The sequence below is a fragment of the Hippopotamus amphibius genome, chromosome 12, assembly GCF_030028045.1.
Source record: "Hippopotamus amphibius kiboko isolate mHipAmp2 chromosome 12, mHipAmp2.hap2, whole genome shotgun sequence".
Taxonomy (NCBI): domain Eukaryota; kingdom Metazoa; phylum Chordata; class Mammalia; order Artiodactyla; family Hippopotamidae; genus Hippopotamus; species Hippopotamus amphibius.
In genome coordinates, this window is record NC_080197.1 from 87735314 (window position 1) to 87796261 (window position 60948).

Here is a 60948-nt window from a genome sequence, read left to right on the forward strand (position 1 = left end):
TTATTTTTTACTTTCTTAAGGTAGAAGCTTAGGTTATTGATTTGAGACCTTTCTTCTTCTCTAACATAGGTGTCTCCCTCAAAGCACTTCTTAGCTGCATTCCATAAATTTTGATATATTGTGTTTTCATTTTCATTTAGTTTGAAATATTTTAAAATTTCCCTGGTGATGTCTTCTTCAACCTATGAACTATTTAGAAGTCTGTTTCATTTCCAAAGACTTAAGGGTTTTCCAGATTTCTTTCTGTTGTTGGTTTCTAATTTAATTCCATTGTAGTCAGAGAACATAGTTTGTATGGTTTGAATTCTTATAAATTTACTAACACTTGTTTTATGTTCTAATATATGATCTTCTCTGTAGAATGTTTCATGTGCACTTGAATAGGATATCTATTCTGCAGTTGCTGGTCAGAGTTCTACAGATGTCAATTAGGTCAAGCTGGTGGATAGTGTTGTTCAAGTCTTCCAAATCCTTGCTGATTTTCTGTCTAGTTGTTCTATCCATTATTGAGATTGGATATTGAAGTCTCCAATTATTATTATTGAATTGTCTATTTCTCCCTTCAATTCTGTCCATTTTCTTTGATGTATTTTGTGGATCTGTTGTTACATGTGTAGATATTTATAGTTATTATATCTTCCTGATAAATTGATCCCTTTAACATTATCAAATGTCCCTCTTTGTCTCTAGCAGCACTTTTTTTTTGGTCTTCAGTCTATTTTGTCTGATATCAATATAGTCACTCCAGTTCTCTTACAGTTACTGTATCTGTGGTGTATCTTTTTTCATCCTTTTACTTTTAATCTTTTTATGTCATCGAATCTAAGATGTCTTTTGTAGACATCTGATAGTTGGATCTTGCTTTTTTATCCAGTCTCCCAATTTCTGTCTTCTGATTGAGATGTTTAGATTTTCATAATTAATGTATTTATTTACATAATTTGATTTACATTTGCCATTTTGATATTTGTTTTCTATACCTTTCCTTTCTGTTTTGTTCCTCTTTTCCTCCTTTACTGCCACCTTTTGTGTTAAATAAATATTTTTACTGTGCATTTAATTCTTATGTAGAATTGTTTACCATATATTTTAAAGTTATTTTCTTAACAGTTACTATAGGGATTATAATACACATCTTAATTCACTACCATCTATTGTAGATTAATACTAACTTAATTTCAATAAAATATAGAAACTTTGCTCCAATATAACTCTATCCCACCCCCTCCTTTGTGCTGTAATATATATCTCAAATATATCCTCATATTAACACTTAATATGTTTATCATATAGTTATATCTATATTACATAATACTATATCAAGTGTTATCATATAGCTCACATGAATGTTATAACCCATCAATATAGTGTTATAATTATTGTGTCATACAAGTTCATATTTTTAAAAGAAGTTACGTGAACAAGAAAATATATATATATAGTCTTTTTTTCATTGGAGTATGACTGATTTACAATGTTGTGTTGGTTTCAGGTGTACAGCAAAGTAACTCAAATATATGTATATATCCTTGCATATTTTATTTGAAAGCTGGATTTTTAAATACTATATTGTAGGAACTCTGGATTCTGATTTCTCCCTCAAGAGAGGGAGAAATGTCTTTTGTGTTTGTGTGTTTAGTAATTTGCCTTGGTTAAATCTATGAAATCTGTCTCCTCTGAAGGGTGTAGCTGTTGGATATCTCTGCTCAGTTTATTTTCTCTTGTTTGTATTTTTGTCTGGCTTCCTAGGGGTCATCCCTATGTTTAAGTAGCCTGATGGTTAGCCAGTGTTGGGACAGAAATTGGCGTCTATCCTCTGGTAATGGTGTGTGGGCGGGGGAGCACATTTTAAGTTCAGGCTGTTTTCAATTCTATTTGGGCTTTTACTTTTACTTTCCACTGGGCTCTTTCACAGCTCCTCCATGCTCAGATCCTCAAGGTCAGCCAGGAGCATGTGGCTATCTTAGGCCCTCTGTTCTCAGCTGCAAATGTGCACAACCTCAGCCAGGAATACTCTTCTCCCAACCACAACTGCAACCTCAGATTAGTAGAACCATTGGCCGTCTCCTGCTCCAATTCAAGTGAGCCCTCTTTGACTGTGGCAGCAAAACTGCCGGTCCTCACAGCATTTCCCCATCCTGGCAAAATGTCCATGCTGACTGAGCTGGGAGGAGGACTGGAAAATGGAAGCATCCTCAAGCAAGGATGCCACAGATTCACACTGTCATTACTGAATTTCAGCAGTTGTTCAATCACATACACTTCTCTGATGAGTCTATGTCTTTCGTCGATTTTCAAGGTGCTAAAATGGTTGTTCTCATCAATATTTTCCAGCTTTGTAGTTCTTTTGGGGGGGAGGGGGTTGATGTGCCTGCCTCTTCCCTCTGCCACACCTGGAAGTCCCACCCTCGTCAATAAATATCTGATAAATAATAAGTGACTAAACCCTGTGTTATCTGTCTTCTACCTCTACCACTTCTGAGACTGTCCCAACCAAAATTATCCGTTGCCTCCCAGGCAGTAAAACAGGCTTTGAATAAGACAGACATCGGTTGAATTCCAGCTCTGCCACTTAGCAATCCTGTACTCAGCAAGTATGCTTATCTTCTCCAAGCCTTGTTTTTTGCTTCTGTGAAATGGCTAAACTAATGCCTGTGGCGTTACTGCGAGGAGGGTGGGTCTGAGGAGGCTGGGGTCTGAGTAAGCACCTGGGTGGACACCTCACGGTTTTTTTTTCAACACAGTGCTTGTCAGGAGGCCTGGGCTTCTGTTCAGACTGAGTATGGGATGCCTCTTGACCTCTTTTATTACCCTTACACTCAATAGAGACATAATTGGTGGGAATGCAAGGATAAGATCATGAAAATCCTTTGAGAGTGGATCTATTATACACAACTATAAGGTATCATTATGCCTTATGATGTTCTTTGGGAACTTTTAAATATCCCTCCTTCTGGGAAATTTTGATCATAGTAGATTTTATAAAAATAGGGAAGCTACTTAAATTACTGCCCTAACTTCCTTTTTCCCTGGACATTTTAACCTTTATGTTGATACCTTCTGAAAGACTAGGACTATAGATAAATCCTTCTTAATCTTATTTCTTCTTCTAAGAACTGAAGAGCATGGTCCCCCAAATCAGAAATAAAACACGAATTTGGTGGTTAAAGATGGAGAAGAAGCAACATGACCAAACAGAATGCCTGGAATTTGAAATGAAAACAGTGCGGCAAGACTGTCACCCTTTGGGGGCCTTACTGAAAATTCAGCTCTTTCTGCAGGAAATGCATGTTTAAAAACAGAATAAAAAACAATTGTTCTTTAACATTTTTTCTTTTTTTCCTCCCTTTAGTTAGCCAAAAACTCACTATTGTTACTTGCTTTCCCACGTGTCAGCCAGGCTGCCAGCTCTCTGAAGGCAGGGAGTACCTCTGTGTATCCTCCTTGATGCCAGGCACTGTTCCTAACTCTCACCTGCAATCAGCAACTGTGCTCATTTCACTGTCTTACTCAGAAGCCTTCAGTGACTCTCCACCGTCCCTACAGGAGGTCCTCAGATTTTTTTTTTATTGCATGTGCCTATCAGTAAATTAATGTTTGCACATCCTCACACACACACACGTAATTTATTTTAAGATTATTTATATAGTATTGCACTTCTATTTTATATCAATTATAAGCATCTACCAACATAGAGAGTTTAAGAGGATGACATTTAAAAAGTATAAATAGAACTTGTAACATTTCCTTTCTGTACCTCTTGTATACTCCACTCTGGAGACCGCTGTTCTATAGGATAAAATCCAGATTTTTTAAACCCATACTCTGCGTACCTTGAGGGTACATAGCATAGATAGTATTAAGGGGATCAATTTCCAGACTCTGAAATACCAAATGTGTCCTCTCCTGAAAGTGATCTGCCTAGCAATGGCTGACATTGAGCTGATTTCTCTTTTCCAGCCTCCCCTTTCCAACTGCTCTGACCCTTCACAACAGAAAGGCACTCCTCAGCCATCCTGAACTGTGCTTTGTCCCCAAAGGAAAGAGTCCTCTGTGAAATCAGGATTTTGACCATGAAAGACACACTTACGTACCTGCAGGGTCCAGATATTAACTTCTACCAAGTTCAATCTGTTTCATGTTTTTGAAAGAATGGTCACATTTCTCTCAAAAGCCCAATTTAGAACAGGCTGAACGTCAAGGGAGAGGTCATCTCTAGAAATAATTTCCCTTGCTTTTTGCCAAACACAAAATATTTGAACCCCAAGCTCAATTGCTGGGGGAATGGGTAGCCTTTTTATATTTGGCTCACCAGAAACAGTGCTCAGTGAATACTCTTGCGACATCTGTGAAGAAAGTCACAGGTAGTTCGTACATGTGGCTCTGTTCTGACAGTGCAGACACCCTCTAAACAAACAAGTTAATGAAACAAGAAGAACCACAGAAGAGAAAACTTCAGTTTCCAGGGTCTGCCTTGTGCCCTGGGAAAGAGGAGATCATGAGGGCTTAAGGAATCTGTATCTCACTGCTCCACCTCCGATCCCCTCTGTACTGTCCCAAGCCAGAGACCCTGAAAGTACCTTCACCGAGGGATGCTCAATTCCACTGCATGCCACCACTCACTCTGCTGATTTGTTATCAAGCTATTTACTTCTATGAAAGACTCTCCTCTACAAATACCTTAGTAGAATAGAGGTATGATAGATATGGCATCAGTCAGCAAATATTTCCTCTACTGGTAACAATTTGCTATCTAATAACTCTTTGCTCATTCAAATTAGAAAATAGGGACTTCCCTGGTGGTGCAGTGGTTAAGAATCCGCCTGCCAATGCAGGGGACACGGGTTCGATCCCTGGTCCAGGAAGATCCCACATGCCACGGAGCAACTAAGCCCTCGAGCTACAACTACTGAGCCCATGTGCCACAACTACTGAAGCCCGCTCACCTAGATCCTATGCTCCGCAACAAGAGAAGCCACCATGAGAAGCCCTCGCACCACAATGAAGAGTAGCCCCTACTCACCACAACTAGAGAAAACCCAAGCAGCAAAAGACCCAACACAGCCAATAAATTAAAAAAAATACATAAAAAAAAAATAAAAAATATACTGTCTCCTAGTTCTCTGATACAGTCCACCCATGCATCATCACAATGGATTTTTATTTTATTTCTCATCCTGTTTTCCTAGTTTCTTTTCTTCAAGCATCCATGTGAAGGGTTAACATTTTCCCTATGAAACTATTCACTATGGCAGTAGAATCGGGTTGGTCTCATCCATGAGGGCTTAGTTATCAAAGCACTAAAGGATGTCTTTATAAAACACTGACTGTATATGGAAGTCACGTGACATGGATCCCAAGAACTACATAACCACTTAGGTTCCAGTAGATTATATTGTTGGTAAAGCTACCTCATCTTTTTCAGGAAAACCATTATAAGCTCATCCCAGAAAACAAAAACTCATTTTTGTTAGACTGTTATCATCAAGCTCTGGAGGGTCAGAACTATGTTCGCTAACATTTTTCCATTACAAACATTTCCTATCAGTGATACCATATTTTTCCAGATGGGTGGGCCAACCGTAATTCTGCTCTAAATCTTGCTTTCTTCCAGCTCCCCAAGAGTTTTCTCATTACGGCCTTTAACAAAGTTTCCAGCAATGGTGAATTGAGGTTTGTTTTGAGGTATGTATATAAATGTGTTTGCAAATGGGTTTAGACCCTTGTGTGGAAAGAGTCTGAAGTCTCCTAAATAGAAAAATCATCAAGTAAATCAGAACTGACTTAAGAGTTTGGAAAATGGTAGCAGGGCTCAGTGACCTTATATCAAACCATGGCCAAAGGCCACATTTTAACACCTCCCCACTCCCAGATTAATTTTATTTCTGTCTCCCTCTTCATCTTGTAAAATTCCTTCCATTTAGCAAAATCAGCTCCATTCAGGAGAACAAATATATTGGGACTTCTGTGTCTGATACTTTCCTGTGTACACTGATGGAAAACACAGTTTTACTTTTAAGCTTTGCACCTGAGAACCGTGCGGGGGTAATGAAATGAGTTAAGCCTCCTCTTCTGAAGCCTCAAGTTTTCCTTAGAGAACACCAACATAACACATGCCAGTTCATTTAGGCAGGCGGGCTCCTCAAAACTGAGGTCATTTTCTTGTAGGGTCACTTTAGTCTCTTTCTGATAAACAGACTGCATGGGAATGCAACCTTGGCGGTAGAGTCTTCCCAGGGCAAAAGGCCGGACCTTCCATCCCCTGCAACCCGTTTTTTCTCCCTCCCCGGCGCGGTCCTGCAGCGTCGCGGCGTTTCCAGCAGATGGCGCCGCAGCTGAATTTTCGCGACCCGCTCGCTAAACCTGCAGAAGAGTCTAGAATAAACATGAAGGGGAATTTGTTTTTTTAAGCATTCCAGTTTTCAATATGTAGTGCCTTCTTGGTCGGGTTTGAGGCTCTTTTTATTTGACTAAGTTGAAATGCATCTGAGATTTTTTTTTTAAATCAGTGATTATGCAACCCCCAATAGATGCTTTTTTTAAAAAAACTATTTCCACTCTCTCAAAGGACTCAAGAAGCAAGTTTTCAAAGCGCATAAACGGTCACAAGAACACAGGGGTTCAGAAATGTTGGCAGGCTGCGCTGGGTGAGGAAAGGCTGCCTTAAAAGAGACCCACAAGGCGTGGCAGGGGAAAGCCTCGCGGGGCCGCAGCGGAAGTGACCTTAGAAGCGGGCTGGGCGGCGGCCTTGGGCGCCCGGAAAACAGCGCCGCCTGCTGGTCGAAAGGGAGAAAGCGCAGCTCTCGCCGGAGGCTGCGGCGTGGCTCCCCGGACGCTTAGTCCCCACAGACGTTTCAGACACGTTTGCACTCAAGATGCTGCACGTTAAGCCCCCTCCCCAACAAAACTGAAAGTAATGGGCACAACCAGAGCCGTCTTTCTGTGGAGAAGAGAAACCTTAGAGGCCCGTGGTGGTTTGGGGATACAATGTTTCAAAGGGCTTGACTGTTGTTAATACTTTCCTAAAGCTAAAAAGGGTGGATTTGAGTTTTATGGTATAATTGTTATTTAAAGCAATCAGGAAGGAGAGTGAAAAACAGAACCTGATAAGGGCTCCCTTTCAGTTACCCCATCCCGCTTTAAGTTATTTACAAAACAGTAAAAGAGGTTATCAGAAGCAAGTTGGAAGAAAACGGGGGGGGGGGGGGGGGAGGGGGAAGCAGAGGGTTGAAGTTCAAGGTGGTTGTGCTTGTCATTGCTTATTACGGCCCCTCATTTTTATTCCAGGGTTGTTGCAGTTCCATTTCCAGAGCCCCTCCTCCTCCTCTCCCCACTTCCTTTTTCTCTCCATTCATTTGACAGGAGCCTCCGCAATCATCTGCCTAGAATACGTCATCGTCATCCACTGGGAGAAAATTGTGGTACCACCTTTCTCCCCCTATGGCTGAAGCCCACAGAAAGAAGATGACGGTTGCTCCCCTGCTCTTGAGCCAGCACGATTGCCGGGAACTGTAACCTGGAAGATGCTGCCAAAGCGCAGCTTCCCCCTTTTTATGCTGCACAGAGCTTTACGTTGCCCTTTGTTAAGCTGATGCTTTCTCCTACAGAGACCTGTCCTTCACTTTGCCCAAATGATGCGCTAATAGCCTTCTCGTCCAATCACTCTCAGAGATTCAGTGCATTAAGTGTAAGAATTGTCCATCTCTGTTTTTCTTCTTGTAAGGGAGTGAAGGCCCATATGTGGAGAGTTTCATTTGGAGTCGTCATGTTCCTTTCTCTGACATGAAAATTCCCGTCTCCCATCAAGGCCTAGCTATAGGCATTAATTATAGGCTCTGGTTCAAAGCAGGCCCTCTCTCTTGAGCAGTAGCATCAGAAATTAGGAACCCAACTGGAAGAGAAGCTTTTTGAGGGTCCTGGAGAAGGAAAGGTAGGCCCCCAAGTCCTGTTCATGACTACTGTGGCCTTCACAATCTGAATCCAACCAGATGAATACTGAGAGCTCAGTGTTTGTAAGACAAAGAAGAGTAATGGATATATAGTAACTTGACCAAGTCAGGGACAGGATCCAAGACATGCCTGACATTTGTTTATCTGCAGAGAAACAGAAGTGAAGGAGGGGAATGTCTCCTTAAGTGTTACTGTGTTATAAAAGTGTCCTTCGGGGAGAGGACACATGAATAGGTCAGCTGATAACATTAATACTGTGAAGGCAGGCATACATCTCCCCACATCCTCAGGATGGCTGAACCAAGTATTATTAAACTAATCCGCAGGGACACAGCTCTGAGCCTCTCCTGCTGCGGTCCTCCGAGGGAGTCGGCTCAGACAAAGCAAAGTAGCTTTTCTGAGGGGGAGGGGTGCCTGCTTTCTCTTTGTTCTTCCTTAGAAAATGGGCTCTCTCTCAAGTCTCATACACCAGCTGCTTTCACCTCTCAGAGGAGGGCAAAAGAAGTTAATTCCCAGTAAAGATTTGGACAGCATATTTTTGGAGCCCTGAACTCTAACTGTGAAATGCAGGGTCAAACTCTTTTTAGAATTCTAACATGCAGTAAGTTTTATTCTGGGTTTCTAGTAAAAAAATTCAGAAAGGTGCCTCTCTTTATCAAATACAAATAAAAAGATCACCTTCAGAAAGGGGTGGTAGAGACAGAGTGTTTTGAATCCTTCTTAATCTAATAATGGATGTCCTGCACCTTACTCTTAAGAATCTCTTCCTCTCAGAGGTATATGATTTACTGAGCAAATTCTTTTGTCTGCTAAGAAATCGCTTCAGCAGTAAAAGGGCTCTCTGAGAAATCACACTTTTTTTTACACTATGAGTGATTTTTTCTCATAAGAATGATTTAATATAGCTCCTTTAAAGGTAAAAACATTCAAAATTGCCTATCCCTGACTTGTGTGGAATCAGGACAAAGGATATTTGTTCTTCTATCAGGAATATGCCTGCCACTCCCCAAGCACTCAGAGCATCTGCTCCCTGGACTGATTCTTAAACCAAAAGCTACACATGGCTTCTGTGCTTGACAGCTGAGGTAGCCTTTTATATCCAGTTGGAATTTCAGTTTGGGCTGGCTGGAGTGGGTTTGCACGCACAACAGAAAATGGGCTCTGTTGGTCAGAGACAGCTTACTGGGCTGAGAATTAGGCTGATATTTTGGAAATACTATAGGTTCATTGCCTGGGAATTTACCTCCCAAAATAAAGTAACTTCTGTCCCTTCAAGTGGCATATTCAGGCTCTTTAAGACAATTCTGACTCTTTGCGGATTTTAGCTGACAACTAAATATCAGCTGTTTTCTCCAGAGTAACAGAATATCTGCACATATGTACGCAACCAAGCCTTGGGCCCTGTGGAGAGCAGCTCTTCTCTACCAACTCCTGTGGACCTCATTCTTTCCAGCACTTTAAAGAGGAAGTGAGAGCAACCCCCAGCCAGGAAACCAACCCAGCATAAGTGTATGATCTGATGGGGACTTCCCTGGTGGTCCACCTTCCAATGCAGGGGACTTGGGTTCAATCCCTGGGCGGGGAACTAAGATCCCACATGCTGCGCGGAAGCCCATGTGCCACAACTACTGAGCCTGTGTGCCACAACTGCTGAGCCCACTTGCTCTAGAGCCTGCACACCACAACGAGAGAGAAGCTGGTGCTCCGCAATGAAGAGCCCACATGCCACAACTAAGACCTAATGCAGCCAAATAAGTAAATAAAAATAAATAAATATTTTTTAAAAAAAGTGTATGATTTGATGGCTCAAGTCCTACAGGTGAGCTTCTAAAATGATTCTGAAGCTAGACAAGAAACAAATAAGCAGGTGTTAAAGGATTATATATATCTTTGTAATTAACAGAAAATTTTGATAAAATAGCACTGGGCATGTATAGTCGTAATACTACCCTGTGTTTATGTTATTATCTGTTACCCAGAGAGTATATTACAGAATGCCTTTCATCTGACAGGTTCAGAGTTCTTTCTAGTGTTAACCTCATACACTAAGGCACTTCATCCTTTATGTTTCACACAGTACCCTGCAGGGTATTAGACGTGCAGTAGGTGCTCAGGGAATACTTGCTTAAAAAAAAAATTAAAAAAAATATAAAAGGAATGATGGCTGTGCTTTAATCCTGAGATTAGACCTGCCTTTATTGTCACATCTGAAGAAAATGGATAGTGATACTTTGTAGACAGAAAACGGAGGTGGGGATGTTGCAACTTCCCTGATACTGCTGACAGCAGCTGACTTCCCTACAGACCAGAAACTGTATAAATACTTTACACACATTATCTCATCTAAACCTCGCCCCGACCCCACAGGCTAAGTTTACTATTGTTACTGCCCTTACTTTACATACGACCAGATACTACCCAAGCCACACAACTAAGAAATAGCCACATCAGGTCTTGAATCCAGAGATCAGTCTGCAAAGAGCAAGCTTTTAGGCACATCCCTGCTCCCGAACATCTAATAACAACATTTCAGAGTTCCGTTTCCTAACTGCCCTTCTTTGAGGGACTGCCTTACAACATAACATGTGAAGTGGGAAGGGAAGAGGGAAGAAGGTGAGCACACACAGTTCACCGCGTACGCGTGTTAGTCTGCATGGTTTTAATGTTCTTTCCTGTCTGTTATCTCATTTAATCCTCACAGCACACTGTCAAGTATGTGACTATTATCTCTTATATGTAAGGAATATATCTCTGGAGGACGGGTGGGTTTTAAAAAAAAGTAAATGCTAAAATTCAGAAGCTGAGAGGCAACAGATCTTCTGATAACATTGTGCCTGCCCTGGGCCTCTCGTCTCAGCTCAGAGTTGGCAGGAGTGCTTCCTGCATTCCTTCTTTTCTTACTTATTAACACTGCAACGAGCCATAAAGCTTATGCTTGTCTCCACCTGCCCTGTAAATACAAATATGATTACATGTTGACTTGCCATGCCACTAAGCCATTTCAAAAGCAGAGGCAAAGTAGAGAGGAAACAGTGAAAGTGGCAGTACATGGATGCTATGTGATGTAACAATTAAAAAGAATGAATTAGATTTAAACGTACGGCTATGAAAAGATCTCCACAAGGCATAGTAAGTTAAAGAAAGAAAGAAAAGCAAGTTGTAGAACAAAAAGTACAACAATGGTACCATTTATGTTTTAGAAAGATACAAAACAATATAATACAAACACACACATCTATGCAAACACACATATAAACAGTTGGATACACCCCAAATTGATAATTGGTTTCTCTGGGACAGGATTGGGTCCAGGGTGAGGTGCATAGCATTGGAAGACTTTATCTTTCTACAAGATAATTTATCCAAATAAAGTGTATGTAAGAGGAAAAAAAAAATGGACAGAAAAGAAACAAATGATGCTATTAGAAAATAAAAGGCTAGCAACATGCAGTAAAATAAGTGGTACAAATACACAAACTAAAATCCACTGCCTCATTCATGTCCACAAGAGACCAGCAGATTAGAAGAGAGTCCTCATGTGGCATTATTATTATCAAGTGGATGATTTTTAAAATGTAATGTCTCCTGACTCTAGCAGAAATACAGTGTTGAGAAGTACATTAGGCTTCGAGCCAGATGACCTGGCTTCAAGGCCTGACTCTGCATTTTTCTGTAACCTTGGGCTGATTTCTCAGGGCCCTGGGTTCCCTAACTATCAAGATAATAGTAAAATACTTCAGAGGGTGCTTTGAGGATTAAATGCAATAATGCTCAGGAAAGAACAGCAAAATCATGCAGACTGAGACTTATAAATTGTGTTTGTGTTTCCTCTCTTCCCATTCTCTCTCCTCCACTTCAGAGAATTATTTTTTTATGCACCTTTAAGATGTCTGAATGTCCCACAGCAAGGCAGAGTTAAATTAGCAAACCCTTAGTCTTCAGTATAATATCTACTGATAATAGACAGGCCTCCATTATTTGAAGCTTTAGATTATGCACGTGCATAGTTTTTAAACTTCAATACCTGTATTCGTGTATTTATTTTAAGGAATATACCTATTTGATTCCATTTTTAAAATATACTCTTTTCTTGTAAAACCTACTTCTGACGCAAGAACTAAAATATCCAAATCAGAGAGGCCATTTAAAGTATAAGCCAAAAATGCATTAAATTTTTTTTGTATCTTAAAATGTGTTTATTTGTGGTCCTACTAAAATTTTAGGCTGCTCTGAAATTTCAGAACCCAATTGTAAACCTTACAATAAACAGGTTTGCAAAAATGATAAGAGAAATACTATCACCAATATAACTAAACACAAAAGAGAAACATGAACAAATTAATAAATATCAGTTGCCTACACACAGCACCATGTCCACACCGCATGCTATAACTATTTTCAATTGCAGTCTCACCTTTGAAACAGAGCCAAGTTCTCATCTGCTTTTGCTGGATGTGCCTGTGTTAAAAGGCGCAGGGACCTGAAGATTTCTGGTGCAGTAAATAAGAATCCAGTTTAAGTTGTTTTGCAGTTTGAGTTCAGAAAGGATTCATTTAAAGGAACCAATTCCAAGCACACAAAGCACACATCCCTCCCAAGCTCCTCCACACCATTAAACTGGGCTGTCATTTTAGAGCTGGGTGCCCATTGTTCACTTTCTTCTACTCTAATTAGACTTGACAGATTGCTCTTTCTAGCTAGATGGGTTATTGCCAAGAACAGAGAGAAGAGATGAGGCTGACCTTGTCTTTATGCCCTTGGGATCAGTGTCCCACCCCCCATCCTAGTCCGCAGACACAGAAAGGCATCCCCAGCAGCTCAAATCTGTTCCCCTTCTCCTCCAGCCTCCTTCTTACTTATCCCCTGGCAGTCTCAGCACCACTGACTTTCCTTACTTTCAATACCGTGAGATTCAAACCCCTGTAGGCTGTGTAAGTGGAATAAGTGTATGCTAATATTTTTCATATTAATATTCTGACCCATGCTTTTTTTTTTCTGCAGGCCTGGGGGGAAAACAGACCAGGTTTTCTAAAGGGAAAGATACAGCAATTCCACCCAGGAACAGGAAGTATCGATTGCTTCATAAAACAGAGCTCAGGAAGGATTCAGGCCCTGGCGCTGCCTCCATGTTTCTGAAGTAAATCCCTCATCCCGCTGCCCTTAGTTTCCATATCTGTAAAAAGTCATCAATAATTCTTGAACCTTTATCATATCAAAAACATGTTATACTGGTATTATATGAGAATTAGACAATAAAATTATAGAGCTGGAAACGATCTTAGAGAGCATCTAATCCAATATCTTTGTTTGGAAGACTGAAAAACACAGGCCAAAAGAAGGAGGTGACATGCACAGTGTTATGAAATTAGTTCACAGACTTTAAACACATGGTGCTGAACAACAGCTTGCTAATCAGCTTTGTTTAGCCTTCTCCTAGTTTATCCTATGCTTGATAATAAACCTTATTGGCCAGGAAAGCAACTTTCTTTCTCCAAGGAAGGAATTCCCCTCACCCAAGGACTATGTTTTCAGAAATGCTTCCCTTTACTAAGAATTCAATGGTCTTGTAATAGAACCTGAGTCACCCAATGCCACATGGCTCTCAGAGGGGCACAGGATGAAATTCAACAGGCTGGAGGTCTGGGGTCCTGCTCTCCAATAAGAGTGGGCCTGTCTTTGACCTAAGCCTGGCTGTGCCCACGCCTCAAGAGCTGTGAGCAGTAGAGATTGTTAGGAATTTCTTCTTGGAACAAATCTAGTGTTTCCCAGGTTGGAATGTAAACCCATTCATTTATCATTCATTCACTTACTCACAAGCCCTTAATAAAACCCATTTTTTGCTAAGCTCCTGAGAGCTGATAAGACTACTACAATGAGTAGGATCAGCCCAAGGAGCCTTGGAAGGAACCAGCAGTGTAAACACTTATGTGCAGGAGAGCACTGTGGGGACCAGGATGGAAGGAGGAGATGGTCAATTTGCCTTGGTTGCGGTTTAAGGAATCAGAAAAATGTCACAGAGGAGGTGATACTTGAGCTGAGCTTTGGGAAATGGAGGTTATTTTCCAGGTGGAAGTGAAGCATTCAGATAGAGAGTGAGCCTGGTGTTTGGTGGGGGGGGAAAGAAATTTTTGGTCTGCATAATATGAGGAAGCATCATACTAGGTTGGAAATTTAGGTAGAGATCAGTGAAAACATTATATGACAAAGGAAGAAGTTTAGATTTTATTGTGGCAAGTCATGGGAACCTTGAAAAGTTTCAAGCAGGGAAGTAATGCGATCCAAACCACACTTTTGAAAGATGGCTCTGATGGCAGTGTAGAAGATAGAACGGGGAAGTGCTAGAAAGAAGCAAGACCCAAGGCAAAGAGACAATACAAAAATTTAGGTGAGACAAGACAGCTGATTCAGTGTCTTCAAAATGTCAGTGGAGGGAATTCCCTGGCGATTCAGTGGTTAGAACCCTGCACTTCCACTTCAAGGGGCCCAGGTTCAATCCCTGGTCAAGGAACTAAGATCCTGCAAGCCCCACAGTGCAACAACAAAAATTAATTAATTAATTAAACATTCAACGGGAAGGATCAACGAGAGGGAACTCTTTTACTTTCCAAGAGGCTTCAAGCACATGTAACGTATGGACCTTGTTTGGATCCTGATTCAAACAGGCCAGCTATAAAGAGAAAATTTGGAAGAAAAACAGAGTATTAGATAATATTAAGGCATTCTTGTTAATTTTGTTAGGTGTGAAAATGCTACTATGGTAACATAATAAAACAGCATACTGAAATGTTTATGGGTGAGATGTCATGATGTCTGGATTTGCTCTGAAACACTGTAGAAATAGTAGATGAAGTAGCTATAGCAAAAAGTTAATAATTATTCAATCTAGATGATGGCTACATAGGAGTTTGTTATACTCTATGTATATTTGAAAAGCTTCAAAATAAAAAGCTAAGGGGACTTCCCTGGTGGCACAGTGGTTCAGAACCCGCCTGCTAGTGCAGGGGACACTGATTTGATACCTGGTCTGGGAAGATCCCACATGACAAGGAGCAACTAAGCTTGTGCACCACAGCTACTGAGCCTGTGCTCTAGGGCTGGAGAGCCACACAACTACTGAGCCCACGTGCCGCAACTACTGAAGCCCACACGCCTAGAGCCTGTGCTCCCTAACAAGAGAAGCCACTGCAATGAGAAGCCTGTGCACCACAACAAAGAGTAGCCCCCGCTTGTGGAAAACAGAGAAAGCCCGTGTGCAGCAACGAAGACCCAACGCAGCCAAAAAAAAAATTAAAAAAAAAAAAAAGCTAATATTTTAGGCAAAGGATAATGAGATCCTAAATTAAAGAAGTTATACTGAAAACAGAGAGTAGAAGAGAGCTATAATAGATAGTAAAAAGGCAGAACTAACAATACTCAGACTGATTATAAGTGGTTAGTGAAACTGAAGAGTTGAAGTGACTTCCAGGCTTTTGCTTGGGTGCCTGGGGAGATGGGAAAGAGCTTACTCTTTCAGGCATGTAGAACTGGGCTTTCAGTGAAACATTGACTTTTAGGGCTGAATAGTAGGCAACTGGACACGTAGATTTGTAAAGCTCAGGAAAGAGCCTAGGGCTGGTGGTGTGGATTTGTGAGATGTCAGCTCACCAGCACTTGGGTGGTGATTCAAACCATTAGAGGAGCATGGCAGGTGAGAAGGCGAAGATGGCTGAGGAAGAAGCCCAAGGCACACTTACATTTAAGAAGTGGGGATAGGAAGAACTTGCAAAAGAGATTGAGAAGAATGGCTAGAGGGGTATGAGGAGAAACAGGAAAAAATAATTTCTGGAGAATCTGTCAAGAAACAATGGGTCAATAGAATTAAATGCCCCAACTTAAAATATGAAACCCATTGGATTTAGCATCTAAATGACAATTGCCAAAGAACTTTCAGTAGAGTATAAAGTGAAGAGGGGAGAATAAGTGAAGCCTGGAAGATGAGGGAGGGCTGGATGGTCCTCACAGGAGGAGTGAGGTGGCTAGAAATGGTTTGCAAATGGGCAAGCTCTGGACCAATGGGATGATCAATCACCTCTGCTCAAGGGTGCTCAGTAGAAGTGAATTCCTGAGAGAAAAACAAAACAAAACAAGTTTTAGTTAAGGCAAGGAGGAGAAGGGTATATTCTATAGAGATTAAGAATATAGGGTTGCAATCCAAAAATGGACAGAAGACCTAAATAGATGTTTCTCCAAAGAAGACACACAGATGGCTAACAAGTACATGAAAAGATGCTCAACATCACTAGTCATTAGAGAAATGCAAGTCAAAGCCACAATGAGGTATTACCTCATACCAGTCAGAATGGCCATCAAAATCTAGAAACAATAAGTGCTGCAGAGGGTGCGGAGAAAAGGGAACCCTCCTGCACTGTTGGTGGGAATGTAAATTGGTACAGCCACTATAGAAAACAGTATGGAGGTTCCTTTAAAAACTAAAAATAGAACTACCATATGACCCAGCAATCCCACTGCTGGGCATATACCCTGAGAAAACCATAATCCAAAAAAGATACACGTACTACAATGTTCACTGCAGCACTATTTACAATAGCCAGGACATGGAAGCAACCTAAATGCCCATCAACAGATGAATGGATAAAGAAGACGTGGCACATATCTACAATGGAATATTACTCAGCCATAAAAAGGAATGAAATTGAGTTATTTGTAGTGAGGTGGATGGATCTAGAGTCTGTCATACAGAGTGAAGTAAGTCAGAAAGAGAAAAACAAATGCCGTATGCTAACACATATATATGGAATCTTAAAAAATGGTACTGATGTAGAGAAGGGACTTGAGGAAATGGGGGGGTGGGGCGAAGGGGGAAGCTGAAACAAAGTGAGCAAGTAGCATTGACATATATACCCTACCAAATGTAAACTAGATACTTAGTGGGAGGCTGCTGCATAACTCAGGGAGATCAACTTGATGATGGGTGATGACTTAGAGGGCTGGGATAGGGAGAGTGAGAGGGAGGCTTGGGAGGGAGGGGATAAGGGGATATATGTATAAATACAGTTGATTCACTTTGTTGTACACAGAAACTAGCACAACAGTGTAAAGCAATTATATTCCAATAAAGAGCTTAAAAAAAAAAAAGAATATAGGGTTGGTGCAATGAAGCAAACATTCCAGAGGGCATTGTGGAGATTCCAGTGGGCATTTACAAAGTCAGGAGTGTCTGAGAGTCAGCAGGGCAGAAGGGGACTCTTGACCTCTAGCTGGCATATTTTAGCAACCTCTTCAATAGTCTTCAAAAGACAATTTTCTCCATTCTCTGCCATCTTGCTGGTATCAAATCTGGAAAACGTTTATAAAGTACAGCCTTGATCATGTCAAACCCTGGCCCTAAAACTTTCATTAGCTCTTAATACCTACTGAATTAGGTACAATACAGATAGTGAAAACCTTTCCAAAATCTGATTCCAACCTGCTTTTATCAGCCTGATCTTTTTGGGTTTGTTTGCTTGTTTTTGTTATGTTTTGTTTTATTTTGTTTTCTTTTTCATGAACTTTTCTTCCAGGATGCCAGGCTATTCACTATTCTCTGAACATATTAATTACATGAAATATTATAAGAAAAGGGCTGAGAAGTGTCTAGCATATAGTAACATTCAACAGATATTAGTTTTTGGATACTGAACTATTTATAATTCCCCTCCAACCACTTCACGCAGTTCTCTTTACCCTCAAGTCTCTTTCTCCCTTTCTTCATGTCATACAGCAAGATTCAGCTCAGGTGTTATCTATTGTAGGAAGCCTTCCCTGGGTTCTCAGGCTGGGTTGTGGGTGCCCTTGTCTGGGCTTCTGCACCACCCCCACCTCTCCTGACACTCAGCCTATTAAATCTGTTTGTGTCTGTTTCTTCATTAGAGTATAAATTTCCTGAAGGCCATGGCTGAATTTTTTTTAACATATTTAGAGCATCAGTACATAGTACAGTACATGGCACTATACATGCTTAAAAAAAAAAGATATATTGAACAAAACTTGGCTTCCGCTCTTCTCGAACTGCAATCTTATATGATGTGTGATATGGTTTTTTACATGATATCCTCACTCTACTCCTGAATGAAAGTAGACATTGTTTTTGTCACCAGAGTGTCCCTTCCTGTCCTTCTGGCAACAGGTCCTGATGTTCTTCGTGAATTCTCTATTCTTGGTCTTTGTCATCTGGATGGGGCTACCCCCAACACCTTGCCCCAGGGTGGAGGACAAGACACTGGCCTCAATCAGCCAGTTACTATCCCATTTCCTGTGGCCTCACTGGTTTAGGTGAGCCATGTGCTCCAAGCCTTTCCATCATAGTAAATCTCAGGACTGTCTTCAGTTACTGGAAGAGGGATTCTTTTCTCTCTCTCTCTCTTCTGCACGTGGTCAGTAGGGCACAGGGCTATTTTCATACCACAAGAGACAAACATGTTTGAAAATGAAGGCAATAGTTGGAGAGACCACAACCAAGGCAGAGAGAGAGAGAGAAACAGAGTCCTGGTGATGGAAATAGGACTGAATTCAGCCGTGTTTGGAAAGAAAACTATTGCTTGTCAGTTTGTGTTGGATTTTCTGCCATTTGCAACAAAACCATCTTTTTTTTTTTTTTAAATAAATTTATTTATTTATTTATTGGCTGTGGTGGTCTTCATTGCTGCAGGCTTTCTCTAGTTGCTGCAAGCAGGGGCTACTCTTCATTGTGGTATGTGGGTTCCTCGTTGCTGTGGCTTCTCTTGTTGCGGAGCACAGGCTCTAGGCCCATGGGCTTCAGTAGTTGTGGCACACGGGCTCAATAGTTGTGGCGCACAGGCTTAGTTGCTCTGTGGCACGTGGGATCTTCCTGGAACAGGGATCGAACCCGTGTCCCCTGCATTGGCAGGTGGATTCTTAACCACTGCGCCACCTAGGAAGCCCCAAAACCATCTTAACTAATATAATATTTATGGGTATCTAGTACATTGCTTGACACATGAGACTATTCAACAAATGTCCGTTTAATAGACACATAAGTTGCTGTGAGGAACAGCAATTATTTACCTTTACAGGACAATTTGGCAATACATAGCCTTAAAAAAGATCATCCTTATGGAGATGGGTGATGGTGACTCTGCACAACAATGTGAATATACTTAATGCCACAGAACTGTACCCTTAAAGATGGTTAAAATGGTAAACTTTGTATGTTTTACCACACTAAAAAAATGAATAAGAGAAAGGAAATGATCATCATTAGACCTGAAATAAAGGTTTATAGCCCAGTTAATACATGAAAACATAGGGATAGGAAAGCCTGCTGCACTGCATCAATAATACTAGTCATCATTCTCTACTTTTAGAAATATATCATAGGGAAATAATTAGGTAAGTGTACAAAGTATGCTTATCTGAACATTATAATATCAATAGGGACTGGCTAATAAAAATATGACATATTCAAATAAAGGAACATTATATAGTCATTAAAATAAGGTAGATTTATGTGCCACTTCTTATGAATGTATATGTCAGAGTGCTATTGGAATTATACTAATATCAAATGGTTTCACAAAAATAAGGCAATACTTTTATGAGATTTATGAATTAGAACCAAATGGTCAGAAGGAAGAACATCATTCAGTGGCTGGTAGGAGGTATAAAGAGCTCACTCAGAAAGAATTTACCATATTTCACTGAATTTCAGATACTACTGGTTGTGAGATGCTTCCTGATTTCAGCAATATTAAAATGTGAAAAACTATATAGCAGAAAATTGTGCATAGAGATAAATGGGATGAAGGGAAATAGGACATGAAAATCGTCACATAAACTCAAAAGGAAAGGTGTTATAAGGTTTATAGAATAAAATTATTTTATACCTAGTGAAAGGTAGCTTTGAGGAGGGAAATAAGATGGCCACAAAAATATGCACTGAAGGTTGATTTTGTAACTGAACTAAATTAGGAAGCAAGTAACTCTCCCTGCTAATTTGAGTGCTGCATATTAGATAATAGTGAGAGTGACTTCATTAACATTTGTGAGGTTTCTTTCTTTCTTTTTTCTGAAGTGGAGGCCAGGCTTGTAATTTTAGCTTCCCCTTCTGCTTTAAGAAGGGGTTTGGCAGCTGAAGAGAAATGAAAAGGAATGGGAGCAACGAGTTGCTAACACTCAAGGGGAAGGTCAAGTGTCTACGTTTTTCATGTAAACAGAATATAGGGAACTCAAGACTTCCTCTAAAGAGTGTTCAGTATCTCTTCCCATCGCGTTTAAAGTAGCCTCACAAGTTAGGAATTTGACCAGCTGTCTATGGGGAAATGGGCTTTTAAAATGTCGAGCATTCTCTCTCTCTCCCTCCCTCCCCCCCTCTCTCTCTCTATCCTCCCCCCTCCAACACACACACATGCACACACAACACACACACACTCTCACAGATTTCAGTGTTTAGCAATCCACCATATGTATGCTATTTACTCACCTAGTTTTTTCCTTATTTTCTGTTATTTCTGTCCTTGGTGAAGTAGGAAGCATTCAGGAAGGCAAATTGCTCTCAGTTTTTACTATGAGGCACAACGAGTTAAGTCAGCGCCCAGGACCACTGCCACCAGCAACTGCTGCACCCAGACCATCATCATAAGGACCTCCCACTTGATGTAATTACTGACCACAGACAGGGGGACTTGACGGAAAGCCATAGGCATGGGTCTAGGCAAAATGCATTGGTAAATAAATTTACCTCCTAGGATGTCAGGTCTAGAAGGAAACCTAAAGAACATGTAAGCCCTGAAATTCTTAACTTTTGTCAAGCAACAAACTTACCTCAGGAGCTTCTGAAACATCTTGGGGTGAGGTCCCAGGGTTGTATATTTTTCAAAAAGCTTCACATGCAGTTCTGCTGTACATTAAAAGCTAAGAATCACTGTCCTAATTCCATTCGTCTTATTTTATAGATGGTGACCTGGGGCCCAAAGAGGTGCTGCCTTGCCCAAGATCACACACCTGGTTAAAGGCAGAAATAAGACTAGAACTCAAACTTCCTGATTCCTGGCATAGAGTCTTTATTCTTACACTACCATCCTGCCCCACTGACTGTTTTCTGAATGTTTACTATCATTTCTTCCTAATACAATTGAAAATGTATAACCATTGGTTATTTAATGACAAATCATGGAGTTGCAAATTTTAGCATTTATGAAAGAAGCCAGTCACAAAAGACCACGTATCATGTGATTCCATACCTATGAAATGTCCAGAATAGGCTACTCCATAGTGACAGAAGTAGATTGGTAAACTACCAGGAGCTGGGGGAAGGGGTGGAAATGGATATGGGCTTCTTTTGGGGGGTGGTGAAAATGTTCTAAATTTAACTGTGGTAATGGTTGCACAACTCTGCCAATATTTAAACACTGTTGAATTGTACACTTTCAAAATATGAATTAAATTGTATGGTATATGAATTATATCCCAATAAGATTGTTAAAAAATCTAGGACTAACTTCTCACTGGATTCTGAAAGATAATTTAAAATTCTTACTTACTTCATTCTTCAACATTTCTCTAAAATAATAGTTTCCAAATGGGTTTTATCCTTAAATGTAGTTTATCCCTACTTAGGTGCATTTCCCAGTGCCCTATGCCCCCCAAACAGATTAATCTTCCCAGAACTTAGTCTGGCATTTAGGATCTTTGTCCTTCATGCCACCAGACTTTGTGTCTTTCCCAAGATTGTTCCCTCCACTGAGAAGGCCAAATTGTGTGTTCAAGTCCTGGCTCATACATCATCCCTTCAAGGCCCTTTTGTCTCCAGCACGCTGGAGGTGATCTGCCTTCCGGGTATAAGAGGTGACATTTTGACCAAATGTTTTGATATCACCTAATGAGGTCATCAGCCTTCCAGCCTGAAATTGAAATCTTCAGGCCCTTACCAGTGACCCCTTTCACTAAGTTAACACCACCTTTAACTTTTCTAATTGTGGACTTCCCTGGTGGCACAGCAGTTAAGAATCCACCTACCAATGCAAGGAACACAGGGTTCGAGCCCCGGTCTGGGATGATCCCACATGCTGCGGAGCAACAAAGCCCATGCACCACAACTACTGAGCCTGTGCTCTAGAGCCCGTGAGCCGCAACTACTGAGCCCTAGTGCCACAACCACTTAAGTCCACATGCCTAGGGCCCGTGCTCCACAACAAGAGAAGCCACCACACTGAGAAGCCCGCACAACACAAGAGTATAGCCCCCAGTCTCTGCAACTAGAGGAAGCCCAAGCCCAGCAACAAAAACCCAAAGCAGCCAACAAATAAATAAATTTATTTACTGAAAAATTTTTTTCTGATTGCATCACCCCCGGTCTAGCATCAAACTCTGTATGCTACTTTGTTTTTTGCTTTCCTCTGCCCGTTATGCTATCGTCCCCTCTCCCCGCTCCATCTTGTTCCCATCTCCTCAATCCCATCCCTTCATACATGGCTAACTCTTGCTAAATATTCAGAACTCTGGAAAAACGTCATCTCTTCCAGGAAGGCTTCTCTGACACCTCCCTTCACCTTTAAGATGGTAGCCAAACTAAACTAATGGCAAGGAAGTATAGAGAAATGGACAAATTTGAAAAGAATTAAGGAGACAGAATTGGTAGAACTTGCTAATATGAAATAAGGGTAAAAATAAGTCATAAAGATAATACAGAATAAACAGTGAACTTGAGAATAAGAATTAGGAATGATGTAGAGTAATTTCATATATGTTTCTCCAAGCTTTATGCCAATTTTCAATTGGTAGATTTTAATAGATGCATCTTCTATACCCTGCCAAACATATCTTCCTTAAACATCACTTTTCTAATATTGCTTTATTGATCCAGGGCCTTTAACCTCTCTCTCCTGGCTGCTGCACCAAGCCTAAACTCTGTTTTGCTTTAAAGGACTTCACAGCCCGTCCAACCCTTCCCATCAGCTCTACCCAGCTGTGTCCAGGCTGGCTGCTTCCTCCTCCTGAACAGGTCTTGCTCATTCCTGCTTCTAGCAGTTTTGCCACCTCCTCGCCTGGGGCAGTTTTTCCCCTATGCACATCTCAGGGGCAATTCAAGGCTCAGCTTGAACAAACCCTGCCTGCCTGGAGCATGCCTCCCTGTGCCCCCTGAACTCCTGAAGCATTCATAGCTGATAGCATCCAATTTAGCATTTAATTATATATGCGCATATACCATAATTTACTGTTGTTTTAATGTGTCTTAGTCATGTTTCTCCCAACTAGACTATACATTTACTGAGGGTAGGAACCATGATTTATAATTCCTTAAGATCAGACGTTCTGGAATCAAACTATGTTCAAATCCTGGCTCGTCTACTTGCCAGCTGTATGACATTGGGCAAATGGCTAACTTCTCTGTGCCTTAGTTCCTAATATTTAAGATGGACATACTAAAAATACCTATTTCACAGGAGTGGCTACAAAGCTAAATGAGGCAGCTCACGCACACTGCGCAGCAGATGCCTGGCACGTTGTAAGAACTCAGTAAACATTAGCTACTACTACTACCCTTTGCACTGCTCAGCATACCACTGAACACTGAGCAGATCCCTAAACATTAATTTTTGCTGATTTATTAGGTTGCATATAAATTTCTTTTAGGGGGCCTGAAAGAATCAGAAACTCTTGTGTTGAGCCAAAAAAGGTGTATTTGTACAGACACTAATTACTGTTAAACATTTATCTGGACAATTTTACTTCCCCGGTTTTGAGGAGCATCTCACCATTGTCCTCATATATGCCCTCACCTGGGCCCTGGAGACCAGGTGAGGAAAGCAAGAGGATTATCTCCCTCACTTCATAAGGAAATAGGGAATGAGCGTTAGATGACAAGATAAAACTCAGATGCCTGGAGTATTCTGGGTGCCAAGTACCAGCCATCTGCTAAGAAAAAACTACACAAATGTGGACTCACACTGAAGAGTCCACATTTGTGTAGTTTTTTTTGTTTTTGATTATGTGTACCTCAACGAAATAAACATAAATTACTGTATTGGCCTGTTGGTAGTTCAGATGACAGTATGTCTAGTAGAGAACAAGACAATAATAAAGGTAAGAAGAAGGTAATTAAAGACCCAAGGCTGAGCTCTAGACACAAACAATTATTATATTTTATATTATACCAATTACTATGCATGCCCCTCCCCCCAATACTCTACAAGCGAAATGGCTTCATTAGCTTATGTGGAAGAGCCAACATCTTAAGTCCCATGTGGTCCCCAGACTGCATCCTGGTAAAATCCTTGGGACTCAGGTTACTACAGAGAAAACAATTCTTGTTGGAGCGGGGAGGGGATCTGAGACTGCAGCAGAGATACTACCTGAACAGCTGTGGGATATGTGTGGGATCCACACCACCAAAAAAAGACCATAGAATGTGAATCGCTTTGTAAAAAAACTCTTTGGGGCTATTCCTTTTACACTTACGTGTCATATTTTCCAAATAAAAGATTAAAAAATAAGAGCCGGTTGAAAAACAGAATTGATATATGTATTTTAGGATGCGATGATACAAGACACAGGCTAGAAGGCAATTGCACTGAATCACAATCCCACCTGTTGACTGTTCCTCTCGTCCAAAACCTCTGATGCATGAGGGGCCAGAGCTGTCAGGCAAGGTGGGAATCAGACGCAGATGTGATGGAAGGTCAGGAGGCCGTGAGAAGAGCGAGCACACCTGGCTTCCAGCCCAGTTCTGACACCACTTGGCTCTGCCTCTTTGGACAGGTCACTTCACTTTTCCTCATCAGTAAGATGACCAGTGAGGGACAGGAAAATCATCTCTAAAGCTCTTTCCAGCCCTGACATTTTATGATTCTGCTGAGTCAGGAAATCTATGCATTAACCTGCACTGTAGATTACCATTTACCTAAAAAGTTGATCATTCTCTCTCCCCTTCTCTTCCCTCTTTCTTCTCCCCAAAACCTCACAGCATGCACACACTGTCCCTTTCTCCCTCTGACTTTCACTTTGGAATCTGAAAAATATTCCCAAGCCTAAAATTATTGGTTACGAGAATGTTTTCCCCTGGAGGTGTCTAGGAGGCATTTGCTGAAAGTTTGAATTTAAATTTGTAGTTGCAAAGAAGCAGGAAGGATGATGATACTGAGTGTCTGGCCATGTAGAGCTACCTCCAAGGCAGTTTCCTTACACAAGCTGAATAGTAGTTCCACATAAAGCTAATGATTATACTGCTTCTCTATTTCCCTTCCAAAGATTCCTTAGAATTAGGATTGCTCTAAAGTCTCCATAATTGTTTTAAATCACTGGGTCTTTCCATACCGTTCTCTGATATAATTTCTGAGTAGGCAGTCAGCATAAAAAAGGACTAGGTCAGCTCTCTTTGTGTGTCAGTGCTTGGCAGCTCAGCTTCTCTGGGATGTGTCTCCTGGCGTCCACCCAGCCTAGCTATCAACAATAAATGCCTCTGTTTGTGCTTCCAGTAAGTCATAAATAAATCTCCTCAATCCCATCTGTTTTCTGAGAAGAACTTCAACCGTGTCCTTTACCTTCAGTTAAAAAAAAAGAGACATGATTGCTGCTTTAGGAAAACAGGTTTCAAATGTCCATTAAGCAATTGTTCCTTTTCATTGTTCCCTACTCCCAAAATTTAGATGTGTAATTTGAGTTGCAGTCCCTCTGGCTGCCAAGTTTCTGAGACTGCACTGCTTTCCCACTTTATGTTAATTGCCTTTTTTAAGCTGCTCAGCCCCAAGCAACCCTCCTCGGTATGGAAAATGTTAGCTGTGGAAGAAGGGCTCATGACCTGAGCAGCAGGGAAGGCATATCCTCCAGTAGCCGACCACACAAGGGGCAGAGGCAGTGACCTACTTGGCTACGGCTTCAGGAACCCTAATTATCATCCTCAAAAGGTCAGAGGGCCAGGACTATTGGCCTCTGGGGGAGTACCGGGCACCCAGGTTGGTACTAAAGGAAGAACAAAATAGAGTTCCTGTTTAGCTAAACAAGAAAACAGTCAATCTCAGTTGCAGCCCAAACAGGTTGGATTTCTTAAACACTACCCCTCAAAAACCTCCTCTGAAACATTAAGCCTCATATGACTGTTCTGAGGTAAACATTAATCCTATTTTCCGGCAAGATGTAGAATGAGGTCAAGCACATTGTTTCCTACTGCAGTCAACATTGGAATTAAAGAAATCTTCTGAATCTCTTCTCAAAACTACATAATGAGTCATTTCAGGTGATTCATCATTGAGTTCATATGAGCAATATGTTTCCTGAAGCAGGAAAAAATGGAAGCAGGGGTTTTTTTCCCCCTCTGTCACGTTTCACGGGTCATGAAAGAAACCTAGAAGGACCAGAAGTGAATGTAACCAAAGAAAGTCTCCTATTTGTACTTTGGTCCTTATGAAGGGACACAGATTTCTGTGCTTGTCCATATTTCCTTCTCTGGTTATTATCCTTTTTTTCTTTCTTTCTTTTTTTTTTCCCCTGGCCACACTGTGCACATGTATCTTGTGTTTCTAATAACACAATATAAAGGCAAAGAATTAAGCTTTATCCTATTTTTTCCATATGAACTACAATGATGTTAACCTTGAGCACCAGTCTGAGGTAGTTTGTCAGGTTTCTCCACTGTAAAGTTACTCCTCTCCTCCCTCTTCATATTGTACTCTTCGGAAGGAAGTTATCACGCACAACCCACACTTAAGGAGTGATAAGGTATTCCATCTCCTTAAGTGGGGAGTATCTACATAAATTATGTGGAATTCTTCTGCATAGGAACTTTGTCTATTCTCCTCCATTTATTTATTAATTCATTCATTCACTCATTTATTTATATCACTATGTACTCAAAGATATTGATTTCATATCTTGGGTTTTAGTCCAATATTACTTTATTTGTGCTGATTGCTCCAGCTTTGGCCATTGGGCTCTTTCAGTTGGGTCCTACGTCCCTTCGACATAACCCCATCATTGTGGGGCTTCCTGAGCACTTCATCACCTTCTGGCACTACAAGATGCTTCGGGATCATCTTGTATATTTTTTGCCCTAGTCTTAGAATCAGCCATTTCTCCAAGGAGTTCTGGTTTCTTTTACTGGAGAATGTTATTGGAAACACAAGATAGGTGTGCTTGTTGCTATTGGGGTGTGTCATTGCTTCTAGACACTCTCAGCTGACAGAGAAAGGAAATATATGTATGTTTACTAATCTGTATATATACACACATATTAGTATTTCTATATGTAACCATTGTATCTATATCAAGCTAAAAATGGATTCACACTGATGTCTCCAACTCTAATCCATTATCACATGGATCATTTTAGCTTTCTCCTCTCGCTTGTCTGTAACCTCCAACTCCAAGACTAAGAAAGAAATCTGGCTCTCACCATTCTCCATCCACTTACTTGGTTGTTCAGTTCCAGTATGGATGTGTACTGGTTTCAGAATTGTTAACCTGTACCCTTGCGGAAAACAACTTTATTGACTAGAGCACAGTACGTATTATATACGCCTCCTTTCACTTTTAGTCATAAAGATTCCACTCCTTTCCAAAGTTACTTAGATCAGCACCTTTTCTCCCCATCCTTTTCAGAGAAGTTGGTTCACACATTTGTCATACAGCTAGATCCTTTTTATCACATTCTATTCCAGGATTCTCTGGCCTCCTAAATATTTTGGGAATAGTTTTTCAAACTTACATTCTTGGTGCTAAGGGAGCTCTTTGCTACTGGTATGGAATTGTTTCTAGACCTACTGAGTGAACAGAACCAGAAAATAATTTTTTTCATGGCTATGATTCTTTTTTAAAAAGCTTTATTTAGATATAATTAACCCATTCAATTATATCTAACCCATATAATTCACCCACTTAAAGTGAGTTTAATGGTTTTAAGTTGATTCACAGAGTTGTGCGACCATTGCCACATCAATTTTAGATTATTTTCATCACCCCACAAAGACATTCTGTATTCATTTGAAGTCACTCTCCATTTGCCTCAATCCCTTCCCATATCCCTTCTCCCTACCAGCCCCAGGCAACCATCAACCTCCTTTCTGTATGTATGGATTTGTCCACTCTAGACATTTTATATAAATGAAATCACGCAATGGTTCCTTTCACTTAGCATAATTTTTCAAAGTTCATCTATGTTGTAGCATGTGTAAGTACTTCATTCCTTTTTATCGTTGAATAATACTCCATTGTAAGGATATGGCCCACGGGATTAGTTGCTCTGCGGCATGTGGGATCTTCCTAGAGCAGGGATTGAACCTCTTTCCCCTGCATTGGCAGGCGGATTCTTAACCACTGCGCCACCAGGATATCCCCAGACATTTGTTTTTAATCATAGAATCTTCTAGCAACTACGCTCTTTCCCAACACATATTCTATAGTAGGAAAGTTTATCAGTTAAATTTCATTTAATCATTACAGCTTATTGTTGATAAATAGCTCTGAATTAATGGAAAGAGAATGAAACCTAAATTTAGATATACGTAAGCTCAAGACCTAAGTTTCTACCCTCTTATGTGTATAAAATGAAGATAATAAGAATATCTATCTCACAAGGTTGCTGAATGGATTAAATGAGATAACGTGAAAGCTCTCTGTAAACTATAAGGCACTACACAAATTCACTATTCCTGGTGTTGTGGGATGGTGAAAAAGTAAAAGCTTTTCCTTAATGATGTTCCTTTATAAGATGCTGCACTAGACTTCTGAGATCCTAAAGGAGTGAAACCATGTATTAATCTTTGAGTCCTGGATAGTGTCCAGAACATGTTGTGCCTACCACCTTTTCCTTTACTTAAACTCTCAGGGAACACTTCAGACCCATAGACAGGAATCATTTGCTTACTTTTTCCTCAAGATTCACTTTTCTGTTGTCTTCTCAAATCATTAGAATTTCTGCAGACAGCGGTTCTTCTGGGTCCTCTCTTGTTTGCTTCAGGTCTTGCCTCCCCTCTTGTTTGCCCATTTGGATTTAGCAATTCAGCTTCAGAATGTGGTAACCTAAGCTCTACTTGCCTGGAAATTTGATGGGCTACTGTGTCTGTCTGTTGCCCCATGACTCTTCATACCCTACATCTCACGTCTCTGCTCAGCCTGGACACTTAGGAAATTATGAGCTGTATCATCTGGAGAGGGACACTAGACACTCTAGTCCTTTCAGCTACCAAATCCTGAAAATCTGCCTCTAAATCTCTCACGCTGGATTCTTCCTCTTCATTTTCACTGCCATCAGCCTCATTTAGATTTCATTATCTCTTGGATCTTTTAAAATCATATGTCCATCTTCAAATGACGTTGCTACCAGACCATAAGGTAACTGGAAAGGAAATAAGAGTACTGTAAATTCTGTTTTAAAATAAGGTACCAGTAGTAAACTGAGCGATGGCATGGAGCCATATATACAAAAATCTGGTACAGTGAATTTCAGTCAGTAGGTTTACTACTCATTAGTAGTAGGTCAAGAAATCAAGTTAGTGAACTGTGACCAGTGTTTAAAAAATGAAATAGAATAGAACTTTAGGTAGAAAATAACAGATGATATTGTGCACAGTAAGAGTATTATTCTGTTTTGGATATATATTTTTTACAATGGGTTGATGGTCAAAGGTTGAGAACACTGAATTAGTGGTATTCTGTATATTCTTTTAAACCTAAATGTTAATTTCGATCTATCTTTAACATGAAAAAATATACCAAGGACTTCCCTGATGGTGCAGTGGTTAAGAATCCTCCTACCAATGCAGGGGACACCGGTTCGATCCCTGGTCCGGGAAGATCCCACATGCCGTAAAGCAACTAAGCCCGTGTGCCACAACTGCTGTGCCTGCCTTCTAGAGCCTGTGAGCCGTGTGTTGCAACTACTGAAGCTCACGAGCCTAGAGCCTGTGCTCCGAAACAAGAGAAGCCACCTGAATGAGAAGCCAGCGCACCGCAATGAAGGGTAGCCCCTGCTCGCCACAACTAGAGAAACCCGGTGCCCAGCAATGAAGACCCAACACAACCAAAATAAATAAATAAATATATATATCTGGCATGTATATATATATATGCCAGAAGGCCTATAAAGGATTAGAACTCAGACTTCTTAGGTTTGAACTCTGGCTCTAACATTTACTTGGATGACTTTCAGCAACTTACTTATAAACATTTTGTGCCTCAATTTTGTCATCTGCAAAATGTGCATACTTATAGTACCTATCTCTGAGAATGATAATGAGGAATAAATGAATTAATGCAAAAAGTGCCTAGAACAGAGTCTGGCACATAGTAATAAATTAAGAAATGTTAGCCATTATTATAAATATTCTCACATCATTTAGCAATGGAAATCAGAATTTCAAAATTCCATTTTTCTAACAATTACCATTCTAAGTTGGGTCATAGGCTTCTCACACATATGCCCATCATCTATAGATTTCAATAAAGACTCTTTGGGTAATCATCAGGATCCAAAAGCTACCTACAGATGCTGTTATGAGAAAATCATGCTGTCCCTGCAACCTGCTTTTAACTTTCACTCTTAGATACTCCCGGATACACCCAACGTTCTGAGAAGATGTGGATTGTATCATAGCCTGTCCTATGTCAAATGGTGAACATAATTTCTACCAAGTCTTATGCTTGAAGAGTACAAGCTGTATGCCCTCATTTAATACTTGTACTAGTACACATCACTGAGCTGAGGCCTTCCTTCATTCATGCGATATAGAAGTTCAGCAACACGATGCCAGTAACACAAGGACTGACTATGTTTCACTGAAGTTAAACAGCTGATGCACTGATTTTGAGAACTCCTCTCTTAGTGGTTTTCTAGTAAATGTTTAACAACTAGCTCTCAGAGAGGGAAAAAAGCCCTGATATGTAGCACTGGCCAATTTCCATGGTGTAAATGCTTCCCTTGCGACCAATTTCAAGCTACCAATGTGATATCACTGAATACAGAACTGGGAAGAGGTACATACAATCAATTCTCACAAGCCCTTACAAGCAGACCACAACACACCACCTGTATGTAACTGTTTCATGCTTTTTGCCCAGTGCACATGGAAGAATGAAAGCTTTCTTAAATAAAACACTTTTTAATCATCAAATATTTCTTTGCTTTGAAATATCAATTCAATGGACTGCTTGGTTATGAAAAGAGAAAGGAAAGATTTATTCTGGAATGAAGATTTTTTAAAAAAATATTTTTCTTTTCTTTTTCTTTTTAAAATATTTGGCTGCACTGTGCAGCATGCAGGATCTTAGTTCCCCAGCCAGGGATTGAGCCCATGCCCCCTACATTGGGAGCACAGAGTCTTAATCACTGGACGGCCAGGGAGGTCCCTGGAATAAATACTTTGAGACAATATGGCTCCAAGACACTGAACCACTCTTTGGATAATGTAAAATGTTACGGCTCTCCAGACTGTTCTTTTAAAAGGCTTTCTTTTTTTTTTTAATTAATTAATTTATTGGCTGCATTGGGTCTTTTTTGCTGCATGCAGCCCATCTCTAGTTGTAGAAAGTGGGGGCTGCTCTTTGTTGGTGCACAGGCTTCTCACTGCAGTGGCTTCTCTTGTTGCAGAGCACAGGCTCTAGGCGCGTGGGCTTCAGTAGTTGTGGCACACAGGCTCAATAGTTGTGGCTCGTGGGCTCTAGAGCATAGGCTCAGTAGTTGTGTCTCACGGGCTTAGTTACTGCTTGGCATGGGATCCTTCCAGAACAGGGATCGAACCTGTGTCCCCTGCATTGGCAGGCAGATTCTATTTTTTTTTTTTCCTACATTTCTTGCTTCCTTTAATCACCTTATCTCTCTGCTAAGAATTAGTATGAGCTTTATATATATATATACACATACAGTAAACTGCATACATTTAAAGTGTACAATTTGATATTTTTTTTCTTATTAGTAATGTATATATGGCAATCCCAATCTCCCATTTCATTCCCCCTCCAACTCCCCCCACCCCCACCCCCACCCCCGCCGCTTTCCCCATTTGGTGTCCATATGTTTGTTCTCTACATCTGTGTTGGCAGGCAAATTCTTAACTGCTGCGCCACCAGAGGAGTCCCTAAAAGGCTTTCTTTTATAAATTAGAATTCAGACCAAACAGCCCCTAAAAATGATCTCCTGTTCTTATTAGGTAAGGAAATGAGAAGAAGAAATCAGATGAGTGCAGGAAGGCTCTAGGGGCAAGTCTGCCTCACACTGAAAAAGAACTGCCAGATTGACTGGACTGGGATTGCAGAGCCCAATATGAACCATCCATCTAAAGACTCCACTAGGTGGTTATTATATATGGAATAACCTAGACTTGGGGAAATGCAAGGATGGGGAATTGCAAGGTTCTGGAAGACTGTCCTGGTAGGGCCATTATGGCAAAGCCAGACACAGAGGGAGCACACATTCTGAGTTTCAACCACCCCACAAGGGTACAGAGGAACTCCAGAGCCTATACTCTTCAGCTTGACACAATGATGTACTACACAATTTATTCCCCTATGAAAAGCATTCTCTATTAAATGGAATATATAGAGCAGTAGCTCAGAGTTAAAAGTTGGAGCAGGATAGGTCCAGGTTTGAATTACCATTCTGCCACTTATTAGCTGTGAGAAACCTTGGGCATATCATTTAACTTCTCTAAACCTCAGTTTCCTCAACTGAGGAAAAAAGTGAATATAACTGTACCCACCTCCTACAATTATTTTAAGGATTAAATTAGATAATACATATAAAATACTTAGCCTTGATTAGGTGCTCAAAAATTAGTAATAATGACAATAATAAACTCTCAGTCCTACTTCTGGAGGCTAGATACCTGATTTTAAGTAGATATTATGTCTTAGCATCATAATAAATCTCACCTCAGACTTACAATTGTTCCCAGGTAAATTCAGAGCTAAAACTGTCTATGACTGCGCAGATGTTACACAGGAAACAAAATTTAAAGCCTGTATCTGTACAGGATGGCTTGAGTAAATGGACTGTATTGATTGTGAGGTTCATCTAAGTGCAAATGTTTAATTTTTTTTTAATAAATTTATTTTATTTATTTATTTATTTATTTTTTGGCTGCGTTGGGGCTTCGTTGCTGCACGCGGGCTTTCTCTAGCTGCAGCGAGTGGGGCTACTCTTTGTTGTGGTGCTTGGGCTTCTCATTGCGATGGCTTCTCGTGTTGCAGAGCTTCAGTAGTTGCGGCACATGGGCTCAGCAATTGTGGCTCTTGGGCTCTAGGGCACAGGATCAGTAGTTGTGGCGCACAGGCTTAGCTGCTCTGCAGCATGTGGGATCTTCCCAGACCAAGGCTCGAATCCACGTCCCCTGCATTGGCAGGTGGATTCCTAAGCACTGCACCACCAGGGAAGCCCCCCCAATGTTTAATTTCAAGAAACAATGTCTGTTATTCTGGAGGTGATGCTGACATGGATCTTTATTTTTTAATTGAAGTATAGTTGATTTACAATGCTTCAGGTGTACAGCAAAGTGATTCAAAGAATATATATGTATATATATTCTTACAAGATATTGAATATAGCTGACATGGATCTTTATCAGAATCTTCTGGATTCCTATTTGAAATGGTGCCATCATTTGTACTACGGCTTCTATGGTCACTATGGTGTCATGCTGTCAGCAAATATTAAGGGGACCATCCTACCTCAGAACAGGAAGTCATCTAATGAAATCTTTCTTGTCTGTGTTCCCTGTCTCAAACTCTTTATTGTGTGTTTAGTCAAAGCTGGTGACACCATAATATAAACCTTATTTTAATTAAACCTTCCCCCGGTGTCCTCTTAGTGCTCTGCACTGAGAGCACTGGTATTCACGAAGAGGAAGCTGAGGATGAACTCTTTGTGTGAAATCTCCATTTTACAGTGATTTTCACTGAACACAAGATGGACTGTTTGCAGCAGGACCATTGGGGACAACAGGCGCTGGATTCTGTGCAACGATTTCTATCTCTGGTCTTTCTGGCATTGATTAAGGTTTCAGGCAAACAGAGGCACTGAAGACCTAGCAACAATCGCTAGGGAGCTTCTTGGTTGCCAGCAACAGTAAATACCACAGAGACACAAAGACTCAACCTTTCACATGCACAATGAAACCTAGAGCCTGGTTTCTTATTTCAGGTACAACAGAGTCCTCTAGGTAGAGAACAACAGCTTCTTCTTTCCCCTATTTATATTAGATTTGTTAAATTTTGTACAGAAATACATACTGCCCAGGGGCCTATATGACCATCTTGTTTCTAAATTTGTCCAAGAACATTTATATTATAACTTCCCTTTTAGTACTATCCTTTTTTACTATTTTGAGGGAGAATGGAAGGAAACAGTGTTGAATATCTGACTTTGGAATTTAAATAATGTACAACTTTAACGTGTTTGTAATTGGCAGTCTTCTGTGACAATTCTGAAAATATTCAGGAATATTATCTGAAAGATCTTCTTCTCCAAGTTTACTGTCTAATTTCTTTTTAGAAAAGATAGAAGCATACAGAATATGAAATAGAGCACTGGCAATTTAAGGTTTTTTCATAACTCATTCAAGGAAATTGCATAATAGCCTTCCTCGGCCAACCTCACACACTCTTCTCAAATACCTTGCTGTTTTCCTTATTCTAATCCCTCATCCTGGTCTCTTTTTCCATCCTTTCTATGGGCCATTAACTTTTCTCTTTTTTCCCCAAGGCTGTAAAACTCTCTAGGGTACAGTCAGGTGGTATGCAAGATGATAAGGGAAAACTGAACTACCCCCAAGCCTGCTAGTCTGTCTCCTAGCAACTGTATGATACGTTGCTTAGTAACACGAAGGGTGAGAGTGAAGTCTCTCTTACATATCTAAAAACACTGAAATCATTTAAAAATATTAATACTAGGCTTATTTACTAAAATATGCTAAATCCAGAGACAATCTAACCATGAGGAGGGACTTATTTCAGGCCATCCTATCTTGAATAAACCTCTACATCTCTTACAATCTGTATACTAGATAACAGATTGCTGTTCTTATAAGCAGATGAAGAAAAAAAAAACCTGCAGCCTTTTCTAATCCTTTCTCTTCAACACATGCATAATCAATGTTTAAGGGGAATAGAGAAATGATCTTTTAGGCTGAGCAGATGAAGAGAAATGCAGCCTTTCCTCTTTTCTGCACATGCATAATTGATTTTTTTTAAACTTTTAAATTTGTGGAAATTTATTATCTAGCATTAGAAAACAAATACAAGGACTATTTAAGAAGCTACAATGGTACATTCAGGCTTCTACAGATTCACGTTTAATTCCAAGATTACAAAAATGGGTAACGTTCTTATATGTTCAACATCTTTTAACATTTTGTCTTAATGGTTTTTAAATATTCATTAAAATATCTTATTGTATAATAGCATACCTTTGAGAGCAATTAAATTTATTTTTATTTTTTTTTAACTTTTTATTTTTTAATTTTTTATAATAAACTGCATATATTTAGAGTGTACAATTTGGTATCCCAATCTCTGATTTCATTCCCCCCCCCAACCCTCCCTGCTTTCCCCACTTGGTGTCCATATGTTTGTTCTCTACATCTGGGTCTCTATTTCTGCCTTGCAAACCGGTTGATCTGTACCATTTTTCTATAGTCCACATATATGTGTTAATATATGATATTTGTTTTTCTCTTTCTGACTGACTTCACTCTATATGATAGTCTCTAGGTCCATCCATGTCTCTATAAATGTCCCAGTTTCATTGCTTTTTTCCACCTGAGTAATATTCCATTGTATGTATGTACCACATCTTCTTTATCCATTCCTCTGTTGATGGACATTTAGGTTGCTTTCATGTCCTGGCTATTGTAAATAGTGCTGCAGTGAACATTGGAGTGCATGTGTCTTTTTGAATTATGGTGTTCTCTGGGTATATGCCCAGCAGTGGGATTGCTGGGTCATATGGTAGTTCTATTTTTAGTTTTTCAAGGAACCTCCATACTGTTCTCCATAGTGGCTGTATCAATCTACAGTCCCACCAGCAATGCAAGAGCGTTCCTCTTTCTCCACACCCTCTGCAGCATTTACTGTTTGTAGATTTTCTGATGATGCCCATTCTAACCGGTGTGAGGTGATACCTCATTGTAGTTTTGATGTGCATTTCTCTAATAATTAGTGATGTTGAGCAGCTTTTCATGTGCTTCTTGGCCATCTGTATGTCTTCTTTGGAGAAATGCCTATTTAGGTCTTCTGCCCATTTTTTGATTGGGTTGTTTTTTTTTTTGATATTGAGCTGGATAAACTGTTTATATATTTTGGAGATTAGTCCTTTGTCTGTTGATTCGTTTGCAAATATTTTCTCCCATTCTGAGGGTTGTCTTTTTGTCTTGCTTATAGCTTCCTTTGCTGCGCAGAAGCTTTGAAGTTTCATTAGGTCCCACTTATTTATTTTTGTTTTTATTTCCATTATTCTAGGGAGTGGATCAGAAAAGATCTTGCTGTTATTTACATCGAAGAGTGTTCTTCCTCTGTTTTCCTCTAGGAGTTTTATAGTGTCTGGACTTACATTTAGGTCTTTTATCCATTTTGAGTTTATTTTTGTGTATGGTGTTAGGAAGTGTTCTAATTTCATTCTTTTACATGTAGCTGTCCAGTTTTCCCAACACCAGTTATTGAAGAGGCTGCCTTTTCTCCATTGTATATCCTTGCCTCCTTTGTCATAGATTAGTTGACCGTAGTTTATCTCTGGGCTTTCTATCCTGTTCCGTTGATCTATATCAATGCATAATTGATTTTTAAATCTAAAGGAGGATGGGGAAATGTTTCCCAAAACCTTTTTCAGCTGGACATCATTGGGAGTTGTGCCTTTCAGTATTACGACTGTCTGGAGAGTAATTCTCTATCAATTTATCCAGGGGTTATCAGAATTTGGAAGTAACTGAATCACACTACTCCAAAGCATTAAAACTCTTTAGTTTCAAATGGTAAATTATTAATTCTAAGAGAATACTATTTCCTGAATTAGACCTATTGCATCAGACTCTTCAATGCAGGAACTAGGAATCAGTATTTTTAACTAGCACCCTAGTTACTTCAGCACATTTAGGAAACATTGGTATAGTGGATGATTCCAGTGTTACAAAGGATTATCTTCTTCTATTTTGGCTCTTGGATTTATACATGTAATGCTTAAAGAGGAAGCTTCAAAGACCAAGTCCTAAATATTCTGCACATCCTCCCCCTGAACTAGGCCCTTTGGCTAATAAAATTGGTCAAGCTTTAGAAGATTAGTCATTCGTTCATTCTGCAACTATTTATTAAGACAATTTTGAAATATAATTGACAGAATTTAGTAATTAGTTGGGATTAACTTAAATCAGTTAATAATATACATAAAGTGCTAAGAATAGCACCCAGTACAAAGTAAATATTATATGAGGTTATTATTTTAATCTAGCTTGATAGGCTAGAAAGATGGTGACAATGAACTGATATTGAGAATACAAAAAAATTGAGAGTATAGAATACTGAGGAGGGACTTCCCTTGGTGGTGCAGCGGTTAAGAATCCGCCTGCCAATGCAGGGGACATGGGTTCGATCCCTGGTCTGGGAAGATCCCACGTGCCATGGAGTAACTAAGCCCATGTGCCACAACTACTGAGCCTGCGCTCTAGAGCCTGTGAGCCGGTGTGCTACAACTGCTGAAGCCTGCATGCCTAGTGCCCAGGCTCCGCAACAAGTGAAGCCACTGCAATGAGAGGCCTGAGCACCTTATGGAAGAGTAGCCCCCACGTGCTACAACTAGAGAAAGCCCGCATGCGCAGCAAAGAAGACCCAACACAGACAAAAATAAATAAATAAAATAAATTTTAAAAAAATACTGAGGAGGATAATGGAGAAAAATAACTAATTTCATTTAGATATATCGAATTTGAGATGCCTGCACGTCATCCGGGGGGATAAAAACCAGTAAGAAATAAAAGTCTCAAAGATGGGAATATGTTGTATATAAGACATTTAAAAAATAAATTCTTACTTTTTGTGTGGCTAGCTCTACATAAAAATGGACCAGTTATAATACCATCAGTATCTTACTTCTAACAACATCAATGCATCTATAAACAGTTTTGGGGGTTGTAAAATTTTTTTCTCACTAGTAAATCAATCTCACCCTGATTTATCTATAACATGGAATTAATTACAAGGACTTGAGAGAAAAAAGAGAAACGCACATTTGGATGGTTGGGGGAAGGGACTCTGGAGCTTCTTTTGATTGCTAATAAATCCCTGTAGCCAGTACACCATGGCAACCTTCCCAGTCTGCCACCTAATTTCCATCTGCTTTAAGGGAAAGGAGGGGCAGGACTGAGGCAGTTCTATGTGCATTCTTGTGAGTGTATGTAATTTGGGTTAATGAAATGCAACTAAATTATAAATTGTGTTTCATGGAAAACTGAGATCATCTACTGTCTTTTACACTTCTTTCTCTTTCTTCTCTTCTCAGGATGCCTTTGAGCCTCTTCAAGTTTTGTCCCCTTTTTCCAAATGTCAGATTTCATCAGCAGGCTTGGGTAAACCACCTCCTCAATGTACCAGAGCAAAATTACAAATTAAAATTTGTACCTAAGTATATAAATATTTTGTTAAAAAGAGTGGTTCAGTAAATGACTGAATATCAATGAGTGACCTCAAAGCACTACATTACAATACCAGAGATATATTTTTCATATTACAGAGTACTGGTGTTTATTGTGTTATTTTATTAGTCTTACTTCTGAAACAGAAATTCATTAATATTTATCTCTGCTATATTATACATAGATGTCCTTCCCAAGATAGGTGAAACTCAGTTACCAGAATCACCACAGAAAATTCTTACCATCATCATCCAGAAAAAAACAATTATTTAGTAACAGTGCATTTGTTGATCAGAGCTTGAAAAAGTGAATGTTAAGCTTTAGATAAAATTCTGAATTCAGATGTGGGGTTATATTCCTACCTAAATCTTTAACATTGAACTCTGGCCAAGGGGAATGCAGCAGATAGTCTTTAAAGGCCATACTTAGTGAGAGCCACTTTACTCAATACATTAATCAGTGCTGAACCCTGAAATAAAGAGAAATGTAAATTTGGCATGTCAGCATAATCATGTTCATCTCCTTGCTTAAATTTAGAATTTGAGGTGTGTTTTTGTTGTCGAATTTAAGGAAAACTTAGTTGTTTGAATTTACCCATTTACAATCAAACCTGCATGAGGAAGGCAGCGTGAGGTGGACAGGTATGGTCATTTCACAAAGGATGCAGAGGCAGTAATGTGGTGTGAGACAGTGTACACCATAGTGGGATGAAGTAGGGAAATGCGACACAGTTCTTTGTGTCTGAAAACTCCTGCACTGACCTCTCTCTTACTGCACTCAACACAGTTTCCATTCTTGGGACCTTGAACTCCTCTGGGCCAGAAAACATGTTTTACGTCTTTTGTGCCGAGCCCTTGCTGTATACTTATTTCCTTGCAGCTAAATCCAGCGAACACTCCTCTGTCCTTATTAACAACCCCTCTACAGTATTTGATGTTACTCAGCACTCTATCCTGACACTGTCATTCCTTTGTCTCTATAACATCAATGTCTTCTGCTTTTTCTCCCCCTTCTTGGCCAGTGCATCTGTGTTTCCTTTTCTGACATTTCTTTCTCTTGAAGTCCTTTACCATTTTTAATTTATTAAGTCTATTCCCAAATCTAGTAAGTCAACCTCCAAAATAGCCCCCAAATCCATCACTTTCCTTCCAACCCATCTCCTTCCTTCTATCCCCATGGCTTTCATTATAAAGCCTGGATGATTGCAACAGCCTCCTAATTAGTCTCCTCATCTTCCATCTCAAATGTTTCCAATCCATTCTTTAAATCCATAATAGCCTTTCTAATCTGGTCTAAATTATGACAGCAAAGGAGAATTAAGCCCAAAGCTGCCTGGATCTGGAGGCAGTAGCCCCATCCTTCATTCTTGCTGCTCCTCATTCCTACATATCACCAGCTCCTTTGGATTCAACCTTCCATATATTTCCCAAATATATCTACTTTTTCCCATTGCCACTACCACTTCCTTAAGTCAGTGTTATCATCAACTAAGCAGCCATCTTCCAACCAGTCTCCCTACCTCATGTTCCTCATAAGTATAAGTACTCTCCATTTATACTTTATGTAACAACCATAACACACCACTTTCAGTTTCTGAAACACACTTAGTTGTTTGTGTATTTGCATGTGGACTCTCTTCCTCATTTGTACGTACTGCTCCTATTCATTTTTCAAGACTGTTTCCAAGTGTCACCTCTTCCAGGAAGGCTTCCTGGATCCTCTACACCACACCACCCCCAAAAGACCTGGAGGTTATGAGTAATACATATCTCTTTGCACAGGATCATGTCATACTTCTTCCTTGGGACTTAGAATGCATTATGTCCAATTAAATCTTAGCCAAACAAACACCTGTTAATACCCTAGACTATGCTTGCACAATATACGCACCTTAGGAGGCAGTCAATAAGTGTTTCCAAAAAGAAGACAAATGAATAAACATGTGAAGCCTATAGGGTTGTTCATTCATATGAGTTAATCACTTGGGTTAAAAAAAGATTTTAATAATTTAGAAAATAATTAAGTTGGAATATGTATGAGCTAGAAAGAGAGGAGGCTTTCCATATATATATGGTACCTTGATTTATGACAAAGGTGTCACTACAGTCCAGTGGGAAAAGGATGGTCTTCTACATAAATAGTGCTGGGTCTACTGTATACCCACATGGAGAAAAAAATAAATCTTAATCCCTACATTGCACCAAACACACACAAAAATATCAATTTCCATATGTATTGTGGAACTATACAAAAGGCTGAACAATAAATCCTCTAGGAGAGTATGTTCATTACCTTGTGGGTAGGCACAGATTTCTCAACTGTAACTCAAAAAATGCTAACAATAAAGAAAAAATGGTAAACTGAACTACATTAAAATTAAGAACTTCTGTTCATCAAATGACATCATTAAAAGAGTAAGAGGGCAAGGTACAGAATGGGAAAAGATTTTTTTTCAATCTTTAAATCCAACAAAGGACTCATTCATAATACATAACGTATTCCTACCAATCCTTAAGATTGGTTAAAATCAGGCAACCCATTAGAAAATATGAGAAAGACTTGAACAGGCATTTCAGCAAAGAGGATATCCAGATAAACAAATAAATAAACAAATGAAAAGGTGTCAACCTCATTCATTAAAAATCAAAGTCACAATGTGATAGATACACTATAAACTCTCCTTAATGGCTACAGTGAAGGAGGATTAGGAATAACCAGAACTGTCCCATACCACTAGTGGGAGTATACATAATCACAACCATTCTGGAAAAATTAGCATCTTTTTCTACTAAAATGAACATATACATGCCTTATTACCCTACAATTCCACTCCTAGGTATACAGCAGCAGAAATGCATACAGCAGAAATTTGTAAGTATGTTCACCCAAACACGTGTACAAGAATGCTAACAGCAATGCCATTTGTAATAGCAAAAAGCTGGAAACGAGGCAGATGTCCATTAATATTGGGAAATGGGCAAATAAACTATAGTATATCCATACAGTGGGGTACTACATAGAAACAAGAACAATTTACAATTACATTCAATGATATGAGTAAATTTCACAAACATAATACTGAATAAAGGAACCCACATATAAAAGAGTATATTCCACTTACACAAACTTCAAAAACAGGCAAAACAAATCTATGGTGCTAAAAGTCAGTGGGGATTACTGAGAGTGGATAGTGACAGGGTAGGGGAACAAGAGGGAGGCCTTTCAGATAGTTCTGTTACTTGATCTGCATACTGGTTACACTAGTAATCATAAATTTGCAAAGATTCATCAAACTGTACATTTATGATTGGTGAAAATTTATGTATGTATGTTATCCTTCAATAAAAAGTTTTCAAAATAAAGAATAAAAAAGAAAAAGGCTTTTCACTTGGTGAACATAGCTGTACCTGAATTGTGTTGTCCATTCAGCAGCATAACTGGAAATTCTGGGTTACACTTGGAGAATTCTATTCGTATCCCACACCACTGGCACATAATGCTACTGTCATTAGGTTCTAAATATACATTGTCACCCCTCAAATGCTGACCTTTCTATGAGCAGTACCAATCTCAGATTCCCATTGGCCTTCACGTCTTCTCCACTCAATCCACCTATCACCTCAAACAGTGTAACATTCAACTTGTAAGAGCACATTGACTGATGGCTCCTGCCCCCAACATCCTCCCCAAAACACACACACAAACACACTTCCTGCTTAGACACGCATCCCTTCTCAACTTCCCTATTTCTGTAAAAAGCACCACTACCATTTCATTCTCCTAGTTTTCCAGGCTCAAAATTTTAAGGGTCCAAAATTTATAAAGTTTATCCAGCTCAATATCAAAAAAACAAACAACCCAATCAAAAAATGGGCAGAAGACCTAAATAGGCATTTCTCCAAAGAAGACATACGGATGGCCAAGAAGCACATGAAAAGTTGCTCAACATCACTAATTATTAGAGAAATGCACATCAAAACTACAATGAGGTATCACCTCACACCGGTTAGAATGGGCATCATCAGAAAATCTACAAACAGTAAATGCTGCAGAGGGTGTGGAGAGAAGGGAACCCTCTTGCACTGCTGGTGGGAATGTAAAATGATAGAGCCACTATGGAGAACAGTATGGAGGTTCCTTGAAAAACTAAAAATAGAACTACCATATGACCCAGCAATCCCACTGCTGGGCATATACCCAGAGAACACCATCATTCAAAAAGACACATGCACTCCACTGTTCACTGCAGCACTATTTACAATAGCCAGGACATGGAAGCAACCTAAATGTCCATCAACAGAGGAATGGATAAAGAAGATGTGGTACATGTGTACAATGGAACATTACTCAGGTGTAAAAAGCAATGAAACTGGGACATTTATAGAGACATGGATGGACCTAGAGACTGTCACACAGAGTGAAGTGAGTCAGAAAGAGAAAAACAAATATCGTATATTAACACATGTATGTGGACTATAGAAAAATGGTACAGATCAACCGGTTTGCAAGGCAGAAATAGAGACACAGATGTAGAGAACAAACATATGGACACCAAGTGGGGAAAACGGGGAGGGTTGGGGGGGGGAATGAACTGGGCGATTGGAATACCAAATTGTACACTCTAAATATATGCAGTTTATTGTAAAAAATAAAAAATTAAAAAAACCAAAAAACTTTAAGGGTTAATTTTGACTCTTTCCTTTTTACCTCATGTCCAACCAATCACCACTGGGATTCTTCCTTTGGATGGTCTCTTCCATTATTCCTTTCTACCCATTCCTACTATAATTACAATGGTTTAACACCTTCTGCTTAGATTATTACCATAACTTTCTTATTTTTTTAATATTTATTTATTTATTTATTTATTGCCTACACCGGGTCTCAGTTGTGGCACATGGGATCTTTGTTGTGGCATGTGGAATCTTTTAGCCGCAGCATGCACTCTTAGTTGCGCCATGCAGACTTATTAGTTGCAGCATGCATGTGGGATCTAGTTCCCCGACCCGGGATCGAACCCAGGCCTCCTGCATTGGGAATGCAGAGTCTTACCCAGTGGACCACCAGGGTAGTCCCCCATAACCTCCTTATTGATCCACTTATTTGCAATCTCTTTCTTTACTCCACTTACCTATCAGCTTAATTTTACAAAAATGCTGTTCCTTTCCCTTCACTCTTTTCTATAAAAATATAAAGGCTTCACACTGTCTATGTGTGTGAACTCAGCCCAAACTCATTCTTCAGACTGGGGTTCAAAATGCTTCATTAACTAGCTCCACTCTCCCCGTACACATCACCCACTATTCTCTTGCATGCCCTAATCAAGTCAATTTCTTTGCCCTCCTTTATACAGGCCATATCATCATTATACTATGTCTTTGTTAACATTATTTTCCCTATTTAAAGTTATCACTCTACTCCCATCCCATTCAGTTAAAAACCACTCTTCCCAATAAAGGTTTTCATGATAAACCGTAGATCAAAATATAAAGACTTTTTCCTCCCTCTGAAATTTCTGTAACTTTTCACTTAAGGCAGTATAAAATAAATCATGAAGTAGATAAAATTTGTCTTCAGCATCCACAATTTCTTTTTATATCCTTTAAAATTTTATTAAGAAATTCTCAAACATACTCAAAAATAGAGAAAAAAGTATAATGAACTCCATATACCCATTATTAAAATTCAACAACCATCAAGATTTTTGCCACAATCTTTAATCTAACATTTTTTCCCTTTTTCTCTGCTGATGTATTTTAAAGCAAATCTTAGACCTCATTTCATTTAACCTATCACACTTCTGGATGCATCTCTAAAATTTATGGAAATTTTCTTACATAACCACACTACAATCATCACATTCAATAAAATTAATGATAATTTATTGGTATTATCTAATAACTAGTCCATATTCAAATTTCCCTGGTTATCTTCAAAATGTTTTTCATTTGGTTTGTTTGAATCAGGATCCAAACAACATCTGTTGTTATATTTAGTAGTTAGTCTCCAAAATCTCTTCTAGATCTGTCCCCCTTTCTTACCTTTCCCACCCATCCCACCACTGGCTTGTTGCAGAAACAAGATAATTTGTCCTGTAGAATGTCCTACACTCTGCAGTTGTTTGTTTTCCTCCTTGTGATGTCATCTGACTTGTTCCTCTATCTTCCATATTTCCTATAAATGGAAGTTGGCTCTAAAGGCTTCCTTAGATTCAGCACAATTGTTTCTGCTAGATCACTTCAATAGGTGATGCTGTGTACTTCCTACTGGATCACATCTTAGGTTCACAAGGTGTGACTGTCCCACTTTTAGCGATGCTATGACTAACTAGTGAGTTCAGATGGCAACGGCCTATTCTTCCATTAAAACATTCCCCATCAATACTTTATCTGAGTTTTCATCCACTGATAATCTTTGACTGAATAAATTATTGCATTACAGGATGTAAAGGGTGATTTTTCTAACTCTATTGTTATTTCCACATTTACAAGCTGGCATTACTTGATAAAGAATGATTTTCTCTAAGTTAACTAGGGTCATTTGGTCACCTTGAAATACAATTTGTACAGGTAGTGCAGAACAAATGCTCAATTCTTTATTTGACTATGTGGTTGCCAATGTATATAATATGGAGTTGGTGCCCTAGTTATTTCCAGTGGTACAATGGTATCAGATGATTATTTTTAATTCACTTTTATCTTTTTTAAAATTTTCTTTTTCTTTGTGGGGATATCTTTATGAACTCATGAGTTTATACTGTTAAAATTAACATATTATAACTATTATATGACATGATCAGATGTATTATAATAAGATCACTCCAGCTGTTGTGTAGAGACTGAACCAGATAGGAGTAGGAGTGAGTGAATACAGAAGAAATCTAGGACACTGAGGTTGTCCAGGCAAGCGGAGATGTACTTATTAAAGTGGAGGCAATAGAGATGAAGAGAAAAGAATAATATTTGAGAGATATTTAGGAGGTAGACCAGGACTTAATAATTAATTCTATGGTGTTCAGAAAAGGAGAGGGAGATGTCAAGAGAAATTCTTGTTCTGATTTGAGAAACTGTGTATTGTTCTATTTACTGAGCAAGAGAAACTTGTAGGAGGTGCATATTTGTAAAAAGATAACTAGCTCAACTGGGGATACATGTGAGAAACCCAGCCAGAGATTGGAAGTTTACTATAAGCTCTGGATCTAAAAGGAGATGTCAAGAAGTCATCGGCATATAGAAAGAATCTGCAGCCTTGGGAATGAATGCACTCACCAGCCACTAGGGTAAGGTCTGTAGAATAAAATTAGGAAAAAGTCTAGGACCGAACCTCGAGGAATGCCAACATTTAAAGATTAGGAGAAAAGGAAGAACCAGCAGACACTGAGAAGAAACAAAAGAAGTAAGAGGGAAACCCAGAAAATAGAGAATTTTTGAAGCCAAGGGCACAAAGTGTCTCAAGAAAGAGAAAAGAGTCAACTGTGACAAAGCTTATCACAGGTCAACAAGAACCAAAGAGTGTCTAATGGATTTAGGTTTCAAGAAGACGCAGGAGAAGAATCCAGATTGAAATGTATTTAGGGATAAATAGGAGGTGAAGAAGTAGGGGGGAAAAAGTAGAAAAATTGTTAGACAACTCCCTTGTTTCCTACATAAGTTATGACACATGGGGTCATGCAATGGATTCTACAAGGTTCTTCCCCCCTCCCACACACACAGAAACACATGCCATTCTCAAACCTATGTAATGTGTTGTTTTATTTCTTCAACTGGACCAGAAGATTCTAGAGAAAAGAGACCATGCTACTACCTCTGAGTTCTCCATGCTATATTGGATGGTCCAGGGCTTACTGTAGAGAGCAAGTAAATGCTTACTGAATAAAAAAGGTAAAATACTTTATTAAATACCTTTAAATTACTAACCATGATAACAGTTAATGAAAATATGCACAGAGAGAAATCATTCATTTAATTCAACAAACATGTATATGACGTCTACCATCTGCTAGGCAATCTTCCAGGGACTAGGATTCACATTTTAATGGAGGAGAGATGCAGACACACAAATAAATAATTTAAATTCCACAAATATTATGAAAGAAAAAATGTTTTATGTTAATTTTATTGTGGACAAGAAAGAGTACATTAGTAGAATATTTATGCATGTATACTGATGTAAGTTAAGGAAGTTGGCAGTAAATATGAAAAATGATCTGATAAAAAAAATTTTTTTGCTTCCCATAGTTTGCATGCTATTAAGACAGATGAGGGACAAAAAGAATAGATTATTATTTTCCCTCCTCTCCCATTTCTATATTTAAGATTTAAAATGTTCATACAGTCTATTTCTAACCTAGATCTTATTGTTACTTATGTCCAAGGGGAGGAAAAAAATCCTAATTTTCATGGATAGTTCTGAGATAGAATTACAAAGAATCAATTGCACGAATCCTCCTCTCTTTTGTTTAATCCTCTGTAAATTGCATAAAGAGCTGAGATTATTGGGGAAATAACATATTGCTTTCATATTGTAAAGAAAATAAAACTGAAGGCTGTGCCTCTCATTCCAAAAAAAGAGATTTGTACACTTTACCATGGTCCAGCAGTGTGTAATTTATTTCATTATTAAATTTTTGAAAGAAGTATTTTCAATGAGCTACTTATGAATCTTTATACTTCCCTATGCCATTTAATTCTAACTTTTGTTAAATGTATTTCCTGGTTTGGTAAAAAGCACTCAAGTCATTCTTAGTCATTCTGTCTCTTTACTGAAATACACTTTTATTTGCTAAAGGGATAGAGATAAGATAATGATTATTTTTCCTATAAAATATGCAAGAAGTAGATAAAATTATTTGTGTGTCGGGTCTCATTTTTTTCTAGGGAAGACTACTGCAGCAAATTTGAACAAGTAAAGCAGAGCTGTGGCTAGCAGGCTAGAAAAATCCATGGCTGCCATTGTCACACCACAACCTGCAGCAGCTGTCTCAAGTCCTCCCTCCCACGCCCAAGCAATGCCTGCCAGCCCAGCAGGAATGAATGGGCTCTGCAGAGCACTATAAATGGTGCTGCAGACACTGAAAATCTGTTGCTAAAAACCAAAAGGAAAAATTATCTGCCAAAATACAAATTTCCAACTTTGGTGGCAATAACAAACCTCTTTACCTCTTAAATTTCATTAGCAACGACAAATGGTACCCCGTCCAGAGTCATATTCTGCACAGCACATCCTTGTTGATAATGGAACCTTTCTAAATAGCAAAAGAATGTTACTGCAATCCATTTCCTAGGGCTGAAAGCAAAGCCTTTTGTCCCAAGAGGCAATTGAGCAACCACCAGTGTCTCTAGTTGAATAGCAACAGTATGAAGCTGGCTACAATTCCCACAGTTAGAAGCCCAATCTTAGAGGAGGAGAATTTACTGAATTCACATAAGAACTACATAAAAAAGAAATGCAGTTATTGAGCTGACATCTACACAGTTGTCTGTGGAAGGAGGCACTATTACAAAACAATCTTCTTTTTTACACTATACAGCTTTCTTCCTTTTTAATTTTCTCTTTCCAGAAGAGAGAACAATGCGGAATATAACTGCATGCATAGGTAGTACTAGCTTCTGAACTCAGTTCTTTCTCCTTGTATTTTCTCAGTTCTATATTAGGAAAGATGATTCATTTTAAGGAACAATACACTATGTAAAATATATTACATACACTTCTGGTAAAGGAATTTTTCTAGTAGACGAAGTATGGTATGTTCATTAGCTCTTAATTATCTTCATGTTAGAATTACTTGTGTGCTTCCATATTTAGTATGATCATTCTTTCCATCTTCTGTTTTTGTTTAACTATTTGGGAGAGGGTTGCAAAAGAAGGTCTGAAAATAAATTACTTGAACCTGAGAAATCATTTTGGATGGCTCTATTATTGAATCTTTTTTAAATAAAAAAAAATTACATCTACCCAAGCCATATTAAGCATCATTTCCATCTTCTCTTCTACTTTATTTTTAAAGCAATTAGAGGTGTCGAATCCTCACCGAATGTAGTTTAGTATACTTTGAGAGAGGGGCTGGGAGTAATTTTCCATTAAATATTCCATCTCAAATTCTGCGACTAAATGTCGGGGGGAAAACCCCCTACATTGGTGATTTTAACTGTAGTTTGAGGTTTCAACAATATAAAATCATCCAACTCCAGTTCTTTCTTCCCACCCCCACCCCTTTTCAACCCCACCCCATAATGGATGCTCGGCTGACTGTTTTCGCACGGTCTCTTTGTCTGAAGGATGCACAGTCTATGGATGCTAGGGAAAAGGGGGTGGGTGAGAGATTACCTCATCCCATGTCGCTTGCACCAATCACCACTCTTCTGTCGTGGCTTCTCTGGGCAGATTGAGGGGTCTGGACCAACAGGAAAAGGCCCCAGCCCATCCCCATGGTGACCGAGTTTGTATATAGGGAGCCGCATCCGCCCATGTGCCGCAGGTTCTCTTACATCGACCGCCTAAGAGTCGCGCTGTAAGAAGCAACAACCTCTCCTCCTCCTCTCCGCCATCTGCTCGGCAGCCGCAAAACAGCAACTATGGTAAGAGTGTTTTCTCGGCTCTTCGTGCCCGTTGGGTGAGGTCAGCCTCCCAGGGTTGGCTTGGAAAATCTTAAGCCCTTCTTCCTCTACAACTCGTTGGAGAAGTGTAGCTTTACGCTTTGTGTGCGAGGCTTAGCTCTGCCTGCCGCCAACCCGTCACCGCGGCCGCCGCCGCAGCGCGGAGCGCAGGAGCCCAGCCAGGACTGCGCCCAGGGCGCGGCAGGACAGAGGGGAAGAACAAAGGCGGCGCGGAGGCAGTTTTCGTTACCCGAGCCCTTCCGCGCCGCACGCAGCCCATCTTGTCGGCGAGGGAAGGGGCAGGGGCAGGGGCGGCGATGGTGGCGTCGCCTGCTTGGGCTCTGTGTGTGCGTGCGCGGTGTCCGTGTGACCCGAAGAGGCCATTCCTCGCGTCGTTCCCCCGGGGCAGGGAGAGGAGGAGTCGACCAAAAGGACCGGGATCGGCGGGTGTCGCCGGGAAGAGGAGGGGGAGAGAAGGAGAGGGACAAAGCGGAGGCTCGGGTTAATATGAAAAGAGCCCTCCCGCGTTCGTGGGCGCTTCGGAAAGACACCCGCGTGTGAACGGGGAAACGGCTCGCCCCTGTGGGAGCCCGCGGCGGCCAGCGTCAGGGCGGCGCAGGGGCGGGGTTGTTTGTCTCCTGCTTCCGTGGCCTTGGAGCCACGGGGCGGGGCGCGCCCTCGCTAAGCCTCCTCCGTCAGGAGAAGACTTTTAATAAGGCTTTCATCTTTGCTGACCCGTAGGCGTTAAAAAAGTTTTTCATTCACTGTTAAAACTTAGGTGAAATACTTTTTTTCTTGAGGAGCAAAAATCACAATTCACTTGACAAGCCCTTTGATGTCTAGTCTGCGGCCGCCCGCCCCGACTCGTGTGTGTCTGTGTTGGCCGCACGTTCAGCGACAGAGAAAGCGGATTTTGCGAGCCAGAGTGCTCGAATGCGGAGGACCCAGGGAAACGCCCTTCCCCTCCCCCCCCCCCCATTTGTCAGTGACTGGACAATGGATAGACAAAGAAAGTTGTAGCCATAAAAGCCATAGAGAAGACACTCTCTATTGAATGCAGTGAGTATGAATATTCTGTGGTGGGTACAGAATCTCAGAATGAAAATACTGCTTTGTTATTTTAAATAAGTATTTCATCACCCTTTTACTGGGCTTTTATTCCTTGTTTGGTAGGTTCTGGTGTGCTATTTATTTCTAATTTAAGAGCTGTTGTTTTAAAGAAACTAATGATTTTTCAGTTTTTTGCAGTGGAGAAGATTCTCAGAAAACTTTTTTTTAAGTAATGAAAATGCTGTAGACAGAGAAGACATACTCTTGCGCAGCTGTCTTTTGTTCTAGTGCATCTTCATTAATTCATTTCAATTTAGGCATATGGTCCCAGGCTGGATGAGAAGAGGAAAACTGGCAGAATAGCACAATGAGATCATGTAGACAGTTGCTGGAAATAGAGCTTGCTCTGTTAAATAATGTAACAGACAGTACAGGCTGGCACCAGGCACAGCAAATGCACCAATGCAGGAGGCAGTCCTTGTTTAGCTTCTAACCCCCAGTACTGATGGATTCTGCAGATAGACTGCAGAAGGGTGTGGCTTCCAGCCTCAGCTGCAGTACAGATGTCCGTGATGGAATACCAAGTCCTATTTAGCAGAAATGCTCATCTTTATTTAAAGGAGAAGGAGGCAGTAATATTGATTCCAAGTAATTAGTGCTTGAATTTACTTCATTTTACAAAATCTGTGCTTTGAATATTTTTTAAATATGAAAAATCTTCCATTTAAGCATGGCTGTTGGAACAATGGGCTTGCACCATGTGCCAAACAGTGCAATGTTATTAATCAGACCACACCCATCTGCAGTATTTGTACCAGGTGCTTTTCCTTAACTGTTTCCATTGTGTTATGGATATGACCTCAAATAAATTTGAAGACTATTTCTATATTACTAGAAATAGTTTTAGAAATTTGCTGAAAATTGAAAATGCTCATATAACTAATTTTCCAGTTTTTCTATGTTCTTTACCACAGCGTGAGTGCATCTCCATCCACGTTGGCCAGGCTGGTGTCCAGATCGGCAATGCCTGCTGGGAGCTCTACTGCCTGGAACACGGCATCCAGCCCGATGGCCAGATGCCAAGTGACAAGACCATTGGGGGAGGAGATGACTCCTTCAACACCTTCTTCAGTGAGACAGGCGCTGGCAAGCATGTGCCCAGGGCAGTGTTTGTAGACCTGGAACCCACGGTCATTGGTGAGTTGACCTCAGTAACCCCACTGAGATCCCGGGAGTCTGGGACAGGAGGTGTGTCCCGGGGGCTCCACTGATGCCCCGGGGTCCAGCAGACTTGTGCAGGTTGTTAGTGATGGGTGGCTGCTGCGTTTTCCTTTTGCAGATGAAGTTCGCACTGGCACCTACCGCCAGCTCTTCCACCCTGAACAGCTCATCACAGGCAAGGAAGATGCTGCCAATAACTATGCCCGAGGTCACTACACCATTGGCAAGGAGATCATTGACCTCGTCTTGGACCGCATTCGGAAACTGGTATGTTTATTCTCAAGAATAAGCTAAATTAATGAACCTAAGGGAGATAATCTGAAATACACTCTTTTTCAAACACAGAATTGAAATGTAGTAAAGAGTGAGGTTATTAGCCTTTTATAGTTTTTTTAAAGTTCAATTGAAATATGAACTATTTGATGTCCTCTTATAAATATTAATATTTTAATAAAGAAATGCTGAGTAATTTAAGGAAGGCCTGCATTTTTTTTAAAGTGTTTCTTGTCAAAATACGGTCCAAATCTTTGGATTTAATATGAAAAGTGAAAATATTTACTATGGTTACTATGATGGTATCACAAAGAGCAATAACTATGTTTCCTCTACTCCTCTTTTCTAACAGGCTGACCAGTGCACAGGTCTTCAGGGCTTCCTGGTTTTCCACAGCTTTGGTGGGGGAACTGGTTCTGGGTTCACCTCCCTGCTGATGGAACGTCTCTCTGTCGATTATGGCAAGAAGTCCAAGCTGGAGTTCTCCATTTACCCAGCCCCTCAGGTTTCCACAGCTGTCGTTGAGCCCTACAACTCCATCCTCACCACCCACACCACCCTGGAGCACTCTGATTGTGCCTTCATGGTAGACAATGAGGCCATCTATGACATCTGTCGTAGAAACCTCGATATTGAGCGCCCAACATATACTAACCTGAATAGGTTGATAGGTCAAATTGTGTCCTCCATCACTGCTTCCCTGAGGTTTGATGGAGCCCTGAATGTCGATCTGACAGAATTCCAGACCAACCTGGTGCCCTATCCCCGCATCCACTTCCCTCTGGCCACGTATGCCCCAGTCATCTCTGCTGAGAAAGCCTACCATGAACAGCTTTCTGTAGCAGAGATCACCAATGCTTGCTTTGAGCCAGCCAACCAGATGGTGAAATGCGACCCTCGCCACGGTAAATACATGGCCTGCTGCCTGTTGTACCGTGGCGACGTGGTTCCCAAAGATGTCAATGCTGCCATTGCCACCATCAAGACCAAGCGTACCATCCAGTTTGTGGACTGGTGCCCCACTGGCTTCAAAGTTGGCATCAACTACCAGCCTCCCACCGTGGTCCCTGGTGGAGACCTGGCCAAAGTACAGCGAGCTGTGTGCATGCTGAGCAACACCACAGCCATCGCTGAGGCCTGGGCTCGCCTGGACCACAAGTTTGACCTGATGTACGCCAAGCGTGCCTTTGTTCACTGGTACGTGGGTGAGGGCATGGAGGAAGGAGAGTTTTCTGAGGCCCGTGAGGACATGGCTGCCCTTGAGAAGGATTATGAGGAGGTTGGTGTGGATTCTGTTGAAGGAGAGGGAGAGGAAGAAGGAGAGGAGTACTAAAGTTAAAATGTCACAAAGGTGCTGCTTTTACAGGGAAGCTTATTCTGTTTTAAACATTGAAAAGTTGTGGTCTGATCAGTTCATCTGTATGTAGCAGTGTATACTCTCATATACAATTGCTGACCTATGCTTTAAAACACGACGCTTTGTTACAGACCCAAGCTATCCATTTCTCTGATGGGTTTGAATAAAGTATTCCCTGTCTTAAATCAGCTCAGTCTTGTGTTTTCTGTTTGGGTGTCTGAAAACTTTCATCTATTCAGTGCATTGAGAAGAAAGAATAACTATTGACTGTGGTTTATACATATTCTATGCAGTGACTTATTTTTTAATTTTAAATTGTCTTAGTATATTATAAAACTTATTTATAAAATATAAAATGCATATCTAAAGATTACCATTAGATGTAAATCAACTATACTTCAATTTTAAAAACTGATTAAAAAAAAAAGGAGGTAGGGACTTCCCGGGCAGTCCAGTGGTTAAGACTCTGAGCGTCCACTGCAGGGGACACAGGTTTGATCCCTGGTCGGGGAATTAAGATCCTGCATGCTGCTCAGCGGGGTCAAGAAAAAAACAACAACTGGAAACTAGATCAAATGTCAGGTGTTTATTTTTTAGATTTCTTTTTTTTTTGACGTGGACCATTTTTAAAGTCTTAATTGAATTTGTTACAATATTGCTTCTGTTTTACATTTTGTTTTTTTGGCCACAAGGCATGTGGGATCTTAGCTCCCCCATCAGGGACTGAACCCACAGCCACTGCATTGGAAGGGGAAGTCTTAATCGCTGGACTGCAAGGGAAGTCCCCAAACGTCAGTTTTTAACGTGCATTCCCAGCACACAGCAATGTATGAGGGATATAGTGGATGTACAGTGGTTACTGGCTGAATAAGTAAAGTGTAGGATAAGAGAGATACAAATATAAAAATCATAGAAGTTAAATAAAAGCCCTATGATCCTAATCTCAATTGTAAATATCAGTATGCATTTGCTATATACTTTCTATTATGAAAGAAAAAAAAAGCAATTTATAGCTTTGTCCACTGAAAATGCCTAGAACCAATGTAACAATAGTATCCCCAGCACTCAGATGGTGGTCTCTAAATATCATTTCTCACTGAAAGGAACCAGGACATTTTAGAGAAATGACTGATTCCAAGCCTGGAGCAGGAAATACACAAGTTCAGCCTCAAATATTTTCTCATTCCAGAAAGCAAGGAAGATGTAAAAGACTAAAGTCAAATCAAATGGACACAAGGGGACTTTCCTGGTGGCGCAGTGGTTGAGAATCCGCCTGCTAATGCATGGAACATGGGTTCAAGCACGGGTCTGGGAAGATCCCACATGCCGAGGACCAACTAAGCCCATGTGCCACAACTACTGAGCCTGCTCTCTAGAGCCCTTGAGCCACAACTATTGAAAGCCCATGTGCCTAAAGCCTGTGCTCCACAGCAAGAGAAGCCACCGCAATAAGAAGCCCACTCACCACAGTGAAGAGTAGCTCCTGCTCCCTGCAACTAGAGAAAGCCCACACGCAGCAACGAACACCCAACACAGCCAGTAAATAAATAAATGAATTTATTAAAAAAAAAAAAAGGACACAGGAATCAGGTTGAAGGGACTCTCACTGATGGTACAATGTGGGTATTGAAAATAATAGTGACTGCAATGGATTGAGCCATACAAAATTTGTTAAAATCCATAAGCTCATATTAGTTTTTGTTTAGTTTTAAAAAGAATGTAAAAAATTACTAAGAAAACATTAAATAGAATTAGCATGAGACTTTCCTGGTGGCGCAGTGGTTAAGAATCCACCTGCCAATGCAGGGGAGAGGTGTTCGATCCCTGGTCCAGGAAGATCCCATGTGCTGTGGAGCAACTAAGCCCGTGTGCCATAACTACTGAGCCTGTGCTCTAGAGTCCATGAGCCACAAATATTGAGCCCACATGCCACAACTACTGAAGCCCACTTGCCTAGAGCATGTGCTCCACAACAAGAGAAGCCACCACAATGAGAAGCCCATGCACCACAACAAAGAGTAGCCTCCTGCTTGCTACAACTAGAGAAAGCCAGCACACAGCAACAAAGACCCAAAGCAGCCAATAAATAAATTAATTAATTAAAAAAAAAAAGAATTACCATATGATCCAGAAATTCCATTTCTGGGTAGATACCCAAAAGAATTGAAAGCAGGGACTCAGATATTTGTATATCCAGGCTCACAGCAGCATTATTCACAATAGCCAGTGGAAGCAACCCTGATGTCCATCAGTTGATGAATGAATAAACAAAATGTAATATACATACAATGGAATATTACTCAGCCTTAAAGAGGGAAATTTTGACACATTCTATAACATGGATGAACTTTGAGGACATTATGCATAAGCCAGACGCAAAAGCACAAATATTGTCTCATTCCACTTATGAAGTAACTAGAATAGTCAAATTCATAGAGAAAGAAAATAGAATAGGAATTCCCAGTGCTGGGGGAAGCATATAATTAGAAGTTATTGTTTAATGGATACAGCATTTCATCTGTTTGGAATGATGAACAGTGGTGATGGTTGTACAACAATGTGAATGTACTTAGTGCTACTGAATTGGACATTTAAAATGGGTTAAAATGTAAGTAACAGGGATATACTGTACAGCACAGGGAAATATAGCCATTATTTTGTAATAACTTTTTTATTTTTATTTTTTATTGAAGGATAGTTGATTTATAATATTTTGTAATAACTTTAAATTAAGTATAATCTATAAAAATATTGAATCACTATGCTGTACACCTGAAACTTTTACAATATTGTAAATCAACTATACTTCAGTTTTTTAAAAAGGTTAAAATGGTAAATTTTATGTTTGCATATCTTATCACAATTAAAACAAACAAACAAACAATGGAAGCATAAACCAAAAATTAAAAAAAAAATTACCTATAGGGAAAGGGAATGTGGTCTAACCAGACTTCTTTGAATGTATTTGTTGTATCATTTGTTAGAAACATGTAACTGTACTATGTATCATACAAAAGAATTAAATCAAGGTGGAAAAACATCTAACAATTAAAAGCAAAATGAAACAAATGAATCTAACCAAGTATGAAGTTGTTGGCTTAAATACAAACTGGAGAATTATTTCAAGTGACTTAAAAACATAGTAATTTGGGAATTCCCTGGTGGTTCAGTGGTTAGAACTCTGTGCTCTCACTGCCAGGGGCCAAGGTTCAATCCCTGATCAGAGAATTAAATCCCACAGGCTGTGGGGGGTCAGCCAAAAAGGAAAAAAAAAAAAAAAGCAATTTGATTGTAGAGTCATAATAAGTATATAGCCTAAGGAGAAAAAGGAACTCCAAAAAAACAGTTTCCAGTAATCAAATTGTTATTAACAATATTGATGTTATTTTGAAACTACTATATATTAAAATAAATGAAATAATCATTAATGTTATTAGTAAACAAAAACCTTAAGTTATTATAATTATATGAAATATGTTCAAGAAAGTAGAGATATGGGAAAAATCCAAATCAAAATTCTAGAGATGAAAAATATATCTGAGATTTAAAAGAAAAATACTAAATGGTATGAACAGGGGTCCACTGGCGGTCCAGTGGTTAAGATTCCATGCTTCCACTGCAGGGGCATGGGTTTGACCCCTGGTCAGGGAACGAAGATCCCACATGCCTCAAGGTGCAGCCAAAAAAATTAATTAATTTAATTAAAAAAAAAAAAGGATGAACAGTAGATTAGACACCACAGAAGAAAAGATTTATGAATTGAAGACTAACAATAAAAGGTATCCTAAATGAAAAAATGAAACACAGAACAACAAAAAAAGAAGGAAAAAAATGAACAAATATATGGATACTAAACAGAATGTAAGCAGGAGCACATCGAAGATGACTCAGCATGTTTGAACAGCTTGTAAACTTTCAAGAATGAGATTTTAAACCTTTTGCTCTTATATTTTCTCAATTACAAACTACTTTCAACATAAAATACAGGGCTATAAAATTCAAAAAAATTTTATAAATTTATAAGGAAATATTTTTCAGATTAGAATTTAAATAACTTTAAAACACTTCAGGTTTTTTTGTATATTATTTATTTTACTTTATTTTTTTTTTTTTTGGCACACGGGCTTAGTTGCTCTGTGGCATGTGGGATCTTCCTGGAGCAGGGATCGAACCCATATCCTCTGCATTGGCAGGAGGATTCTTAACCACTGCACCACCTAGGAAGCCCTTTATTTTTGATTGCTTTTTTGCCACATGGCTTGTGGGATCTTAGTTCCCCGATCAGGGATTGAACCGCCAGGGAATTCCCTATTTTATTTTATTTTTAATTGTGGTAAAATACACATAGAATAAAATTTACTATCTTAACCATTTTTAAAGTATACAGTTCAGTAGTGTTAAGTGCATTCACCTTGTTATGCAGCCAATCTCCTGAATTCTTTTCATCTTGCAACACTAAAACTCTATACCCATTAAACAGCAATTAAGGGACTTCCTAGGTGGCACAGTGGCTAAGAATCCACCTGCCAATGCAGGGGACTTGGGTTCCATCCCTGCTTCAAGAAGATTCTCACATGCCACGGAGCAACTAAGCCCGTGTGTCACAGCTATTGAGCCTGCTAGACTAGAGCCCATGAGCCACAACTATTGAGCCTGTGTGCTGCAACTACTGAAGCCCAAGAGCCTAGAGCCCGTGCTCCACAAGAGAAGCCACCGCAATGAGAACCCCACGCACCACAATGAAGGATAGCCCCCACTTGCAACTACAGAAAGCGTGTGTGCAGCAATGAAGACCCAACGCAACCAATAAAAAAAAAAAAAAATTTATTAAAAAAAAAAAAAACAAAACCCCAACAAGAACAATTAACCACTCCACCCTCCCCTAGCTTCTGGCAACCACTGTAATAGGGGAGAACAAATCTGACTCCATATTGGATCTGTTCCTTTTACTTTAAACTTTGTATTCTATTACTTTTGCTGTAAGTTAAGTATGTTGTGGGAATTCCGAATTCCATGGCTGTCCAGTGGTTAGGACTCTGTGCTTTCACTACCAAGGGCATGAGTTCAATCCCTGGTCACGGGAACTAAAATCCCACAAGCTGCACCATGTGGGAAAAAAAAAATATTGCCTACAGCCTGAAATATACAGGATAGCCCATTCTCAAGGCTCTGAATTTCGAGGTATAAATCTTTTTTTTAAGAACTTTTATTGAGATATAATCGATATAACAATGAACTGCATATATTTAAAGTGTACAATTTGATTTTTTTTCCTATTAGTAATGTATATATAGCAATCCCAATTTCCCGATTTATCCCACCACATCTCCCCTCCACCCCAGCCCCCACCCTTTTCCCCCTTGGTGTCCATATGTTTGTTCTCTACATCTGTGTCTCTATTTGTGTCTTGCAAACCTGTTGATCTATACCATTTTTCTATATTCTGCATATATGTGTTAATATACAATATTTGTTTTTCTCCTTCTGACTTACTTCACTCTGTATGACAGTCTCTAGGTCCAACCACGTCTCTACAAATGTCCCAATTTCGTTCCTTTTTATGGCTGAGTAATATGCCATTGTATATATGTACCACATCTTCTTTATCCATTCATCTGTTGATGACGTTTAGGTTGCTTCCATGTCCTGGCTATTGTAAATAGTGCTGCAATGAACATTGGGGTGCATGCATATTTTTGAATGATGCCATTCTCTGGGTATATGCCCAGTAGTGGAATTGCTGGGTTATATGGTAATTGTAGTTTTAGTTTTTCAGGGAACCTCCATACTGTTCTCCATAGAGGCTGTGTTAATTTACATTCCCACCAAAGTGCAAGAGGGTTCCCTTTTATTCATACCCTCCCCAGCATTTATTGTTTGTAGATTTTTTGATGATGCCCATTCTAACTGGTGTGAGGTGATACCTCATTGCAGTTTTGATTTGCATTTCTCTAATAATTAGTGATGTTGAGCAGCTTTTCATGTGCCTCTTGGCCATCTGTATGTCTTCTTTGGAGAAGTGCCTAATCCTTTGTTGATTCTTTTGCAAATGTTTTCTCCCATTCTGAGGGTTGTCTTTTCATCTTGTTTATAGTTTCTAAAGGTATAAACCTTTTCTATTCTTTTTTGTTAATACATTTATTTACTTATTTACTGCGTTGGGTCTTTTGTTGCTGCACGCAAGCTTTCTCTAGTTGCAGACAGCAGGGGCTACTCTTTGTTGTGGTGTGAGAGCTTCTCAGTGCAGTAGCTTCTCTTGTTGTGAAGCACAGGCTCTAGGTACACAGGCTTCAGTAGTTGTGGCTTGCAGGCTTAGTTGCCCCGCAGCATGTGGGATCTTCCCGGATCAGGGATCGAACCCGTGTCCCCTGCATTGGCAGGAGGATTCTGAATCAATGCGCCACCAGAGAAGTCCTTTTCCTATTCATATAGAGATAAAAAGTTTCAGAACAAAATATACAAATAGCTCATACAACTTAATAACCAAAAATAAAAACTACCCAATCAAAAAATGGGCAGAAGACCTAAATAGACATTTCTCCAAAGAAGACATACAGATGGTCAATAGGCACATGAAAAGATGCTCAACGTGGCTAATTATTAGAGAAATGCAAATCAAAATTACAATGAGGTACTACCTCACACCAGTCAGAATGGCCATCATCAAAAAGGCTACAGATAATAAATGCTGAAGAGAGCACAGAGAAAAGAGAACTCTCCGTACACTGTTGATGGGAATGTAAATTGGTGCAGCCACTATGGGAAATAGTATGGAATTTCCTTTAAAACCTAAAAATAGAGGTGCCATATGATCCAGCAATCCCACTCCTGAGCACATATCTGGAGAAAACTCTAATTCAAAAAGACACAGGCACCCCAGTGTTCATAGTCACGCTATTCACAATAGCCAAGACACGGAAGCAAGCTAAATGTCCATCAACAGATGAATGGATAAAGATGTGGTGTATATATATACAGTGGAATACTACTCAGCCATAAAAAAGAATGAAATAGTGCCATCTGCAGCAACATAGATGGACGTAGAGATTATCATGCTAAGTAATGTAAGTCAGAAAGAGAAAGACAGGGAATTCCCTGGTGGTCCAGTGGTTAGGACTCTGCACTTTCACTGCCAAGGGTCCAAATTCAATCCCTGGTCAGGCAACAAAGATCCTGTAAGCCACACGGCACAGCAAAAGTGAAAAAAATTAAAAATAAAAAGATAAAAATACAGTCTTAAAAAAGTGAAAAAAATAATACAGAAAGAGAAAGATAAAAACCGTATTATTTGACCAAGTGTCTTTGTCACTTACATGTGGAATCTAAAATACGATACAAATGAAGTTATTTAAGAAATGGAAACAGACTCACAGACATAGAAATCAAACTAATTGTTACCAAAGGGGAAAGGAGTTGGGGGAGGGATAAATTAGGAGTTTGTGGTTAGCAGATACAAACTACCACATATAAAATAAACAACAAGGTCCTACTCTATATAGCAAAGGGAACTATATTCAATACCCTATAATAAACCATAATGGAAAAGAATATGAAAAAGTATTTATATATATATGTATCTGAATTATTTGCTGTACACCAGAAACTAACACAACATTGCAAATCAACTATACTTCAATTAAAAAACTAAAAAGTTGCTGAACAGAGAATAACATTTTTGTTAGAGGTTTACAGGAAAATTGTGACCAGACCTATGTGGACAGTTGTAACAACAAAGGATTCTGGCACCAAGAAGTCTGCAGTGACCAACCACACCCCCTCCCTTTTTAGTATAAAAGAAGATTGAACTCTAACTTGGTGAAAGCGCTTCTTTGGGACACTGGTCCACCATCTTCTCAGTCTGCTGGCTTTCCAAATAAAGTTGCTATTTGTTGCCCCAACAACT

General features: G+C 39.8%; 1 protein-coding gene across 1 annotated transcript; it reads left to right on the top strand.

Moving 5' to 3' along the window:
- The first annotated feature begins 48775 nt into the window (after positions 1-48775).
- TUBA1A (tubulin alpha 1a) lies at positions 48776-53230 on the top strand. Its single transcript, XM_057704246.1, has 4 exons — positions 48776-49126; positions 51169-51391; positions 51534-51682; positions 52041-53230. The coding sequence occupies exons 1-4, from the start codon at positions 49124-49126 to the stop codon at positions 53019-53021; spliced, it is 1356 nt and encodes a 451-aa protein (XP_057560229.1). The 5' UTR covers positions 48776-49123; the 3' UTR covers positions 53022-53230.
- The last annotated feature ends 7718 nt before the right edge of the window (positions 53231-60948 follow it).

Coding starts and splice junctions, on each gene's coding strand:
- TUBA1A (XM_057704246.1), top strand. Junction 51,392..51,533: donor CCTGGAACCCACGGTCATTG/GTGAGTTGACCT, acceptor TTCCTTTTGCAG/ATGAAGTTCGCACTGGCACC. Junction 51,683..52,040: donor TGGACCGCATTCGGAAACTG/GTATGTTTATTC, acceptor CTTTTCTAACAG/GCTGACCAGTGCACAGGTCT.